This window comes from Chanodichthys erythropterus, chromosome 2 (genome assembly GCF_024489055.1).
Source record: "Chanodichthys erythropterus isolate Z2021 chromosome 2, ASM2448905v1, whole genome shotgun sequence".
In the NCBI taxonomy this organism is placed as follows: domain Eukaryota; kingdom Metazoa; phylum Chordata; class Actinopteri; order Cypriniformes; family Xenocyprididae; genus Chanodichthys; species Chanodichthys erythropterus.
The window spans coordinates 37,915,004-37,987,092 of NC_090222.1; the positions used below are offsets into that span (position 1 = coordinate 37,915,004).

A 72,089-nucleotide genomic window follows, 5' to 3' on the forward strand; every position below is an offset into this window, starting at 1 on the left:
CAGCCATGATGTTGTAATTGATGCAGTATGTGGTCTGGCATTGTCATGTTGGAAAATGCAAGGTCTTCCCTGAAAGAGACGACGTCTGGATGGGAGCATATGTTGTTCTAGAACTTGGATATACCTTTCAGCATTGATGGTGCCTTTCCAGATGTGTAAGCTGCCCATGCCACACGCACTCATGCAACCCCATACCATCAGAGATGCAGGCTTCTGAACTGAGCGCTGATAACAACTTGGGTTGTCCTTGTCCTCTTTAGTCCGGATGACATGGCGTCCCAGTTTTCCAAAAAGAACTTCAAATTTTGATTCGTCTGACCACAGAACAGTTTTCCACTTTGCCACAGTCCATTTTAAATGAGCCTTGGCCCAGAGAAAACGCCTGCGCTTCTGGATCATGTTTATATATGGCTTCTTTTTTGACCTATAGAGTTTTAGCCGGCAACGGCGAATGGCACGGTGGATTGTGTTCACGACAATGTTTTCTGGAAGTATTCCCGAGCCCATGATGTGATTTCCATTACAGTAGCATTCCTGTATGTGATGCAGATCAAGGGCATCCAGTATGGTCTTCCGGCCTTGACCCTTACGCACAGAGATTGTTCCAGATTCTCTGAATCTTTGGATGATATTATGCATTGTAGATGATGATAACTTCAAACTCTTTGCAATTTTTCTCTGAGAAACTCCTTTCTGATATTGCTCCACTATTTTTGGCTGCAGCATTGGGGGAATTGGTGATCCTCTGCCCATCTTGACTTCTGAGAGACACTGCCACTCTGAGAGGCTCTTTTTATACCCAATCATGTTGCCAATTGACCTAATAAGTTGCAAATTGGTCCTCCAGCTGTTCCTTATATGTACATTTAACTTTTCCGGCCTCTTATTGCTACCTGTCCCAACTTTTTTGGAATGTGTAGCTCTCATGAAATCCAAAATGAGCCAATATTTGGCATGACATTTGAAAATGTCTCACTTTCAACATTTGATATGTTATCTATATTCTATTGTGAATAAAATATAAGTTTATGAGATTTGTAAATTATTGCATTTCTTTTTTATTCACAATTTGTACAGTGTCCCAACTTTTTTGGAATCGGATTTGTATTATATTGATACAGTATATATTGTATATATAGTATGTGTCCTTAACTGTGTGTTGAAACACTGCTAGGTTTCATGTTGATAATGCAAAATTAAAATGCATATTAGTAATATGATGGGAGAAACTGCTTTATTGAAATGAACTCTGAATCACTTTTAAAACTTATGAAATGCTTGTTTTCAAGTATACCACAAAAAAACATGTGAAAAAACAATATACAAATACTGAAGCAGCACTTTGCAAAACACAATATTTATATCATTGCCAATAGTTTTGGCCATGGCTGTTTGACACTGTGCACCTTCTTTATATTAGAAGTTATCTCAACTGGTTGAAAAGCTTCTTGTGATGAACTTTGATTTATTCTGTGGTTTCATCTTTACCACCAGTGTTATTATGGCAGATGTCAATATTTTACAAAGGTACAAAATAGATATTAGTAGCTAAATCGGTAGAAAAAGGCTGTTGGATTTACCAGTGTTTTTCTTTCTTTCCTGTATCATTCATGTTTTTAGGTAATACTACTTCTAAAGTGAAATCGAGAGGTTGTGCTTTTGGCTGTATAAATGGGTCCATAAACACAGGCTTTTCAAAGATGACTTTTTCCTGCTGTAACACAGACCAGTGTAACGACCACGATGCTCCAGGTATTGTGCTTTCCTAATCAAATGACTATCTTCTTTAAAGTCAACACTAAAGTTCTTCAAAAGGACATTCAATCAGGAAATAAAATACAGAGTGTTTCTTGTTTGCTGTGTATTAACTGAATGGAGCAGTGACAAGGAGTGGTGTTTCAACAGATATATTTTGTATTTTGTACAGAATATAACATTAAAAAAAATACCTTTCCCCCTCCTGTAGATCCCTCTGATGTCCCCAATGAAAATACATGTTTCTCTTGTGATGGGCAGAACTGCACAAACATATTAAACTGTTCAGGGAGTGAAGACCACTGCTTCACACAAACAGGTGAGAACCTGGAAAAGGAAGAAGACTGGTAGACGAGTAAAGCTCAGACTAACCTTTGTTTTCTCTCTCTTCATCAGAGGCTTCCGGAAACCAATCAGTTAAAAAAGGCTGTGTCTCTAAATCTTTTTGTGATTCCTCAACATTGGTTAATAATGATACGGTCATCAGATGTTGTGAAGGGAACCTGTGTAACGGTGCTGCCAATATAAGTGTCACCCCGAGCTCTACACGTAACAGTTCTCAGAGTGTCACCCAGCAAACCATATATAACAGTGCTAACAGTGTTACACCGAGCTCCACATATAACGGTGCTCAGAGTGTCACCCAGAGCTTCCTGTTCCTCTGCTGTTCTCTGTTCTCCTGCTTCCTGCTGCACTGAATGCAGCAGCTCTTCAGATTCTACACTGTGACACACTGTACAGAATATATAACAGGGGTTGGGCAAAATAATGTAAAAACACATTATTTGTTATACTATAGGGGTTAATATCATTTGTGTAGTCTACAGTGAAAACACAAACATTGCAATTATCTTTCTTTTTTTTTTTTAATTCTCTAGTTTGTATATGAGTGCCGTATAAGTGGTTTTCAGTAATGTTTAGTACAAACCATGTGTGAAATGGGTGACTTGTCAGAAATCATCAGAGCCCATTTAACAAGAACATCTGTAACCTTAAAGAGTTAGTTCAACCAAAAATTAAATTCTGTCATTAAAGTCCCTGTAAAGTCAATTCTGAGAATTCTTTCTAAACACTTTATAAATGTTACAAATGTATTGCTAAAACACATTACAAAGTGTGTGAATTGAGTAATGCTTAATTGTGAAGTTAGAGCGTTAAACAGTTTTTCACCAAGTCTCTGCTCAGGATTTTTTGGGCGGAGCTAAAACGGGGGTCTAATGACGCACATCGTCCCCCGAGCATAGCCCCTCCCCTAACACTACATAACTGTCGATGACGCACCGAGCGTGGCGCCGCCTCTACAGCGGTTCACTCGCTGTGTCTCGAGCCTATGGTTTCGAGTGTCATTACAGTCATACAGCCCTTTGTACATTTAGCTAGTAATGCCTTCGTCACGCAAATCCATATAACATGGTTGTTATAATATACAATACAGCTTGGTCTTATTTCCTCCCGTGTCGCGGCACCGTCATTTGTCGACTCGACAACAGTCCGGCAGTAGGCTACGCTACGTGCCCACCAATGAGTGTAAGTTACCGAGTTTGCGTATGTTATAATTAGTAGGTAGTCCACAGTAACTCTGCTAAAATGTGCAACCCTCAAACGTGATTCTTTTGTTTATATCAGCACTTCTCAAAGTCCGGACTCCGGTCCGGATCCGGACCCGGAGGGAATTCAATCCGGACCCGCCTCCATTTCGTATTTCAACAGCAGTAATTGTGTGTAAGGGATTAAAAATCTGGATTTCCTACTTTGATAAACGCATGTCAAAATCATTTGCTTAGTATTTTATGGCTTTTTGGAGATGGTCCGAAATTAAAGCGAAGGCGAGATATTTAAAGTTTTCCTCCGTGATTCAGTTGCCATGACATCCAGTGAGCATATACTTTTGATGTAATTGGGCGCGAGTGGCGCGACGCGACACTTCACGCGCAGTAAGCGTTTGAATGGGTGTGGAGCAGTGGTTCAACCTGCGGCCCGTCACGAATGTAAATGCGGCCCACGATATGCCGACCACAATAATAATAATAATAATAATAATAATAATAAAAAGCATACAATTTATTTTTGTTTTAAAATTTAATTTAAAGTGAAATAAAAAAAAAAAAATATATATATATATATATATATATATATATATATATATATATATATATATATAAATGAGCTATAATGCTTTATTTGTCATATAAAATAATTTTGGTGAGCATTTATTATTTTCAGACATCAGGCAATGTAGGCTAATGACGCAATCACTCAGTTAACGAAACACAAGTGCGCGCTTAGGAAGAATTCAAACAGTAGCCATTAATTTAGTAAATTTAAGCCTCAAAATGGTCAAATTTATTATTAAAGGAGAAAAGCTAAATGTGGAAGATAAAATGACACGACACAAGAAGAGTCGCAGCATCAGCAGTAAAGGTAAGAAGAATGGAAGAATCAGTTTGCTGTTAGGCCTAATGAGCGAGATGGGCAGCCTTTCTGTTTGCTCTGTAGTAAAGTACTTGAGAAGCAAAACCTACAATTTCAAAAGACTGAACTATGAATTCGATGTGTTTGTTTGATGTATTTTAAATCAGTAAAATAACCGCATCAGCGCACCCGCGGCTGGATGAGCCCAACTCTGCGCGCGCTCGCGGATTCGATGCTGCGCGAGGGATTGCGACATCACAGAATTCTTGATATCGTCATTGTAATTAGCATACAGTGCGCTCAGTGTTGTTTGTAAAAAGAGCTGAGTAACATTTGCTTATTAAGGCATTTATGTGATTGTTTGGTGACTATTGCGATGATGTTGAAGAGAGTCATAAAGTCATACAGAATTAAATAGCAACTTAAAGTGATTGCATATACAGTTTGTGTGTTCATTGAGCATTACGGATTATTATTGTAAAGCTAATGTCATTAAGTTAGTTTTTATTTGTTATTTATTATGTGCAACATCTTGGTATAATAATAGTATTATCTGCTAATACCATAACATTAAATCTGATTGGTTTGCATTGGTGACGTCATATGTAAATTATATGCGCGTGAGACTTGCACTTGGACCATTGTGCAGCCCACTGGGAAAAAAGTTCGAGAACCACTGGTTTATATGCATCAGTATGTTTGACTCATTAGACAAGTTGAGACTGCAGCTCTCGCGAGTGGGTGTGGTTTCAGCGCCGACAGAGGACACGCCCCTAGCGTTTGAGAGCAAAGAGCGCTGCCTATTTTTTCGAGATTTTGATAACTTATTTCATTTACTTGCAGATTTTTTTAATCATAATTAATATTTATAGACAGAAAACGAATCATCGTTATATAACACATCACATTTAGTCTTATTGTTTAAATCGAATTTTCTTGATTTTTTGCGAGTCTCATGCTTTACCATGCCTCAGAGAAAAACACTATTTTGTGAAGTAGCTAACATAGCATAATCAGATGCAGATTATTTTTTTAACAGTAATGCATAATTTTCTCCATGATAAGATACGTTTTAAAATTAATTGCATGTCATTTATCAACACAATCATCCAGCATTTAATATGATATTGTAAAATGGATCTATCTTTCTGCAGTGTGTAAGTGTCTCACAGCAGCTGCCGAGCGAACGCACAGAGTAACGTTATAACATCATTTTCAACACTCTCAAATGTATCTAATATGATAAACAGAGCTGCGTTACCTCATACTCATGACCGGAAAAGCGGAAGCGGCGCCGGCGACTGTGTCATAATAAAAGTCCCGCTGCTCGTGAGGCGTGTGTTGATCAATCGCTCCAGCTCCTCGTTCAGCTCCACAACACTCGCTCCTGCTCTAATTCATACTACAGTAACGTTAATAATCACATCCATGAACATGTTTTCTTTCCAAGTCCTATCACAATTCTTTTCCACCAGCCGTTTTTAACTAGGCCTCTAGCAACCTCTAGCAAACAGAAAATATTACATATTGCACCTTTAACAGCTACGCAACTGACGCTTTGTTCATCATATAAAGCGATCGAGTGTCTTCAAAAAAATTTATACTAAACTGCTCATTTCATATGGATCAGATTTACGATCTATTTTTTTTCCTACTAAGGAAGTCAGTGGTTAATCCTGAACTTTGTAAAACAATTACCTTTATATAAAATGTTTCAAGCCTTCAAAAATTTATTATGTCTTTATTTTTCTTCTGTTAACTTTTTTTCTTAAACCTTTTCTTTAACAATTTAGCATTAAATCATACTCTCTCTCTCACACAGTCCATAGTGAATATAATTCTAGTTTTGCTCACGTCTAAAATATTTAGTCAGCTAGATGTTACATTCTCAAAAAATGTATAGATTGGACTCACTTCTTATCTAAAATAATCATAAATTACCAGAAAACTAACAGATCAAAATTATTTTAAAACATCCTAGCTGAAATTAAATGTGTAAAAAGTCTTTCATACTAGAGAAATAATTATTCATGAATTACAAGAGATGTTACTAGCCATGTTACAAGTTGTCCACCTACTGGTATTTTTTTCTAGCTTGTGAAAATGGAGGCTTTGTCTGCAGCAAACACTCAGTTCTCCCTCAACCTGTTCAAGAAGATCAGTGGAGGAAACGCATCAGCAAATGTATTCTACTCTCCTGTCAGCATCTCCTCGGCTCTGGCCATGGTGTCGCTCGGTGACAATTTTTCTATTGCAATACCAGGATATTGATAATATCATTACATCCCTAATATAGAGGACTAATTGAAAAGTAAGTAAACAGCTCACCTGCTTAGATATCACCACTTTATGTCACGTCAAAATCAAACTTGAAAAGACCTAAAAAACCATGGTGACTGTGGGGTTTTTAGTGAGCAATCAGCTTGGTGAAATTAAAGATAGCCTACATCTTTGTGTCTGTGACAGATGGTGTTTACCGAGCATGACTGATGTTAAGTATTAAAAAAAAAACAGGTGAACATTAATACATGAATAAAATATATTTTTTAACTTGTTAGTGCCTTTAGTTATTATTTTGGAATAAATGTAAAAATGCTTAAAACACTAACTTGATGAGACAGACTTGGTTTTAATAAATAGAACATTAATTATATTGTCAATGCAAATATACAAAATAGAATAGTATTTGGTTTCTTTTTTGATGTAATGTTCATTTAACGAGAAAAATGTGACAACATTAAGAGTAAGGGGCATGAATTTATTTATATATTTATTTATAAAACAAACTGTGAGGACTTTGCCTCATCATTTCAGAACATCACTGCATGTCACTGATATTAACAAAGCAACACCAACTGTAGGAAGTGGTAAAAATTGAGATTTATACATCATCTGAAAGCTGATGCTGATAAATAAGTTTTCCATTGATGTATGGTTTGTTAGGACAGGGCAATATTTGTCCGAGATCTGAGGGTGCAAAAAAAAAAAAAAAATTGAGAAAATCGTCTTTAAAGTTGTCCAAATTAAGACCTTAGCAATGCATATTCACTCACAAAAATACATTTTTGATACATTTACAGTAATAAATTTACAAAATGTCTTCATGGAACATTATCTTTACTTAATATCATAATGATTTTTTGGCATAAAAGAAAAATTGATCATTTTGACCAATACAATGTATTGTTGGATATTGCTACAAATATACCCGTGCGACTTACATATAATCACATATAATCTCAATAGTGATATCAAATTTGTCACTTTATGCAAATATTTTTTGTAGTGGCAAAACAATTGAAAAGTATTGTGGGAGTTACTGATGTTAGCTGTCTGACACATGCAAACAAACAAAAATGTTGAACAATGAGAAAGTCCATGTTGCATGGAAAACACTGTATGCACCTACAGCGCCCTCTTGTGGCCTTGAGTTGCGCTGACAGATTTATCATCTTTAGCTTTTTTGCCTGTAGAGGAGGTTCAAACATAAATGCACGGTCAGAAAGTATGTTGAAAGATACAGTACAGCTGAAATGTCTTATGTTTCATGTTATCGTCCAGTCTCATTCGCGGAAAGACGTCAATAAAACATAACAAAAACGGTAATTTATCTAAAACTAAATTACCTGGTTTTAGTAAAAAAAAAAAAAAATATATATATATATATATATATATATATATATATATATATATATATATATATATATATATATATATATATATATATATATATATATATATAAATCAATCAGATGTATGACAGGTGAAAGGAAATTAAACTAACAGGCTAACAAGCTAACAGTGGCAACACAACCTTGTGAGTCCAGTATTAAAATTTAGTGTTATATGATGCTGTAAGGGTGAAAATGTAACTTGTCACAATTGCTACGTGATTTCTGTGCTGAATTGTTCAAGTACAATCGCAATTTGTTTTCACTCAGATTGTTTTGCTTGAAATATCATTTGTATTAAAATGGTTTAAAATGGTTTTCTCTTCTGCATTGCAGCTGTGAGATGATTCATATGTTTGGTTTCACATTTTTAGAATTAAAATTTCCATCAAAACAATGTGCAGTTGTACTGGTCTTACCTGTATCATTCATATATTTTAGGTGACTACTAGTACTAAAATGAAGCTTATAAGTTGTGTTGTTCACTGTCAAAGTGGTTCCACGAACTTCAGCATTATAAAGATGTGTTATTTCTGCTGACACTGACCTTTGTAACACCAAAGATGTTCCAGGTATTGTTCTTTACTGACCATGCGCAAATGACTCATTAAAGTCAACACTCACTCTACTTCTAAAGAACATTAAATCAAGAAATACATTATGAATTCCTTTAAAATGCATTACACATAAAAGCTTTTAAGGGTTTATTACCCTCATACCAATTGTACATGACTCTGCTTTCAGATGAACACAATCAGAGATATATTAAAAAAAAATACCCTGGCTCTTCCAAACTGTATAATGGTAGGGAATGGGACTCAATATTTTAGAGCCCCAAAAAAGTGCATTCATCCATCATAAAAGTAATCCATATGACTCCGGGGGGTTCATAAAGGCCTTCTGAAGCAAAACGATGGGTTTTTTGTAAACTATTTTTATTAACTACAATCACTAGCTTCCGGCAGATGCCAAGGGAATGTGCCTGAATTAGCTGTTGGATCGCAGGATTGTGCTGCTCACGTGACGTTAAATCATCAGCTAATACTGAGTCCACATTCAGACGCAGAACCTGGAAGCTTTGAATGTAAACGGTGTACGAGAATGACACAGAAGAGAAGATATTGTTGAATAGAGTCATTATTTTTGTTTTGTTTTTGCGCACAAAATGTGTTCTCGTCGCTTTATAACATTAAGGTTGAACCACTGCAGTCACATCGACTGTTTTAACGATGTCTTTAGTACCTTTCTGGACCTTGAAAGTGACGATTATATTGCCGTCTAAGGAGAATTTTAATTTTTTGGTGAACTTATCCTTTAAGTTTTATCAACTTAGAGGTTACCAAGTTTATTGTAGCTAGTGGGCGCTCAATTTTTACTGTCATTTAATATTTGGCAAAAAGCTTGAGTTATAAAAGATGAAGTGTTACGCAAAAGCTGTATTGGCTATGACTATACGGCAAATACCAAAGAAGCTTTTCTCTGCTTCTCAAATACATAAAACATTAACCTTTACAAATATCATGTTTTGACTAAAAAACACTGTACTTATTCTTCTATATGAGTTTTGCTGTTTTCTCGACAGTTTTGAGGTTTAGTCGAGGTTTAGTCACAAACTCTTAATATAAACTTCAATTCAAGCTATAAGCAATAAATAATAAAAAATAATGTTATTAACCTGTGTTTTTCCTAATCAAGCAATTTTGAGAACAATAATGTTACAGAAGAAATGCATGAATTTTAATAGAAATGTTAAAATAGTGTTTCTGCTCAGAGTGAACCCTGAACTAAGGCTGTGTGGCTGGAAGTTGTTGTGTTTCTGCTCATATCTTTTTTCTGTTCTCTTCATTCCTTCAGCAAATCTGAATTTAAGGCTGAGATTACTTTATAATATACAAAGGTGTTGTGGCTCAGATAAGATCCAGTTCTAGTTTGTTTGCTGTGCTTTTGACTGACAAGTGGCATTGCTGTGGCCTGCTTGTGGTCCAGATCTGGCAAACGGGAACAAGTGGCGCTCACTGCAAAGCCAAATGACATCCAGATACCCCTCTCTGGACATAATGGATGGAGTTTGACCTAAACCAGCTCCACCTCTGGGTTCTGGGACCTAGTGGGTTATAGGTATGGTTAAAGTGCTCACGCAAAAAAATAAATAAATAAATCTGGTTTCTCAATGCCTCACCACTGAATAGGTAAAAACTAAACAATGAACCTTGAAAATCTGCATATTTACCCCAGGGTGTTATTTACATGTACCTTTACTGGCAAGTAAATGATGTAAACGGAGGTTTCTGCTCCAAGAAATGTGTAACTTTCATTTTCTCATGAAGACCCTCCCCTTCAGGTAAGCTTCAAATTGGACACTGAAACAGAAGCGTTATTTCATTCACCTCCTGGTCAAAGATGGATCTGCGAATCTCAGTTTTTCTTCTGTTCATTCTTTTCACTGCAGGTACAAAGACAAATGGTGTTTGTAATGTTTTTTAAGTACAAATGCAGATCACTGATGTCTCACTGTGTCTGTTTTATTCCTGAAGGACACTCTCTCACCTGTTATAATTGCACGAGTCTGAACGGTACTTGTGCAAATCAAACGGCACAAACATGCTCCGATGGATCTCAGTGTGTGAGTTCTACAGAAGTGTCACAAGATGGTAAGTCCAGTATGATAAATTCAATTGGACTGTTATATTTGACTGATGGAGATGCTGGTATTATTTACTGGTGCTGAAACACAGTAAATTTAACTTGTTACACACAGTAACTGCTGGCAGAATTTAAAAAGTGTATCACAGAATATTCTATATAGATTACTGCTTTCAAATTATATATTATTCAAATCACATTTCTGGAAATCCGTTTAAGTCTGCACTGATCAAATTTTCCGTGGTATAGCCTATGTCACTTTCTCAAACCATGTAAAACACAAACATGTCAGATGTTGTTATACAAAACATGCTGAGTTGTTGCAGAAACAAAGTTCTATTGTTCCAAGTGCCACTCGAGCCAAAAATCACAATGTTTTGAGACCGGTGGAGATGACAGGATGGAATAAAGCCACGCGTACCAGCCTCCTACATTTTTGACATTGCCTCAGAAGACGCAGTAGTCCAGCATGGCGGACATGTTGTAAATAAGACAACATCTTTATTGCTTATGTAATGGAGGCCAGGTAGTAGTCGCTAAACCTCACTCCTGATCTCAAGAGATGCTCTAATGACTGACACTAGAGGTTGCAGCCTTTGGCCTACTTGTTAGAGCATCCGACTCCCATGTGGACAGACCAGGGTTCGCGTCCTGCTTGGAGCAGGCAAGTGCGAACTAAAGGGGCTACATTGGTGCCATGACCCGGATGGGAGTGAGGTTTAGGGGGGTGAGTGTAACGGAGGCCAACTAGTAGTCGCTAAACCTCACTCCTGATCTCAAGAGATGCTCTAATGACTGACGCTAGAGGTTGCAGCCTTTATCCTCTTTGATAGAGTGTCCAACTCCCATGTGGACGGGCCAGGGTTCGCATCCTGCTTGGAGCAGGCAGGTGCAAATTAGAGGGGCTACATTGGTGCCGTGACCCAGAAGGGAGTGAGGTTTAGGGGGGTGAGTGTAACGGAGGCCAACTAGTAGTCGCTGTGTGAGTAAACCTCACTCCTCTGATCTCAAGAGATGCTCTAGCGACTGACGCTAGAGGTTGCAGCGTTTAGCCTCCTTGTAGCGTGTCCGACTCCCATGCGGACGGGCCAGGGTTCACGTCCTGCTTGGATCACGCAGGTGCGAACTGGAGGGGCTACACTAACCCCTCTGTGTTGCTGCTGTTGTTGTTGTTTTTTCTGTATGCCCATGATGAATTTTGAGAAGAGTTGGCCTGCCACGATGGACGAGCCCGAACCGAGGAAGAGATTGGAAGTAGTTATCACCTCTGAACCTGTTCCAGAACATGTGTCTGACCAGGTGTAACACTGCGAATCGCAGAGGCAGTGCTTCTGGATAGCCCCGCCCACTACCTCGCCACTGTGTGTGAGCTCAACTTGGCCTTTTGAGCTCTTAATTATTTTGAGAAACTCCAAGACATTTTTGGGGAGGATTTAATTTACTTTTTTGGAGAGGTTGTAGGAGAGGTTATACCCAGTGCTCCTGTATCTCCAACATTTCCTGTTTCTCCAGCGCCCCCTGTATCTCCAGAATGCCCATCCAGCCTCCCTCTCCCGCCTCCTCAAACAGCCAGTTCCTCAACCCCACCTCCGCTGGTGCCCTTTAGCCCCTCTGCATCTCTCACATATTGTGAAGACTGGCTCAGTGTCTTCAGGCCACCAGCTCCATCCAGCACAGAGGATCCCCTGGCTCCGCCTCCAGCCTCTGTGCCCATTGCTCCACCTTGGCCTGTTGACACATCAGCTCGGCCTTTAATCCTTCCTCCCTCGGATCCAACGAAAACCATCGGCCATATGGCTACACCGACTCCCTCATCCCTCTGGCTCTGCCTTGGCCAGACATCGTCCTGCCTGCTCCTTTGGCTCCATATGGCTCCGCCCTTCCCTGCCTCTGCCTTTGTCCTCTGTTCCACCGACTCAACCTCTATCCTCTTGTTCACCGGTTCCACCTCGGACACTCATCGCTGCAGCTCCATCTCCAATACAATCAGTGTCACGTGGGCTTTTTGGCTTATCGGCTACACCTGGGTCTCTATTATCTGGGGCATCATCTTCATCGGTCATTCCATCAAGTCAAATCCACCATGGCTCCTCCTGCCTTCGACTCCACCCTGGGGCCTCGTCCTAGCTGGCCTGTGGCTCAACATCCAGCTCCTCCACCTCCTGGCTCTTCACGTGCTCCTCCCACCTTCCACTCCTCCATGGATTGTATTATGTTCCCCAGACTCTTTGTGTAGATACCACCACATTGGTAGATCACTAGGGACACCCCTCAAAAAAAAAAAAAAAAACACACACAGACACAGGTCTACACTGCGAGATGTGCTTCACGTGCCTTATATGCACCTCATGGCAGCCAACAATTTCTAAAAGGCTAGATCTGCTTAAGGGAATACTGCGTAGGCAGATCTAGTCCACCAAGACCAAGCATATGCCCCATTTCTTATGCTCAAACAAAACTAAAGGGCCAGGTACACATAGATAGCATATATATGTGGGCGGTTCCTATGGCTCTTCGGAGAAGCATCAGTACACATGAATTGGTGATAGATCTGATGGGGGAGGGGGGCTGAATCGTCATCTCTTTGCCTCATGCATGATGGTGGATTTTCTGTAACGTACAGTACACTTGGCTTGTATTGTTCAAATCTCACCAGGCTCCCTTGTCCCTCTGGCTCCGCCTTGACCAGATATCATCCTGCCTGCAAGATCTAGCAAAGAGTGACTGAGTTGACCTGGCTTTTATAGACAGAACTGATGAGGGTAATGATACGGTAATGATACAAAATGAGACAGAGGTGAAAAACAATAATAGTAGATGAGTCCAGGAAAAGGATGATGGGAAATGAAGTCCTTGTTGAAATGGTGAAAGTCCTTGGTGGAGTTCCCCCTGGTGGCATTCACAGGCACTCCAGCTGGTGATCATGACACATTACCATGCCAAACACTTTGAGAGTTGTCTTGACAGAACTTTGGTTTATCCTGTGGTTTCATCTTTACCACCAGTGTTATTATAGTGGATGTCAGCATATGAAAATAGTACACAATAGATATTAGTACCAACTTGGCCTTGTTAATTCAGCAGAATTTACTAGTGTTTTTTTTTTGTTTGTTTGTTTTTACAGTGTATATATAAGTACATTTTCCATCAAAATAATGTGCAGTTGAACTGGTCTTTCCTGTATTATTAATGTTTCTAGGTAATAATACTTCAGAGCTGAAATTTAAAGGTTGTGCTGATGACTGTCAAAGTGGATCCATAAACACAGGCATTGTAAAGAACACTTCTTCCTGCTGTAACACAGACCGGTGTAACAACCAAAATGCTCCAGGTATCTTCTTTAAAGTCAACACTAAAGTTCTTCAAAAGGACATTCAATCAGGAAATAAAATACAGAGTGTTTCTTGTTCGTGTATTGATTGAATGGAGCAGTGACCAGGAGTGGTGTTTCAACAGATATATTTTGTATTTTGTACAGAATATAACGTAAAAAAATACTTTTCCCCCTCCTGTAGATCCCTCTGATGTCCCCAATGGAAAGATATGTTTCTCTTGTGATGGGCAGAACTGCACAAACATATTAAACTGTTCAGGGAGTGAAGACCACTGCTTCACACAAACAGGTGAGAACCTGGAAAAGGAAGAAGACTGAACAAAGAAGACGAGTAAAGCTCAGACTAACCTTTGTTTTCTCTCTCTTCATCAGAGGCTTCCGGAAACCAATCAGTTGTTGGAAAAGGCTGTATCTCTAAATCTTTTTGTACTTCCTCAACATCGGTTAGCAATGTTACTGTCATCAGATGTTGTGAGGGGAACCTGTGTAATGGTGCTGCCAATACAAATTTCACACTGAACACCATGTATAATGGTAATAACAGCGTCACCCCGAGCTCCATGTATAACGGTCATAACAGCGTCACCCTGAGCTCCACGTATAACGGTAATAACATCACCCCGAGCTCCACGTTTAATGGTAATAACAGCATCACCACGAGCTCTACGTATAACGGTAATAACAGCATCACCCCGAGCTCCACGTATAATGGTAATAACAGCATCACCACGAGCTCTACGTATAACGGTAATAACAGCGTCACCACTAGCTCCACATATAATGGTAATAACAGCATCACCACAAACTCTACGTATAACGGTAATAACAGTGTCACCCTGAGCTCCACATATAATGGTAATAACAGCATCACCACAAACTCTACGTATAACGGTAATAACATCACCCCGAGCTCCACGTTTAATGGTAATAACAGCATCACCACGAGCTCTACGTATAACGGTAATAACAGCGTCACCACTAGCTCCACATATAATGGTAATAACAGCATCACCACGAACTCTACGTATAACGGTAATAACAGCGTCACCCTGAGCTCCATGTATAACATTAATAACATCACCCTGAGCTCCACATATAATGGTAATAACAGCATCACCCCGAGCTCCACGTATAACGTTAATAACATCACCCCGAGCTCCACATATAATGGTAATAACAGCGTCACCACAAGCTCCACGTATAACGGTAATAACAATGTAACCCCAAGCTCAATGTATAACGGTAATAACAGCGTCACCACGAGCTCCATGTATAATGGTCATAACAGTGTCACCCAGAACACCACGTTTAATGGTAATAACAGTGTAACCCCGAGCTCAATGTATAACGGTAATAATAGTGTCACCCCGAGCTCCACATATAACGGTAATAACAGCGTCACCCAGAACATCACACATAATGTTAATAACAGTGTCACCCAGAACACCACGTATAATGGTAATAACAGTGTAACCCCGAGCTCAATGTATAACGGTAATAATAGTGTCACCACGAGCTCTACGTATAACGGTAATAACAATGTAACCCCAAGCTCAATGTATAACGGTAATAACAGCATCACCACAAGCTCCACGTATAATGGTAATAACAGTGTAACCCCGAGCTCAATGTATAACGGTAATAACAGCGTCACCCAGAACATCACACATAATGTTAATAACAGTGTCACCCAGAACACCACGTATAATGGTAATAACAGTGTAACGCCGAGCTCAATGTATAACGGTAATAATAGTGTCACCCTGAGCTCCACGTATAACGGTAATAACAGCGTCACCCAGAACATCACACATAATGTTAATAACAGTGTCACCCAGAACACCACGTATAATGGTAATAACAGTGTAACGCCGAGCTCAATGTATAACGGTAATAATAGTGTCACCCCGAGCTCAATGTATAACGGTAATAATAGTGTCACCCCGAGCTCCACGTATAACGGTAATAACAGCGTCACCCAGAACACCACGTATAATGATAATAACAGTGTAACCCCGAGCTCAATGTATAACGGTAATAATAGTGTCACCACGAGCTCCACGTATAACGGTAATAACAATGTAACCCCAAGCTCAATGTATAACGGTAATAACAGCATCACCACAAGCTCCACGTATAATGGTAATAACAGTGTAACCCCGAGCTCAATGTATAACGGTAATAATAGTGTCACCCTGAGCTCCACGTATAACGGTAATAACAGCGTCACCCAGAACATCACACATAATGTTAATAACAGTGTCACCCAGCACACCACATATAACAGTGCTACCAGTGTTACACCGAGCTCCACATATAACGGTGCTCAGAGTGTCACCCAGAGCTTCCTGTTCCTCTGCTGTTCTCTGTTCTCCTGCTTCCTGCTGCACTGAATGCAACAGCTCTTCAGATTCTACACTGTGACACGAATATATAACTTGTATTTTCTCTGAGCTACATTTAGTTCTGATGTGACATTTTTTTAATTAAAATACAGGGGTTGGACAAAATAATGTGAACACGAACACCTATTATTATAAGGGTTAATATAATTTGTGTAGTCTACAGTGAAAACACAAACATTGCAATTATCTTTTATTTAATTCTCTAGTTTGTATATGAGTGCCGTATAAGTGGTTTTCAGTAATGTTTAGTACAAACCATGTGTGAAATGGGTGACTTGTCAGAAATCATCAGAGCCCATTTAACAACAAAATCTGTAACCTTAAAGAGTTAGTTCAACCAAAAATAAAATTCTGTCATTAATTACTCACCCTCATGTCGTTCAAAACCTGTAAGACTTTCGTTTATTTTCGGAACACAAATAAAGATCTTTTTGATAAAATCTGAGAGATTTCTGTCCCTCCATACACAGCTACGGAACAGACACTAGAGATGGTAAAACTGGTTTAGTCCAAGTTTTCAGAAGAGACTTGATCGCTTTAACTGATGAACAGATTGAATTTAGGCTTTTATTCACATATAAACATTGATCAACTCACATAAACAGAAGCTCAACCAAAACTGCTTGACACACAAGAACAAAACTCTTGATGAAGCTCAAACGTGCTTCAACACGAAAAAGAACCTCATTGGTTCTCACACTCCATTTACCACAACTGATGTGTGAGTTGATGAATGATTATGTGAATAAAAGCCTGTTCATCATATAAAGCAATCAAGACTCTTCAGCAATCAAGATTCTTCGTCCAAATTTGGACTAAACCATTCAGTTCATATGGATTAGGTTTATAATCTCTTATGAACTTTTTGTAGCATCAAAGTTTGTTATGTAGGCGCTCTGGAGGGACAGAAAGCTTTCATATTTCATCAAAAAGATCTTCATTGGTGATGAAAGATTAAAGAAAAAGGTTTGGAACAGAATTTTCATATTTGGATCAACTAACCCTTTAACTGCCCAATTGTTGCGTGTTTTAGGAACAACAGTCTGTATGATTATGGTAACAAACACAAGTATGTTCAATGTTCACAGTGTTTTTAGTGAGAGTTAATTGTTATTATTTAAAATGATGTAACGTTTGTTTTTAAAGGGATAGTATATATATATATATATATATATATATATATATATATATATATATATATATATATATATATATATATATATATATATAAAATCCTCCGTTTTTGTTGTTGCACTGTATTCATAAATTGTGAATTATGACAATTAAAAAGTAGTTTTAATTTGCCTTGAAAAAAAGCTTCCAGAAAATGCAGTTTTCTGAGAAATCCTCAAACATAATCCTGAACTTGGTAAAACAATTGTGTACAGGAGTTTGTCATAGCAGTCACTTGTACATTTGCACAAATACACTGTATATACAGTATGTATGCACAACTCATGACTTTTACAAAGGTATTGAACTGAACTGAATCAATACTGAACTGATTTGAGCTGTATAATGACACTATTGGCTTGCTAGAGATGCTTTACAGCTGAATTTGAATTTGTTACTATTTTGAAGCTGCTGTGAAACAATCTATACTGTATAAAGTGCTTTAGAAATAAAGTTGACTTTCTGACTTGGCTTGTATGTACATTCAGTGTGTGTGTATATATGTATTTATATATATACATTGATCAGGCATAACATTATGAGCACTGACAGGTGAAGTGAATAACACTGATTATCTCTTCATCACGGCACCTGTTAGTGGGTGGGTATGTTAGGCAGCAAGTGAACATTTTGTCCTCAAAGTTGACTTTAGAAGCAGGAAAAATGGGCAAGCGTAAGGATTTGAGTGAGTTTTTTAAGTACCAAATTGTGATGGCTAGACGACTGGGTTAGAGCATCTCCAAAACTGCAGCTCTTGTGGAGTGTTACCAGTCTGTAGTAGTCAGGATCTGTCAAAAGTGCTCCAAGGAAGGAACAGTGGTGAACCGGTGACAGGGTCATGGGCAGCCAAGACTCACTGATGCACGTGGGTAGCGAAGGCTGGCCCATGTGGTCCGGTCCAACAGACGAGCTACAGTAGCTCAAATTGCTCAAGAAGTTAATGCTGGTTCTGATAGAAAGGTGTCAGAATACACAGTGCATCAGTTTGTTGTGTATGGGGCTGTATAGACCCAGACCAGTCAGGGTGCCTATGTTGACCCCTGTCCACCACTGAAAGAGCCAACAGTGGACACGTGAGCATCAGATCTGGACCACGGAGCAATGGAAGAAGGTGGTCTGGTCTGATGAATCACGTTTTCTTTTACATCACGTGGATGGCCGGGTGCGTGTGCGAGCCAGCGGAGGGAGTGTGATGCTTTGGGCAATGTTCTGCTGGGAAACCTTGGGTCCTGCCATCCATGTACATGTTACTTTGACACGTACCACCTACCTAAGCATTGTAGCAGACCATGTACACCCTTTCATGGAAGCGGTATTCCCTGGTGGCTGTGGCCTCTCTCAGCAGGATAATGCTCCTGACACAAAGCAAAAATGGTTCAGGAATGGTTTGAGGAGTTTGAGGCGTTGACTTGGCCTCCAAATTCAGATCTCAATCCAATCGATCATCCGTGGGATGTGTTAAACAAACAAGTTTTAATGTTAATATATATATAAACAATATATATATTAACATTGTTTATACATAAATATTGGGTTATATTATACATTACCTGTTTTATGCAACCAACTGACATGAACACCTAATAACTGTAACCCAAACAATTGTTTGGACAAGTATATTTACTTTGGGTGTGTGGCTATGAGGATAATCATTTTTGTTATGTTCCTATTATGTTTTGTAAAAGTCTCACAGAGACACCTACTTCCAACCCTTATCAGCTAATCCATTTTTGGGTTGTACACATTAATTAAGAATGACTAAGTATGATTAAGGCAATTATCATGCATCTCTCTTGAGTTCAGGTTAATGCCTTCAGGTACACACAGTTTTATTTGCTTTACTTATGATAAACAAATGAATTAAACATAATTTAAGTCTGATGCTTTTCCTGGTGGATAAACATTAATTTAATCATTTCAAGGGATGTTACAAGCTGATTTGGCCTAAAGGCTGGCCGTTTTAGGGTGAGGCAGCATTTATTAGACTGACACACATAACCAGCGCTTCATTCACTTCGGACAGACGGACACACTGAAGCTTCAACATTTCTGCCGATAACTCTAGGTAATGCTTTCTGAGGTACTTTTATGCATGCAATTTAAATGATAACTGACACAGTAAGAAAAGTTGTGTATTAAAACAGATCTAATTGAACTAAATTGTGTGTCACGATGAAGACATGTCCACCTTCAATCTGCTGTTATTCAAACTACTATTTCTTGCACAGCTTGTGAAAATGGAGGCTTTGTCTTCAGCAAACACTCAGTTCTCCCTCAACCTGTTCAAGAAGATCAGTGGAGAAAACGCATCAGGAAATGTGTTCTACTCTCCTGTCAGCATCTCCTCGGCTCTGGCCATGGTGTCGCTTGGTGCAAGAGGAAACACAGCAGCTCAGATGATTCAGGTGATCTCACACTTAAGCAGTTGTTCAGAATTTAAAATTTGTGTGTTTGTTGCATCATCATTTTCAGTAAAGTTAAACTATCATATGCTGTATTTTCATACTATATGCTGAACTTAACAGAAGAGTGAGGTTATCTTAATGCCGTGCAGGTCTTGGGCTTTAAAAACCCTCTCAATCTTGACGCTGCAACTCCAGTACCTCATCATTCAGTGGACCAAATTCATTCCAGCTTCAACAAGTTTATGAGTGAGATGAACAAAGCAGGAGTCCCGTATGTGTTGAGTGTTGCCAACCGCCTCTACGGAGAGCAATCCTACCAGTTTGTTGAGGTAAGACCAGTTTGACTGAGGTAAGTGAAGTTTATTCACTGAAGGTTCTGGAAATGTTCTCAGCTCTAATATCATTTGCACCTCAATCGATTTGCTGTATTACAGAAATTCCTCAATGACACAAAAAGATACTATGAAGCCGGACTGGAGAAGGTGGACTTCAGGACCAAATCAGAGGCTGCTCGTGCCACCATCAACAAATGGGTGGAGAAAAAAACACAAGGTGAAATTCAGCATGAGCTAAATCTACAAATAATTATTTGTTTTTGTTTTTGTTTGTTTGTTTGTTTTTTGGGGGGAGGGTTGCTGCTTTTCAAATGATTAGTTCACTTTCAAATAAAATTTTCCTGATAATTTACTCACCCCCATGTCATCCAAGATGTTCATGTCTTTCTTGAGATGAAAAGAAATTAAGGTTTTTGATGAAAACATTCCAGGATTATTCTCCTTATAGTGGACTTCAATGGCCTTCACTGTTAAAGGTTAAAATTACAGTTTCAGTGCAGCTTCAAAGGGCTTTAAATGATACAAGACAAGGAAAAAGGGTCTTATAGCGAAACAATCGGTCATTTTCAAAAAGCTTCCACTGTCCTACGCCTTCTCTATTCTACTTGAAAAAATGTAACTGCCGCCCCGTTCGCTCCATAAGTAGAATAGAGAAGGCATAGGACATTCAGCATAAGCTTTTTGAAGTATACGGAAATGCGGTTTTGGCAGAAGCACTTGGAATGCGATCATTTATTTGAAAAAGGGTGAAGGCATGTACCATCTCGAAAATTTTCAAAGTCACAAAAATGAGTTGCGTGTCTAAAGCTCCATGCTTCCCCAACCTGCTTTCCCAGCCTGAAATGATGGCCCGTCCCTGGGGACGGTGAAATCTGTCTGCCTTATGGAAGTCTGCGTACAGCGCAGAAGTGTCGATATCAGGCCATTGCGGTGTTGGGGAGGAAGAGCTCCAACGGACTTGTATAGAATAAACGAGTGGCTGTCCCTCTTGAAGGCTGGTTACCCCACAGCCAAGAGAAAATTGGTCAGTCAGTCACCCTCCCCATCCCAAGGTCCGCTCCGTGTCACAGACACGCCAGGATCTACATGCACCCAATCACAATGCACTCCCTCTCCTGAGTATTAACTAGCCGCACCTGACACGCATCAGCACTCATCACCACAGCAGCATAAAAGACACTCCAGAACACTCAGTCACTGTCCAGTTTTGTTAATGCATACCTACCTGTGATGCTTACCACAAGGACTCTGCTAACTTCTACTTACCTGTATCCAGCGTTCCATGTGACTCCTAGTGTCTCCTTGTCTCCTGTGAGTGTCTTCATGTCTCGTCTGCTCCACGCCTGCCTGCATGATCCCTGGGAAAGATAAAGACAAGTATCAGATCCAGTATCATCTTCAGTCACAAACTTAACCTGCTTCCACTCACCTGCACTCTGCCATCGATCTCTGGTTGTTCAATAAACTCTATATTAACTATACCTGTGTCTCCGTCCCTTTCTGTATGTAACAGAAGACCGGACCAACACTGTCAGAACAACCATGAGTCATCCAGATCCATTTCAAGACCTCGTTGTTGCGCTTCGCCGCACTCTCACCAGCACTTCCACACCAGCAACTCCAGCACCTTCAGCGACCACTTCCGCATTCACCGCTGCATCTCCTTCGCCATCGGCGATCGCCAGTCCCATGGCCAAACCGGCGCCCTTCACTGGCCTGGCGGAGGACTGCAACGGATTCATCCTGCAGTGTTCGCTGGTCCTGGAGATGCAACCACACTTGTATCCCGATGACAGCGCAAAGGTGGCTTTCATCATCTCTCAACTGGAAGGAAGAGCTCTCCGCTGGGCTGTACCACTTTGGACACAGAAAAATCCGGTCATTAAATCGCTATCAAGTTTCATTTCCCACTTCAAGGAAGTTTTTGGGAAACCAGCCTGGGATTCATCCATCGGGGAGAGATTATGCAAAGTGAAACATTGTCTCATGTCTAAGTCTGATTATGCCATTCAGTTCCGTACCCTGGCTGCAGCAAGTGGTTGGAATGAACAAGCCCTTATCACCACCTATCGTCAAGGCCTCAATCCACGTGTGCGGTTGCATCTCGCTGCATACGAGGACTCCATCGGGCTCAAGAAGTTCATCCAGCTATCCATCAGATTCGCCACTCATACGCAGCTGTGTCTCGAAGAGCACCAGAGCCAGCCATTATTTCCATCCATCCTCCGCCAGCCAGAATCCGTCAGCCATCCAGAACCACCCATGCAAATAGAACACTCACGTCTTTCATTTGCTGAGCGACAGAGGAGGCTGACCCAGAATCTCTGGGTCATGCTGGGCATTACATCTCTGAATGCCCCACTTGTCCAGTACAACCCATGGTGAGTGTTAACATGCCTACGTTGAATAAGATGAAACCACTCACTATTGTTGTAACCCTTACTGCTGCTAATTTATGTCTTCCAGTCAATGCCCTCCTCGATTCTGGGTCAGCTGGAAACTTCATCTCCGGTGCCCTCTGTCGCCAGCTCCAGCTCAAAACTACTGCTACGCCGAAAGTTTACCAGATTCACTCGGTAACTGGAAAACCACTTTGTCAAGTTCATCACTGTGTTGGACCTCTTCACCTCCAAATCGGTATCCTCCACATGGAAGAGATTCATCTGCTGGTTCTGGAGGAATCAATTGATTTAGTGATTCTTGGGTGCCCCTGGCTTGAGCAGCATGATTCCATCATCTCCTGGAAGACAGGAGAGATTCTGAAGTGGGGTAACGAATGCTTTCCTGACTGTTTCATTGAGTTCCTGATTCTAAGTTGTCCAAGTTCCAAAGAAATCCAAGTCTCTGCTCCTGAGTTTCCTGCTCCAAGTCGTCCAAGTTCTAGGAACCCTGAGTTTCTGTTCCTGAATTTCCTGCTCCAAGTCGTCCAAGTTCCAAAGACATTCAAGTCTCTGCTTTCGAGTTTCCTGTGTCAAGTCTTCTAAGCTCTGAGAAAATCCAGGTCTACGCTACTTCTGTGGAAAGTCCAAAACATTCTACGGACATCCCTGCATGTTACTCCCACTACAGTGATGTCTTCTGTCCAAAAGAAGCCTCCAAGCTGCCTCCCCATCGGCCATGGGACTGCGCAATCGACCTGATCCCCGGTGAGCCAGTGCCCAGAGGGAAAATCTACTCCCTTTCCCTCCCGGAGGAGAAGGCCATGGAGGAGTACATAAACTAAGCTCTGTCACAGGGCTACATACGCCAGTCTACTTCCCCCACTGCTTCAAGCTTTTTCTTCGTGGTGAAGAAGGACGGTGGCTTGCGGCCCTGCATCAACTACAGAGCTTTGAACAAGATCACCATTAAATTCCGCTATCCAATTCCTCTGTCCCATCAGCGCTGGAACATCTACCCGGCGCCACTGTGCTCACCAAGTTGGACCTCCGCAGCACGTATAACCTCATCCAGATACGTGAGGGGGACGAGTGGAAGACAGCCTTCGTGACCCCTACCGGCCACTATGAGTACCTGGTAATGCCGTATGGACTTGTCAACGCCCCCTCCGTATTCCAGGACTTCATGCATGAGGTGCTCCGGGAGTTCCTGCACAAATCAGTCCTGGTCTACATAGACGATATTTTGATTTACTCCCGGAGCATGGCCGACCATCGCCACCATGTTGCGGAGGTCCTTCAACACCTGAGGGACTTTCAACTCTACCTCAAAGCCAAAAAATGCAGTTTCCATCAGCCCTCAGTGCAGTTCTTAGGATATAACATCGACCACAGTGGCATCCGCATAGACGAGAGGAAGGTAACTGCTGTCCAAGACTGGCCTGTTCCCACATCCGTGAAAGAGTTACAAAGGTTCCTAGGTTTTGCAAATTTCTACTGCAGATTCATCCAAGGTTACAGCTCTATCACCAGCCCACTCACAAGCCTTCTCAGAAACAAGCCCAAGTCTCTGTCCTGGACTCCAGCCGCCACACAAGCCTTTAACACCCTGAAAACTGCGTTTAAAACTGCCCCCCTCCTCGCCCACCCAGATTCAGATCTCCCTTTCGTCGTCGAAGTTGATGCCTCAACCACAGGAGTGGGAGCGGTGTTATCCCAGCAGCAGGGGAATCCCCGTAAACTCCATCCATGTGCCTTCTTCTCCCGCAAACTCAACCCGGCAGAGGTCAACTATGGCATCGGGAACCGGGAACTGTTGGCCATCAAGCTCGCCCTGGAAGAGTGGAGGCATTGGCTCGAAGGAGCTAAACACCCATTCACAGTGCTGACAGACCATAAATATCTGGAGTATTTACGGGACGCAAAACGACTGAACCCACGCCAAGCCAGCTAGCCCATGTTCTTCACCAGATTCCACTTTACCATCTCCTATCATCCTGGGTCAAAGAATGTAAAGGCCGATGCTCTGTCCCATATTCATAGTCCTAAAGAAAGCACAGATGATCCAGAGCCCATCATCCCTGAGAAACTGTTTGTCAGCCCCATTACCTGGTCCGCTGAGACACTCCCCGAGCCGAATGCCTCTGCCAACACCCCGCCGGGTTGTCCCCAAGGTTTGCGAGCGAGCGGTCATGGGTTCCCAGGAATGATATTCTCGATCCAAGTCTCCTCGATGATTTCCATGCCAGACATCCTAACCAATCAGCTCCACGTGGCAGGGGTCGACCACCATGACGTCTGGGTCCACGGTCCTCAGGAACGGACCGTCGAGGGGGGGTAATGTCACAGACTCACACAATCACAACGCATTCCCTCTCCTGAGTATTAACTAGCCACACCTGACACGCATCAGCACTCATCACCGCAGCAGCATAAAAGACACTCCAGAGCACTCAGTCACTGTCCAGTCTCATTAACGCATACCTACCTGTGATGCTTACCTCAAGGACTCTGCTAACTAACTACTTACCTGTATCCAGCATTCCATGTGACTCCTAGTGTCTCCTTGTCTCCTGTGAGTGTCTTCGTGTTTTGTCTGCTCCATGCCTGCCTGCTTCCATGATCTCTGGAAAAGATAAAGACAAGTATCAGATCCAGTATCATCTTCAGTCACAAACTTAACCTGCTTCCACTCACCTGCACTCTGCCATCGATCTCTGGTTGTTCAATAAACTGTATATTAACTATACCTGTGTCTCCGTCCCCTGCTGTACATAACACTCTGGCATGAATACACTTTTTTTGGCCATTTCCATAAGAACTATGAGACGGATTCTTTAATCGTGTTTATTGAATTAGATTTAAGTAACAATATAGTGTTAGAGATTCAGTCAATTCATTTCGGCCTGAATCAATTCAAATCAATGTTTAAAGTGAACAATTTCCATTTGTATTTTAGAGAAGATCAAGGACTTGGTGCCACAGGGAGGTGTCAATGCATCGACCAAATTGGTTTTGGTGAACGCCATCTACTTCAAGGGGAACTGGGAGAAGAAATTCCCAAAGGAAGCCACCAAAGATGGGCTTTTTAAGATAAACAAGGTGAGATTTCATGCTCTTTGTTAAAATATTTTTAACAGTCATGATGAAATCTGAGGGGTTATAAAGTGTTTCCACTGATGTTTTGCAGATTCAAACTAAACCAGTGAAGATGATGCATCAAGAGGCAAAGTTTCCTCTGGCCTTCATCCCAGAGATGAACAGTCAGGTTCTGGAGCTGCCGTATGTTGGGAGGAATCTAAGTATGTTGATCATCCTTCCTAATAAGATGGAAGACGACACCACTGGCCTTCAGAAGGTGAGACAGCACAGATTCTGCTAGTATGGGGTGTTTCATTATTTGTAGTTGCCGTTTAACCCTATAAAGTGTGCAGTGTCATATTTGCTATGCAAATTTCTAATGCAAATTTCTTTCTCTGGGCCATTAAATGATCAACATGATAAAACATTTAGTGAAAATTATCGTTCAGGTCGTGGTTCGTGTGTCTTTTATTGTGAAATCTTTACTTGATTTTTATAAAGTCATGTGTTTTCGATGAACACTTACTGGACTGAAGCAATTTAGGTTTACTTGATTATCCATATTTTGTTTTATATATATATAAAAATCATGCAAGTATAAAATATGATCCATCAAGCTTTTGATGAGTTTAGATGTTCATCTCAATCATTGTATTGCATTGCATTATGTGTTTTGAAACTACAGAGCTTTGATCATAAAACTAAGCATTTAAATATCATCCTACTAAGCCATATTGTAGAGTAATGACTGATATTTGAATGCATTTCATGTCAGTAGTCTTCTGTACTTTTACAAACATCGCACTGATTTACATAACAAGCATCAGAATTTCATCTTACATTTTGGCCATATAAATATCAGCATCTGCACCAAATGGCATATTTTTGCATATTTGGGCCTGTGAATAAAATTGAGCTGTTTTTTCTCCATATTCTCACTATATCATATGGGCCATAAAAGCCTGATGTATCAAATATGATACATAATAAACTGTTCAGTTTAAAAAAAATATTACTGATATATATCAGCTTTTATATGGTTTATATTGCATATATTTAAGCCATTAAAGAGGTGTATTCAAGTTTGTCTCCACAAACATTTTGTTTGAATGAAATGGCCGAAATAATCATCACATCATTGATGCTGTACAAACAGACCCCAGTTTATGCAAATACACAAACATTAACATGTCTCTGTTATTGTCCAGCTTGAAAAGGCAGTGACCTACGAGAAGCTCCTGGAGTGGACCAAACCCAGCAAGATGAATCTAGAGAAAGTTCAAGTCTCGCTGCCCAAATTTAAGATTGAGGTAATCTATGACGACATGAGGAGACTTCTGATCAGCATGGGAATGGAGGATGTTTTTGACCCGCTGAAGGTGAATCTTTCAGGCATGTCCTCCAACAACGACCTGGTGCTGTCGCAGTTGATTCATAAAGCCTTTGTTGAAGTCAATGAGGAAGGAACCGAAGCGGCTGCAGCCACTGCCATCGTCGGTGTGACAGCCTCATTACCCTCACCCCCAAAAACCTTTACTGCAGACCACCCGTTCCTGTTCTTCATCCGGCATAATCCCTCCAACGCCATTCTGTTCTATGGACGCTTGAGTTCTCCTTGAAGATAGTGATGATAAATTCTAGATGACTGCGTTCCTCTCACAAATAAAGTCACTAGTAAATAATTGAGTGAAATTGTCTGTATGCAGTTACTTTAAGAGTCATTTAATTTTTTGAAGTACAGTTCTGCACAAGATACAAAGAATAAAAATAATTATGTTGGATTGATCTGTTGAACATTTACTAAACAGGGCAAATTAGCGTGGAAAGCGTAATTCCAATGGGAGTGGAAAGTTCTGATTAATTAATGAACAGACGCAGTTGGATCATTTCCATAATGACCATCGCAATCTACAGAGAGCAGCGCAAATTAGCATCTGGTTTAAGACATGCTTTTTTGGGTGGTAAATAATGGTGCAAATACTAGTAAATTGACTAGTGCAAACTTTAGTAAATCACCTTGCATAATTAATTTAAATACTCTCCTCCCATAAATTTTTCTCCTGAAAGGGAAACTCCTACAAATGCATATGCAATAAGGTCAGCCACAAAAATAACCCTGTCCACACTTTTTCAGTGCTATTTTTTCACTGAGTGTCTTTAGTAAATCGTAACAGTTGTTTTTTAACATCAAAAGACAGTTTGCGCTGGCACGAGTTGTTAGTAAAGTAAAAAGAGTTTTTTGGCCCTTAATTTTTTGTATGCTACTGATATAGTTCTGTCCTTCATAACTTTAAGTATACTGAAAGTTCTTGGCATTGAGTGTACAAGTTCACAACAAATTATCACATCTATACTATTCTGTTTACTCTCGAATGATGACCTTGTGTCTCTATAAAATCCCCCACAGGTGGCCAAAAGTGTTAAGGTCGGGTGAAATAGGCTACTAGTCGACTGAAAAATTTTGATCATGACAGAATGTAGTTATTGTCATGTTGAAAAAGATTTTGTATTAATATAAGTTTGGGGATAATTGAAAACATACCATGTGCTTTTGATAATATGACAAATTCCAGAGTTTCGTTTGTTGTGTAAAGACAATAAAAATAGATGTGATGTTTTTTTTCCTGATTGGCTATTAAAGTTTTGGTTGGATGTATGAACTATTATGAAAACATCTGCATTTTTCAAACTTACAATGTGTTTAGGACAATTACAAAGTATTCCGATCACTGAGTAAACTGTTTTGAGAACAGTGATCCGAGTTTGGAGAAATGTGTCAAATCGATTGAGAAAAACTGTAACTTAACGGTGCCTGTGCATGTTGAACCAAGAGATGAGTGAGTCATGTTCAATCACACTTTCATCACTAGATGGAGGGAGAGTTCGGTTTACTGTCTGTCCACCACATAACTTTTGTTTGTGTGTGTGTGTGTGTGTGTGTGTGTGTGTGAGGATCAGGTGAGCACAATTAGTGTGGCGCAGTAACAGGAAACAAGGAGGCGGGACAGGAGGAGCACATGGCCAACACCAGCAAAGGCAGAGCCATATGCTCAGACACAAGACAAACAAAGAACATTAAACAAAGACAAACACAGACAAGACTGTGGGTTCAATATTTGTTGAAAAACAGGTTTTTTTCCCCTCTATTACAGGAATGCATTTTTTATTGTCTTTGACCATGTGCATTATTTGTTATTTTGTTTAGTTTGATATTTCTCAAAAGGATATTGCTATTAATGCTCCTAGTCCATACAAATTTGGATTTTTTATTATATGTACATTAGGGCTGGGTGATATGGCAAACAAATAAAATCTTGATTTATTCAGAACGATTGACCGATTCATGATTTTTTTTTTATTTTTACTGTTTATCTAGTCACCTTAAAAACAATATGTTTTGAATATGACTTAAGTAACATTCAACAAACGAAATTCATTCTGAATTCTTTTTTTAATAAGAAATTCAAGATAAAATACTGTGGCATAATGTTATGTTTGAATATACATATAAACACATTTTATAAATATCTGTAGTTTTAAATCTGTTGAGATAACTGAAAAACTTTTGCCTGGAAATGTGTATATTCTCAAATGTCAGGGTGGCACAACTGCAAATATTTTATTATCAACTGACAAGGTAATAATGGAAAGCCTGATAACATCCAGAAGATCCCAACAGATCATTGTGGCAGAGTGAAAAGGTTTGTAGAGATCTCTCAAATACTGATAAAAGCAGTTAATTTCAAGTGGGTGATGTAACAAAGGGAACTGGATGTTGCAGTGGGAGATCCACGTGCAGGCTTTATTAAAAGGAGCGTAGTTGTACAGGCAGAGATCAAACACCAGCAAACAGATACAGGAGGGAAAAGCAAACGAGTAATCCAAAACACAGGCAAAGGTCAAGACAGGCAGCAAGCAATCATCAAACAAAGAAAGTATGTGATTGGTTCCTAGATGGGGAATTGTGGGAAATGTAGTCCAGAGTGATGTGTGACTGTGCGACCTCTGGTGGGGAGTGGCAGGAAACAGCAGGCGCAGGATACGTGATGGTAGACATATATTTACTAACTCCTTCCCTCGATTTATTAAGTTGTGTGCATGATTTAGCCTACTATATTTTTCCTCCATGTCATGTGTAATAATGTGACAATTCACCTCAGATCTTTTAAATAAATGGAATAAAGAATGTTGAACAGACAAGTATATGCTATGACAAATTGTTTCAGGAACTGAACGGATTTTTAATAATGTTTTAATATAATATTCATGAATTTGATTATGCTCTTATCCATTTGTGCTGGCCCTGGAGCTCACAGAGAGAGCCCGCCCACGCGCTCTTCTGAATGGTTGTGATTTTTTGATTGACTTTATCGCGTTTCATAGTCGCGTTGTGTTTGTTGTGTAAGTGCTGAAGGAGTGGGAGAGTTTTGCTTAATGTGTCATAAAATCACATACCATTGTTAATTCAAAATCTTTTTCAACATGACAATAACTACATTCTGTCATGATCAAAATTTTTCAGTCGACTAGTAGCCTATTTCACCCGACCTTAACACTTTTGGCCACCTGTGGGGGATTTTATAGAGACACAAGGTCATCATTCGAGAGTAAACAGAATAGTATAGATGTGAAAATTTGTTGTGAACTTGTACACTCAATGCCAAGAACGTTCAGTATACTTAAAGTTATGAAGGACAGAACTATATCAGCAGCATACAAAAAATTAAGGGCCAAAAAACTCTTTTTACTTTACTAACAACTCGTGCCAGCGCAAACTGTCTTTTGATGTTAAGAAAAAAAAAAAACTACTGTTATGATTTACTAAAGACACACAGTGAAAAAACTAGCGCTGAAAAGGCATAGACGGTTATTTTTGCGGCTGACATTATTGCATATGCATTTGTAGGAGTTTTTCTTTCAGACACAAAATTTATGGGAGGAGAGTATTTAAATTAATTATGCAAGGTGATTTACTAAAGTTTGCACTAGTCAATTTACTAGTATTTGCACCATTATTTACCACCCAAAAAAGCATGTCTTAAACCAGATGCTAATTTGCGCTGCTCTCTGTAGATTGCGATGGTCATTATGGAAATGATCCAACTGCGTCTGTTCATTAATTAATCAGAACTTTCCACTCCCATTGGAATTACGCTTTCCACGCTAATTTGCCCTGTTTAGTAAATGTTCAACAGATCAATCCAACATAATTATTTTTATTCTTTGTATCTTGTGCAGAACTGTACTTCAAAAAATTAAATGACTCTTAAAGTAACTGCATACAGACAATTTCACTCAATTATTTACTAGTGACTTTATTTGTGAGAGGAACGCAGTCATCTAGAATTTATCATCACTATCTTCAAGGAGAACTCAAGCGTCCATAGAACAGAATGGCGTTGGAGGGATTATGCCGGATGAAGAACAGGAACGGGTGGTCTGCAGTAAAGGTTTTTGGGGGTGAGGGTAATGAGGCTGTCACACCGACGATGGCAGTGGCTGCAGCCGCTTCGGTTCCTTCCTCATTGACTTCAACAAAGGCTTTATGAATCACCTGCGACAGCACCAGGTCGTTGTTGGAGGACATGCCTGAAAGATTCACCTTCAGCGGGTCAAAAACATCCTCCATTCCCATGCTGATCAGAAGTCTCTTCATGTCGTCATAGATTACCTCAATCTTAAATTTGGGCAGAGAGACTTGAACTTTCTCTAGATTCATCTTGCTGGGTTTGGTCCACTCCAGGAGCTTCTCGTAGGTCACTGCCTTTTCAAGCTGGACAATAACAGAGACATGTTAATGTTTGTGTATTTGTATAAACTGGGGTCTGTTTGTACAGCATCAATGATGTGATGATTATTTCGGCCATTTCATTCAAACAAAATGTTTGTGGAGACAAACTTGAATACACCTCTTCAATGGCTTAGATATATGCAATATATACCCTGTAAAAGCTGATATATGAAATAATATATCAGTATTTTTTTTTTTTTTGGCATTTATTAAGAATATTTTTAAAAATAAAAAAGATTTCATGCAAAAAAAAAAAATTCATATTTGTTGAGTATCATATTTGATACATCAGGCTTTTATGGCCCATATGATATAGTGAGAATATGGAGAAAAAACAGCTCAATTTTATTCACAGGCCCAAATATGCAAAAATATGCCATTTGGTGCAGATGCTGATATTTATATGGCCAAAATGTAAGATGAAATTCTGATGCTTGTTATGTAAATCAGTGCGATGTTTGTAAAAGTACAGCAGACTACTGACATGAAATGCATTCAAATATCAGTCATTACTCTACAATATGGCTTAGTAGGATGATATTTAAATGCTTAGTTTTATGATCAAAGCTCTGTAGTTTCAAAACACATAATGCAATGCAATACAATGATTGAGATGAACATCTAAACTCATCAAAAGCTTGATGGATCATATTTTATACATGATTTGTATAAATATGGATAATCAAGTAAACCTAAATTGCTTCAGTCCAGTAAGTGTTCATCGAAAACACATGACTTTATAAAAATCAGTAAAGATTTCACAATAAAAGACACATGAACCACGACCTGAATGATAATTTTCAGCAAATTTTTGATCATGTTGGTCATTTAAAGGCCTAGAGGAAGAAATTTGCATAGCAAATATGACACTGCACACTTTATAGGGTTAAACGGCAACTACAAATAATGAAACACCCCATACTAGCAGAATCTGTGCTGTCTCACCTTCTGAAGGCCAGTGGTGTCGTCTTCCATCTTATTAGGAAGGATGATCAACATACTTAGATTCTTCCCAACATACGGCAGCTCCAGAACCTGACTGTTCATCTCTGGGATGAAGGCCAGAGGAAACTTTGCCTCTTGATGCATCATTTTCACTGGTTTAGTTTGAATCTGCAAAACATCAGTGGAAACACTTTATAACCCCTCAGATTTCATCATGACTGTTAAAAATATTTTAACAAAGAGCATAAAATCTCACCTTGTTCATCTTAAACTGTCCATCTCTGGTGCCTTCATTTGGGAATTTCTTCTCCCAGTTCCCCTTGAAGTAGATGGCGTTCACCAAGACCAGTTTGGTCGATGCATTGACACCTCCCTGTGGCACCAAGTCCTTGATCTTCTCTAAATTACAAATGGACATTGTTCACTTTAAACAGTGATTTGAATTGATTCAGGCCTAAATGAATTTAACACTATATTGTTACTTAAATCTAATTCAATAAACACCTTTAAAGCATCTGTCTCAAAGTTCTTATGGAAATGGCCAAAAAAAAGTGCATTAAAGACAAAGATTTTAACCTCCAAAGAACTATACAGCTCAGCTCAAGAACCCTATAAAGCTGCATGTTTTTTTTTTCCTGAACTTAAAAAGCAGCAAAAAACAAAACAAAATTATTTGTAGATTAAGCTCATGCTGGATTTCACCTTGTGTTTTTTTCTCCACCCATTTGTTGATGGTGACACGAGCAGCCTCTGATTTGGTCTTGAAGTCCACCTTCTCCAGTCCGGCTTCATAGTATCTTTTTGTGTCATTGAGGAATTTCTGTAATACAGCAAATCGATTGAGGTGAAAATGAACATTTCCAGAACCTCCAGTGAATAAACTGGTCTTACCTCAACAAACTGGTAGGATTGCTCTCCGTAGAGGCGGTTGGCAACACTCAACACATACGGGACTCCTGCTTTGTTCATCTCACTCATAAACTTGTTGAAGCTGGAATGAATTTGGTCCACTGAATGAGGAGGATTTTTAAAGCCCAAGACCTGCACAGCATTAACATAACCTCACTGTTTTGATAAGTTCATGAAAATACAGCATATGATAGTTTAAAATACTGAACATGATGATGCATCAAACACACAGACATTTAGAATTCTGAACGACTGTCACCTGAATCATCTGAGCTGCTGTGTTTCCTCTTGCACCAAGCGACACCATGGTCAGAGCCGAGGAGATGCTGACAGGAGAGTAGAACACATTTCCTGATTTCCAGGTTGAGGGAGAACTGAGTGTTTGCTGAAGACAAAGCCTCCATTTTCACAAGCTAGAAAGAAACTGTAGTATGAATAACAGCAGATTTGAAGGTGGACATGTCTTCATCGTGACACACAATTTAGTTCCATTAGATCTATATTTTATTACTGTGTAGGTTACTATTTAAACTGCATGCATAAAAGTACCTCAGAAAGCATTACCTAGAGTAATCTGTAGAAACGATGAAGCTTCAGTGTGTCCGTCTGTCCGAAGTGAATGAAGCGATGGTTATGTGTGTCAGTCTAATAAATGCTGCCTCACCCTAAAACAGCCAGCCTTTAGGCCAAATCAGCTTGTAACATCCCTTGAAATGATTAAATTAATGTTTATCCACAAGGAAAAGCATCAGACTTAAATTATGTGATTCATTCTTCATTTGTTTATTATAGTAAAACCAATAAATAAAACTGTGTATCTGAACAAACTAACCTGAACTCAAGAAAGATATATTAATCATAATTAGTCATTCTTAATCATAATGTGTGTACAACCCAAAAATCGATTAGCTGATGAGGAAGTAGGTGTCTCTGTGAGACTTTTACAAAACATAAAAAAAATAATGTTCCTTATCACCACACACCCAAACTACAAATCCTTGTTCAAGCAATTTTTGCATTACTAATTTTTGATGTTCATGTCGGTTGGCTGCATAAAACAGGTCATGTGTTGTGGATACATGTATCATGAATTGCCTTCTCCAACATGTTCTCCAACCAATACAACCATATAGGTCGTTTGTCACTTCCCTAAAACATGACCCATAGGATTGTTTACTAAAGTTGCACCTCTATCAACAACAGAACACTTTCATTTTAATGCATTGTTTCCCTTTTATATGCGTCATATTTTGGGTTTAGCGTAGCTCAATTGGCAGAGCATTGCAATAACTATGCAATCATATGATCATGCAATCGTGGGTTCGATCCCAGGGAATGCATGTGATCATAAAGTGTATATGCACTATAAATCACTAAGGGTAGGTGTAGGTGTTAATAGAAAAATGAGTTTTGTTAAATGAAAATAAACTCCACACATTGCATTTAAATGAACACGCATTTTGATTGGTAAGGACAGTCATACGTAATTTCATGATGACAGACGTAACACGCCAGCTAGAGGGCACATGACTTTAAAACGTAAATATAGGTCATAAAAAGGTGGTTAAAAAATGGCTTTTAATATTTTTCATTTTCGAAAAAAGTGGCCTACTGCAATATACTGTGAATTAACAGCACTCAAAGTTGACACACTGAGGCTGTGTTCCAAATCACACCCTATAGCCTCATTCACTATTCCCTACATTCGTTTACTAATATAGTCCACTTGAAACAGTGAATGAAAACAAATGAGTGAATTTGGACACTGATGAACACCTGTTGTTAACAAGCAGAATCACTGAAAGAAAGAGAAACAAGAACAGTAAAAAAGATGAAATCAACTGGAAGGTTAAAAGATAATAAATCTTCCAATATCTGATTAAACAACTCAACAAACAACAACAGTCCTCATGGCTCTACTCTGTCTCAGATTTTACGTGTACGCGCTCGGTTATGGAGTGTGGGCGCCAACTGGCAGAAACATAAATTCAGAGATCTCGGATTAATGCCTCAGTCATGAAATGTCAGATGACCTATGTAGGTCTGGGGGCGGGGCAAGTGCTTTAAATGTGTTAAAAATGAATACATAATTTTTTCCATTATTAATTATTCTAATTAATGCGTTGAATTCACAGCCCTACTTTTTATTCAACAAAGAATCCTGAAAAAATTTTCACAGGTTATAAAAAAAAATATTAAGCAGCACAACATTGATAATAAATCAGCATATTACAATGATTTCTGAAGGATCATGTGACTGAAGACTGGAGTAATGATGCAGAAATAAATTATATTTTAAAGTATATTAACATAGAAAACCATTGTTTTAAATTGTAATAATATTACTGCATATTTGATCAAATAAATGCAGCCTTGGTGAGCAGAAGAGATTTCTTTCAAAAACATTACAAAATAGTAATATGTCCAAACTTGGGACCGGTACTGTATATCTGAGCATGCACATATTTAACATTGCCTAAATGTAATTGTATTTATCTATATTCATGTTTTATACTGTCACATGGTTTCATTCTCTATGGAATATTTTCCCGTGAGAAAATTTGAGAAAAAGTTGTTCATGTTTATTTACCGCCAGGCTGATGTTGTACATATGGTTTTGAAATAACTAAGTCAGAACTGGGAGTAACTGGGAGTGACTGTGAGGTTTGGGCATGTAAGTGTGAACACATGCTTTCACCATCATACCGTAGGACTGTGTTGTTGCGCTGGCTGTGGGTTTGTGCCAAATATAATGTTTTAACTTGAAACCAAGATAAAAGATTTCAGGTTTTGGCTTTTACGGTTTTCTGACACATTTGACAAATTAATTTCCAGCAGTAGTTTTGCAGTCGTTCATGCAACGGAATATTTTGACGATATTTTACTTACAAAGAGCAGCATCTAGCAGTTTAAATATTTTAGAGCTCAGAACAACTATCTATACTCAATATGGACTGTGTGTATATATATATATATATATATATATATATATATATATATATATATATATATATATATATATATATATATATATATATATATATACATATATACATATATATACATATATATATATATATACATATATATATATATATATATATATATATATATATATATATATATATATATATATATATATATATATATATATATATATATATATATATATATATATATATATATATATATATATATATATATATCAGAGGTTGCGTTAGACTTTAACATTGTCCGTCATTTTGACGGACAGGGTCGTAAAAATTCCGTCATAATCTATTACTACCCGTCATTTTAATTTTCATATTTTAATTATAATAACACATTTAATTGCTTTTATTTTTGTTCACAAATAAAAGCAATTAAATGTGTTATTATAACATTTGAACAAAAATAAAAGCAATTAAATGAGTTATTATAATTAAAATATGAAAATTAATATGACTGGTAATTCACACGCGAAATTTCTCTGTAACGTGACTGTTGTATAGGCTATGTGTTGGTAGCCATTAAAGAAAACATAGTTTCATATTTATGTTTAAATAGTCCTATGTTATATTTTAAATTCATCTATTTGATTATGAAAAGTTAACAGCATGATGCATCATGAGATGCGCAGTATATCCGGAGACATGACATGTCAGACATGATTTTAAACACTTCATTAAGTTTTATTTTCTAGAAAGCCTTTCTTTAAAGTGAATTTCGTTTTGTAAAAATTGTATCTTAATTTTAATCAATGTTCCATTAACCAATTGCCTGGATGTAATAAATAAGAAGCAAATATAACAGACAATATAATCATGACATGGAGGCGCGGGCGCGATCACTGGCGCGTGAACTGGAGCGCGCCTTACTGGCTAAATGAAACGAAACTCAGCGGCTGCTTGCCTCACATACATGAGAAATATATCTACAGAAAGCTTTAAATACCTACTTTAACGAAAACGAATTAATTCAAAACGTAAAGAAATAGGCTACTCTGATTATGTAGACTAATCCGAATGAAGTGCATTCTCTCTCTAGCGCATCCATAGATGATGAGAGTCAATATCAACTTCATCTTTGCAGCCGACACTGATTCAGAAAACATTACTTTATTAATAAACAATCAAAATGTCTCCTTGCTGTTTTGCGCATTCATGAGACCAATATCGATTCGTAAACCATAGTCGATCTCTTGGTAGGCTATGCTGTTTTCAGTCGATGATTAAACAGTGCATTGTGCGCCTCCCATCCAATAAATCGCAATATGCTTAACGCTTTGTGTTGCTTTTGATATGGAACAAAAGTCTCAGATTTCAAATTCTGTCCATTTCATTAAGAAATTCAAGCAATAAATACCGTTTTGGCGCTCTTTAATGTGGCGTGATAGAGAGTTGTAGCTTCTGGGTATTCGCCTGTGCGTCATCAGTATCAAACGCATAGCAAAAGATTCGTGCCAGTTTTTTTTTGTTCTGGATCCAGTGCTCTGCTGCTACATTGGAGCGCACTCGCCACCAACTGGACAGGGGTGTGAATTACACTTACAATTTACAGTAGATCACCCTGAGTGTAATCTGTCACCGTGACGGACAGCCTTCAGATTTTTCCGTCATTGATAAAAAAATTCCGTCAATGACGGAAAATTTTCGGTTAACGCGACCTCTGATATATATATATATATATATATATATATATATATATATATATATATATATATATATATATATATACAGCGGGATGAAAAAGTATGTGAACCCCTTGCAGAATCTGTGAAAATGAGAATTATTTTAATAAAATAAGAGGGATAATAAAAAATGCATGTTATTTTTTGTTTAGTACTGTCCTGAGTAAGATATTTTACATAAAATATGTTTGCGTTTAGTTCACAAGACAAAACAATATCTGAATTTATTCAAATAACCCCATTCATAAATATGTGAACCATTGATTCTCAATACTGTGTGTGGTTACCTGATGATCCACGACTGTTTTTATGTTTTGTGATGGTTGTTCACTCAAACTCAACTATTAAAAAAGGTTCAAACATTCACTGATGATCCAGAAGGAAACACAATGCATTAAGAGTCGGGGGGTGAAAACTTTTGAACAGGATGAAGATGTCACAATTTTTCTTATTTTGTTTAAATATCATTGTTTTTCATTTAGTCCTTCCCTTCGGAACCAACAGAAGATACTTGCATGTTTCCCGGCAGAAAAATTAAGTACAATTTACCTTGATATTTGAATTCAAAAGTTTTCACCCCCCGGCTCTTAATGCATCATGTTTCCTTCTGGAGCATCAGTGAATGTTTGAACCTTTATTAATAGTTGAGTTTGAGTCCCTCAGTTGTCCTCAGTGTGAAAGATGAATCTCAAAATCCTACAGGCACTGCTGGAAAGGGTTCAAATATGCAAAAATCTGAAGAACTGATGAATCTGCAGGAGCTGGAGGATTTTTCTGAAGAACAGAGCTCAGTTTAACTGCTCAGGACAAACAAGAGACTCATGAACAACCATCACAAAACATAAAAACAGTCGTGGATCATCAGGTAACCACACACAGTGTTGAGAATCAATGGTTCACATACTTATGAATGGGGTTATTTTAATAAATTCAGCTATTGTTTTGTCTTGTGAACTAAATGCAAACATCTTTTATGTAAAATATTTTACTCAGGACAGTACTAAACAAAAAATAACATGCATTTTTTATTATCCCTCTTATTTTATTAAAATAATTCTAATTTTCACTGATTCTGCAAGGGGTTCACATACTTTTTCATCCCACTGTGTATATATATATATATATATATATATATATATATATATATATATATATATATATATATATATATATATATATATATATATATATATATATATTCAGATTAATTATTATACATAATTATTGGGTTATATTTATATTATACAATTAAATCACATATAAACAGGCAATTGATGATACATGTATCCACAACAATTGACCTGTTTTATGCAGCCAACCGACATGAACATCAAAAATTAGTAATGCAAAAATTGCTTGAACAAGGATTTGTAGTTTGGGTGTGTGGTGATAAGGAACATTATTTTTTTTATGTTTTGTAAAAGTCTCACAGAGACACCTACTTCCTCATCAGCTAATCGATTTTTGGGTTGTACACACATTATGATTAAGAATGACTAATTATGATTAATATATCTTTCTTGAGTTCAGGTTAGTTTGTTCAGATACACAGTTTTATTTATTGGTTTTACTATAATAAACAAATGAAGAATGAATCACGTAATTGAAGTCTGATGCTTTTCCTGGTGGATAAACATTAATTTAATCATTTCAAGGGATGTTACAAGCTGATTTGGCCTAAAGGCTGGCCGTTTTAGGGTGAGGCAGCATTTATTAGACTGACACACAGAACCATCGCTTCATTCACTTCGGACAGACGGACACACTGAAGCTTCATCGTTTCTACAGATTACTCTAGGTAATGCTTTCTGAGGTACTTTTATGCATGCAATTTAAATAGTAACCTACACAGTAATAAAATATAGATCTAATGGAACTAAATTGTGTGTCACGATGAAGACATGTCCACCTTCAAATCTGCTGTTATTCATACTACAGTTTCTTTCTAGCTTGTGAAAATGGAGGCTTTGTCTGCAGCAAACACTCAGTTCTCCCTCAACCTGTTCAAGAAGATCAGTGGAGGAAACGCATCAGGAAATGTGTTCTACTCTCCTGTCAGCATCTCCTCGGCTCTGGCCATGGTGTCGCTCGGTGCAAGAGGAAACACAGCAGCTCAGATGATTCAGGTGACAGTCGTTCAGAATTCTAAATGTCTGTGTGTTTGATGCATCATCATGTTCAGTATTTTAAACTATCATATGCTGTATTTTCATGAACTTATCAAAACAGTGAGGTTATGTTAATGCTGTGCAGGTCTTGGGCTTTAAAAATCCTCCTCATTCAGTGGACCAAATTCATTCCAGCTTCAACAAGTTTATGAGTGAGATGAACAAAGCAGGAGTCCCGTATGTGTTGAGTGTTGCCAACCGCCTCTACGGAGAGCAATCCTACCAGTTTGTTGAGGTAAGACTCAGTTTATTCACTGAAGGTTCTGGAAATGTTCTCAGCTCTAATATCATTTGCACCTCAATCGATTTGCTGTATTACAGAAATTCCTCAATGACACAAAAAGATACTATGAAGCCGGACTGGAGAAGGTGGACTTCAAGACAAAATCAGAGGCTGCTCGTGTCACCATCAACAAATGGGTGGAGAAAAAAACACAAGGTGAAATCCAGCATGAGCTTAATCTACAAATAATTCTTTGGTTTTTAAGGTCAGAAAAATGTTTTTTTTTTCAAGGGCCATGTTCAGTTTTCTTGAGTTGAGCTATATAGTTCTTTGGAGGTTAAATCTTTGACTTTAATGCACTTTATTTGGCCATTAAGTTTCAATTTCTGTAAGAACTTTGAGACAGATTTCTTAATAGTTTTTATTGATTTAGACTTAAGTAACAATATAGTATTAGAGATTCAGTAAATTCATTTAGGCCTGAATCAATTCAAATCAATGTTTAAAGTGAACAATGTCCATTTGTAATTTAGAGAAGATCAAGAACTTGCTGCCACCAAGAAGCGTCGATGGATCGACCAAACTGGTCTTGGTGAACGCCATCTACTTCAAGGGGAACTGGGAGAAGAAATTCCCAAAGGAAGCCACCAGAGATGCGCAGTTTAAGATAAACAAGGTGAGATTTTATGCTCTTTGTTAAAATATTTTTAACAGTCATGATGAAATCTGAGGGGTTATAAAGTGTTTCCACTGATGTTTTGCAGATTCAAACTAAACCAGTGAAAATGATGCATCAAGAGGCAAAGTTTCCTCTGGCCTTCATCCCAGAGATGAACAGTCAGGTTCTGGAGCTGCCGTATGTTGGGAAGAATCTAAGTATGTTGATCATCCTTCCTAATAAGATGGAAGACGACACCACTGGCCTTCAGAAGGTGAGACAGCACAGATTCTGCTAGTATGGGGTGTTTCATTATTTGTAGTTGCCGTTTAACCCTATAAAGTGTGCTGTGTCAAATTTGCTATGCAAATTTCTTAGGCCTCAAAATGATAAAAAAAATTGCTGAAAGACTTTCACACAATCTATTGCATGCATTCTGTCATCTGATTTATAGTTTATATTTTTTAGCAAGTAAAAAGCCTTTTATATTTTGATTTATATAAAGTAAATGTAAGAATAACTTTGATGAACACTTACTGGACTGAAGCAACTTAGGTTTACTTGATTACCCATAAATCATCATAAAATATGGTCCTTCGGGCTTTTGATGAGTGTTTATTTGTTCATCTCAATCATTGTATTGCATTGCATTATATGTTTTAAAACTACAGAGCTTTAATTATTAAACCAAGCATTTAAATATAATCTTACTAAGACATTATAGAGTAATGACTGATATTTATATGCATTTCATGTCAATAGTCTGTTCATCTGTTATAAAGATCTCATTGATTTACAATACAAGCATCATAATTTTGCCATTAAAATATCACCATCTACACCAAATGGCATATCATTGCTCAGTTTGGGCCTGTGAATAAAACTGGGCTGTTTTTCCTCTATATTCTCATTATATCATACTATATATGAACCATAAACAGACCCCAGATTATACAAATACACAAACATTGTCAAACATTGTTATTGTCCAGCTTGAAAAGGCAGTGACCTACGAGAAGCTCCTGGAGTGGACCAAACCCAGCAAGATGAATCTAGAGAAAGTTCAAGTCTCTCTGCCAAAATTTAAGATTGAGGTAATCTATGACGACATGAAGAGACTTCTGATCAGCATGAGAATGGAGGATGTTTTTGACCCGCTGAAGGTGAATCTTTCAGGCATGTCCTCCAACAACGACCTGGTGCTGTCGCAGGTGATTCATAAAGCCTTTGTTGAAGTCAATGAGGAAGGAACCGAAGCGGCTGCAGCCACTGCCATCGTCGGTGTGACAGCCTCATTACCCTCACCCCCAAAAACCTTTACTGCAGACCACCCGTTCCTGTTCTTCATCCGGCATAATCCCTCCAACGCCATTCTGTTCTATGGACGCTTGAGTTCTCCTTGAAGATAGTGATGATAAATTCTAGATGACTGTGTTCCTCTCACAAATAAAGTCAATAGTAAATAATTGAGTGAAATTGTCTGTATGCAGTTACTTTAAGAGTCATTTAAGATTCATGATACAGTTCTGTGCAAGATACAAAGAATATAAAAGTAATTATTTTTGATTAATCTTTTCAACATTTAGTTTGTGTGAAACTAGTTTTTTCTTATACTGACCATTCTTGGCATTGAGTGTAAAAGAGGAAAAAGAAAGTTATCAGTTTGTCAGATGCTTTTATCCGTAAAACCGTGAAAGCCAAAACCTGAAATCCGAAATCCACAGCCAGCGCAACACTCCGATCACATCAGCCCTATACACTTACATGCCCAAACCTCACAGTCGCTCCCAGTTACTCCCAGTTCTGACTTAGTTATTTCAAAACCATTTGTATGTACAACATCAGCCTGGCGGTAAATAAACACGAACGACACAAATATTCCATAGAGAATAAATGCATGTCACAGTATTAAACATCAATATAGTTAGTTTTCATTTAATATAATTTTGTTTTACTGTGAATTTTCTGACACTGCAAATAATTTTTTTTTTTTTTTTTTTTTTGAAAGGATGTTATTACTTCTAGTTTACTCCTACAATTGCATTTAGGCAATGTTAAATACCATGTGCATGCTATATTTATAAATAAATTGAAAGTACAAAGCAAGATGGCATTTGTCAGTCAATGTAACTGGAGCTACCTGATATTTAAACACACACACACACACACACACACACACACACACAGTGACTATAAATTTAAGTATAAATATAAAGTTGCTGTTCCCAACAGAGCCAAACCCTGAAATCTTTTGCAAGAATATCTTGTGGTTTGCAGATTCATAACTGGCATTCGTTGGCTTCAAATTATAATCTACCTGGCACAAAACCAAAGACACACCGATTATACCAGCGAAAGCATGACTCACAGCTCTGACATCATTTACCTTTAAACAGGCAGGCCTAATTACATTCACAACTGTTCCAATGAACAACATCAGCCTGACTGACAGATATATGGCTGTAGGATATATGAATAAGAACAAATATGAACACTGCCACATTTTAAGTCTAAATCTAATGGGAAAATACTTAATATAAAACACATCACTAAGGCTCGTTTGAGAATTACACACTCTAAAAAAAAATGGTTCTTCAGCGGTTCTTCAGCGGTTCTTTGGGGTGGTTAAGGTGCTATATAGCACCGCTACCTTATAAAGAACCAGTAAAGCACCTGTATGGTTCTTCAGCGGTTCTTCAGTGGTTCTTCAGCGGTTCCTTGCTGTGGTTAAGGTGCTATATAGCACCACTGCCATACAAAGAACCTGTTAAGCCTCTGTATAGTTCTTTAAAGGTTCTCTAACTCTCTTATTCTCTTAGTTTAGTTGGGGAAAGGATTAAAAACAACATTAAATTACAGTGTATTTTCTAAACATAACCTGGTTCTCAACCTTTTTGTCCCCAAGCCCCTCTACACTGTTAGTGAATATGGGTGTAAATTGGATTGCTATAACTATTTGAGTCTGATTACTTCGTCTTTCTGCGAATTGCTCTCAATATTATAGTAGGCTACACTCAACTGCTCAAATATCTCACTTTCAGCCAAAGGATAATTTCTCTTTAAGGACCCCGTGACAGACGGTTTTTTTTCTGACGTCATGACTCACGAGACTTTCTGGAGTTTTCTGCTCGGCCGCCATTTTCTTTCCCCTGGACTCGGATGAAATAAGGTAGGTTGGAAATGTTTTAATTAATATACTCGAAAATGCAAAGGTTGAACATGTGTTTTAGCGGTTTAGAGTTAATTAGCGTTGTTTGTGAACATGAATACTAACGAAATCGTAACTAACCGAATTTTTGAATTTTCGCGGCCTGCAGTAACGTTATAAAGGTTAGCGCTAATTGAATATTTCTATTCTATACAAGATGTTGCATTACTTGTTTTATTCTATAGAAATGTATTGTTGTAGTGTTTGGACCATGTAAATATGTCTCTAAATAATTTTTAAAAGAAACGTCTCCTTTACCGTGTAAGCAGCGCGTGCTATTTGAAATGATGCGGGCAGGAAGTGCGTGGGGAGCGGGAGAGACGCTCGAGTCGAGGCTGAGGGGATCCTCGCATTACAATTATTGAGTTTAGGTTTTTAAAGTAATGTTTGTCAGTTCTTTTAGTTGTCCTTTTTTCACGTTAGCTCTGATTTGTTCGACCAAAATGACGAATAAAGTGTGTGAGTAAAGACATATTTAAGGCTTAACGTTACTTCATTTGACTAGCGCGAGGTGTTTTTTTTTTAGTAGAATGAAATGGCTGAGTATTTACACTACTAATTAATTACTTGTACTGCAGCAAACAAGTTTTTTTTTTCCATTTATAAACACTGATTCCCCTCTCCCTTTTAGGATCTAAAGCTCCTCAATGTTTGACGACTAAGGACACTTTGCAATAACTTTACATGGTAAGTAATTTCTATAAAAACGGCTATAATTGTTAATAGATAATATGAATTACCAATGTTTGACATGTTTGAATAAAATCCATCTAATGTGGTCTATTGACTTGAATGTCATCCTCATTAACAAACTTTAGACTAAGAATTATCCATTCCAAAACATTCATCAACTCCCTCTTATGCCATCTCAAATGCATGCGACTTTTTTTCTTGTTGTTTTGTATTAATTTTTTTTTTTTTTTTTGACAGTAGCCATTGACATTAAATTAATCACAGTTCCAGCTAAAAATCTTTACTGTTCTACTGAAGAAAAAAAGTCAACTTGGTTGGCCTGATGGTAAGTAAATTAACAGCTAGCTTTCATTTTTCGTGAAATATCCCTTTAATCAAGAATGATTAAATATATTAGGGTGTAAAGCTAATTTATTAATTGATGCATGTCTTATTTTCAGACTTATAATTATATATTATAAATTCATAATTTTAAATGAAACCAATGACTGATTCAGATGCATTTCTTAATTGCAAATCTGTAGTATTTTAGCACTGACGAAGGCCTGTGTGCTGAAACGCATTGGAAAAATAAAGAATTGATTTTTTTTTAGCTCCTTTGTATTTATTTATTTATTTATTTATTTATTTGTTTGATCCCTCAACGCCACAAGTGTTGCTGGTATTGTCCATAAATATATTAATTGCAAATTTGGCCAGTCATTAATATGAATTATTTTCTTTTTCTTGTCCTTTGCTATTGCATATCTGCAAAAATTTGATTTCCTATTACAGATTATTGTGCTTTTTTTTTTAATTAAGAAAATTAATCACAATTGCTTTATCACAGGCTGAAAACATTCACCTGAGAGAAAGTCCTGAAGACCTCATCAAGGAGTACTTTCTGAGTTGAACGTAAGAATATTCTATTTTGGTTTATTTTCAGAAAAATAAGTCTAAATTTGTGTATTTTGTAGTTATGCTAGCAAAAGGTGACCGAATTTGTTTTTTTTTTTATGTTTACTATTTAGGATAACCAGACAGATGATTGAGGAGCAGCTCACCATGGCGATGTTCATTATTTGGAAGGAGGGGGAGAACTTCATGAACCATCTGCTGACATTGAGGGAGTTAAAGTTTTGAATCAACTTACTTCAGTTACATCAGCTTGTGCCCTGCTTCTAGGTATGACATACATCATCAACCTGGCTTGTCCGAAACCCCTTTGATTTACTTTGTATGTATATGTTAGAGCTGCACAATTTATCGTAGAAAGGTCGCAATCTCGATTCAAACACCCACGCGATCCTACTTTATTAATGACAATGATTCGCCTGCGTCTGTTAAACCTTTGACAAAAATCCTACCGGAACATTCGGTGTTCATGCTGCCACTGATCCAGAAACAGCAGTTTTGAACCACACTGTAGTTATTCAAGGATTTGGTTATTTGATTTCTTTCACAAATATTAAAATTATCACATAAGTAATAAGACAAAAGTTTACAGTTAGGATATAAACACTGGACATCAGATAGTGATCAAAATAGAGAAAATCGAAACTAACATGGTGCTTCAAATAACTGTTGTATATAAATTACCTTGTTAAGCCACTAGGTGGCAACCAGTGACATTGTCATTGAATCATTCATTCAATAGATTGGATAAGGTTAAACCCTGATTCATCCAGTAGTGAAACAAGTATTTATTAATGAGCCATTAATATATTCAAAACCATTTTTTAAAAATAATTCATTCAAATTAAACATTTTCCGGCAATTAGAGTCCAGCTATTAATATTTTGCTAGAACTAGTAAAATAAATGTTATTTTTAGTTGTCTATTTAGAATCGTGGGAGAATTGCGATCTCTATTTGAAACCAAAATATCATGATTCTCATTTCATCCAGAATCCTGCAGCTCTAGTGTGTGTCTCGTACAAATGTGAAGTTGTATGAATATCCAGTTGTGTTGTTTGAGAATTGCTTTGATTTGTGCAAGGGTAATCACCTTTAAAGGATTAGTTTACCCAAAAATGAAAATTCTGTCATTAATTACTCACCCTCATCATTGGAGGAACAGAAACCTCTCAGACTTCATCAAAAAGATCTTAATTTGTTTTGAGTTCAGAAAAAGCATACGCATAAAATACGAAGTATACTTTGGGCTTTACACACAGTAATGAATGTTTAAAAAGCAAAACAAAAAAGTATTGGGTAAAAGCATCCCCCGTGTTATGTTAACCTAATGATGTTATTTTGTTGAAAGGCCTACAGTTGGAAGCAGCTGTTCTCCTCTTGCCTGCACTGTTCAAGGTGGACCTGGGGTTGCTGTTTGACATTGAGGTGAGCCATGAACAGGTGACTACAGTGTGTGAAGCACAATCTAATCAAAGCACGAAGTACTTATTGCACATTTTGTTATAATTTAGCTTATAAGGTTTGCCTTTCAAATAAATATGTGAAGATGGTTAATGCTATTATCCCCTCTTCTCCAGGGCCATGCTCAGACCAGCCCTCCTGTCGTCCCAACACCTAAGATAGTGCCTAAAGCCTGCAGGAGGATCATCTCATGCAGTATGACCACATTTTGTTCACGTTGGATGGCCAGTTAATCACAGAGTAGAGTGAGGACATCTTGATGGCACTGGGCCTCCTCCTGTGTGTATATTTTGCGTTTGGAATCGAATCCAATCCAGTGCCCTAAAGGACTGAAAAAGACACTGACCTTTTTGAAGTATGTTGTTTTGAAATTGAAGGATGCAGTCGGACTTCCTGTCACTGTAAAATGAGTGTACAACTCAATCTGTGAGTAGACTTTTGGAGTCAATACTCTCTCTTGCTCCCTTTCTTATGGTTTAAGTTCCAGTTTCTATATTTTTTTTGAAATCCCGAAGGACAAAAAAGAAACTGCAGGACTTCAGAGCATAACTCAGTATGTAAAAACAGGACTATTGTCTTCAAAAATGTACATATTTCAAGCTTGTTGCATTATTTTGTATAAAAGGGGAGTATAATGTGAGTTTATTTGCTGCTGAAAGAAATAAATTAAAAGGTTTTGAAAGTGTAATGTATTTTGTTTTTCAGTAAGCATTTAGTACATGATTTTGAATCTTTGAAGTCATGATTTGGTAAGAAATTATTAATTATCGTTCATAAAAGTGTAATTTAGAAGCATATTGACTCATCTACAGTAGTACCTGGCATGATAACGGGCCCTGCTAGCTCAAAAAACAATATATGGCACCTCTAATTTGACAAATGTGCTAGAAAACTATAAGAATAGGTGCTATATAGCACCAGAAAAGGTTCCCCTATCATAACGAGCCAAAGAACCACTGCTGGTGCTATATGGCACCTCTTATGGTTCTATATAGCACCATACGACAAGGTGCCATATAGCACCTTTAAAGATAGGTGCTATATAGCACCAAAAAAGGTTCCGCTATGATTACGAGCCAAAGAACCATTTTTGGTGCTATATAGCACCATTTTTCTTTAGAGTGCATTATGCGCAGAAATGATCACTGCCAGATGCATTTAATATTAATTTAAAACAATGGTACATTGTTACATCCGGAAATGTTGGGATGTTTCTTAAATTTGAATAAAATAAAAACTAAAAAAACTTTCAAAATCACATGAGCCTATATTTTATTCAAAATAGAACATAGATAACAAATGTTTAAACTGAGAAATTTTAAAATGTTATGCACAAAATGAGCTCAGTTCAGATTTGATGCCTGCTACAGGTCTCAAAATAGTTGGGACGGGGGCATGTTTACCATGGTGTAGCATCTCCTCTTCTTTTCAAAACAGTTTGAAGACATGTGGGCATCGAAGTTATGAGTTTCTGGAGTTCTTGCCTGATATAAGTTTCCAGCTGCTGAAGAGTTTGTGGTCGTCTATGACGAATTTTTGTGAAAGATCTGGACTGCAGGCCAATTCAGTACCGTATGACTTATGCACCCCCATTCCATCAGAGATGCTGGCTTTTGAACTGAACGCTGATAACACGCTGGAAGGTCTCACTCCTCTTTAGCCTGGAGGACACGGCGTCCATAATTTCCAATGAGAGTGTAAAATTTGGACTCGTCTGACCATAGATCACTTTTCCACTTTGACTCATTTTAAATTAGTTTTGGAAGCAAAAGGGGACCAACACAATATTAGGAAGATGGTCATAATGTTATGCCTGATCAGTGTATGTTCAATGTTGAATGGATACTTTATTTATATTTTTGAAATAAACATTTTTGACAAGGAAAATGACTTGATAGTCTAATGAAACATACATCTCTTTAGAGAAATTATACTCTATAATCATGTTTTGATTTGTAATTTCATCAGACATGGCTGGCTTCTTTTGATTAAGATTGATATTGTTCACCAAGTAACATCTGAATTACATTTATCAACTAACAATTAACATCAATACAAAGGCTAACACAAAAAACTATTATTGTTATATAATCTTATTTGGCTAAACACATAAACAATCTTCTCAAACAATACTCATAAATCTAAAACTGGCCTGAACAGATTGAACACATTTAACACCTGCAACACATTTTAAACGCAAGATGCTTTATGAGCATTATGATACGCTGATTCATTATGCTCCGAAGCTTCATGAAGCAGTGTTTTGAAATCGGCCATCACTATATAAATCGTTATTTTGGGGTTTTTTGGTGCTCCAAAAATATTCTCGTCGCTTTATAATATTAATATTGAACCACTGTACTCACATGAACTGATTTAAATATGTTTTTAGGTCTTAAGGGTGTGGAACAACATGAGGGTGAGTAATAAATGACAGAATGTTCATTTTTGGGTGAACTAACCCTTTAAGTATGAGAAAGATTCAATGGGCTATATAACACTTTTTATATATTTCTATATATTTATATTAAACGTGCCCTAGATTCCAAAATTGAATTTACCGCGGCATAGTTAAATAACAAAAGTTCAGTACATGGAAATGACATACAGTGAGTCTCAAACTCCATTGTTTCCTCCTTCTTATATAAATCTCATTTGTTTAAAAGACCTCCGAAGAACAGGCGAATCTCAACATAACACCCCCAATATTTGCATATGCCAGCCCATGTTCCCAACATTATGAAAGGCATTAGACAAGGGCAGCCAGTATTAACGTCTGGATGTGCACAGCTGAATCAACAGACTAGGTAAGCAAGGACAATAGCAAAAAATGGCAGATGGAGCGATTGTAACTGACAAGATTCATGATATTTTTAGTGATATTTGTAAATTGTCTTTCTAAATGTTTCGTTAGCATGTTGCTAATGTACTGTTAAATGTGGTTAAAGTTACCATTGTTTCTTACTGTATTCACGGAGACAAGAGCTGTCGCTATTTTCATTTTTAAACACTTGCAGTCTGTATAATTCATAAACACAACTTCATTCTTTATAAATCTCTCCAACAGTGTAGCATTAGCCATTAGCCACGGATCACAGCCTCAAATTCATTCAGAATCAAATGTAAATACATCCAAATAAATACAATACTCACATAATCCGACGCATACATGCAGTATGCATGACGAACACTTTGTAAAGATCCATTTTGAGGGTTATATTAGCTGTGTAAACTTTGTTTATGCTGTTTAAGGCAAGCGCGAGCTCCATGGGCAGGGAGCGTGAGCATTTAAAGGGGCCGCAGCCTGAATCGGCGCATTTCTAATGATGCCCCAAAATAGGCAGTTTAAAAAAATTAATTAAAAAAAATCTATGGGGTATTTTGAGCTGAAACTTCACAGACACATTCAGGGGACACCTTAGACTTATATTACATCTTATAAAAAAACGTTCGATGGCACCTTTAATATAATTTTGATTTACTGTGCATTTTCTGACAGTATAAAAATGTATCAATTAATGTTGTTCACATGCACTTATTGTAGGGGTTAAATGGTACACAAAACTGATGATTCTGTACTTACCTCGGTTTTGAAGTTTTGGTTCGGTTCGGTACAGTTCTGTACAGCAAGGGGAGAAAACTAAAAACGTAAAAAAAAAAAAAAAAAAGAAGAACTTTTTTAATTAAACAGTAGTTCTGTCATGACAACCCTTGGAGTGTTTGGTATGGTAATGGTATGACAATGTAGATATGTTTGGTCTCGATGGAATAGATCTGCTACGCTGCTGCTGCTTTATTGCTGCTGCTGCTGCAGAGCAAGTAAGTCATGCTGCTGCTGTACAATATTGTGTACATGAATAACCCATAGCAGATCTATACAGGTGGAGCTGGGGAAGGTGGAGAGTTTCTGAAGCACGCTGCGCTGCTAAGCACATACTAACTCATGTATTTGAAGATTGAGCAGTGGGCTCATTGGCTACTAATACAGCAGGAACCAATCATCTGTGACCTATAGATAATGATGTGGTTATTAGCAGGTTGAGTTAAAGGACCTATTAGCCTGCCCATTAGAGTTTCATGCCAGAAATTTGTATTTTACTGAACAAATTGTGTCTCTTTCTTTAATTGAATTCAATTATATTAAAAGTTTCTTAAGGATTTTTATTTTAATCTCTGCTAATGTTATATATATAGGGAGCCCTTACTTGCACATTATTATAATATTAAAGTTTCAGAGCCCAAACTATTAGCCTAATAAATTCAGTTGCTTTTTATTTTTAGATATAGTAATCAACACTCAAATAACAAATTGTATGCAAACTACTAAATGTTTTACTCCAATTCGTTGTTTATATAATCATTTCTACAGCAGAGGGCTCGGCAATAAGGACTGCCCGATGGCCCAGAGCCAGTGTGAACGACGCGACAGAAGACGGAATGGTCACTTGCCCGATCGGGCCAGTGCTGTAGAGTGTGCAATATATATCGTCTATGTCTATGATATCCTAATTGTTGATTTAACGATCTGAAATTATCGAGTATGTCCCTCAATTTACAAAATCAAACAAAAACACACACATTGAGTGCACGCATGCTCTACGTGACGTAGTCTAGCAACAGTTAGACTAGTGCGCGTACGCTTTCACTGCGTGATTTAGTCTATTAAAATGCCTTTAGAATGCAATTCAGAATTCAAGATAAGGGGCAAAAATGTCCCAGTATATCTTTTATATTTATATCATTTAATATCATTTAACCAATATTACAGAGCGCCATTTTTCTCCAAATATCAACAATTACAAATGTGATATTGATTTTATTCAGCGTAACGTACAGTTTAATGAACAAGAACTTAATATCAAGTGACTTACATTTTAGACACCAAATCGCCTGTTTCACTCTATTTCGCCAACGAAAATAGTTTCAAAGTCCACACAGCATTGTTTTGCGTCTCTGAGCAACACTGTAAAAAAATTCCGTAAAAATACAGTACAATGTACTGTATTAATCTGAAGGAATTTTCCGTATTTGAGTTTTACAGGGGTTTATCCGTTTTTTTTTAATTACGCGTTGCATTGTGGGAACAAGAGCCTGTTCGGCGCGAAAAGTTCGAGACGCGAGCGCCATTACACACGCAGATGTTCTCGGTCAAAGTTTCTTTTTAAAGTCGGATTTCGGATTTGTGGAAACAGTTCTAACAATACTGTGGTAAAATATTAGAATTATGTTTTGTTACATGTTAAATAAGCTGTTTAAGTAGAGTTATTGGTTGCCGTCTGGCTTGTTAGGCAAATGAATGCGGGAGCCGTCGCATTTTATGATTCATTTTATGCATATCGTCACACATTGAACGATTTAGTTAATACTCGTGGATGTTCCCTTACTGCATATGTGTTATAGTGTGTTGTAAATGTTAATTAGCCTAACTTTTATCTGTTAGTGATGCGGTTCACGCATTCAGGTGTTGGAACGTTAACCGCTGGTCATAACGCGCACCAGGCCTACTTTTGAGTTTAAAGCGGTTTAATGCCTTCAAATAAAGGCTAGCGTTAACAGATGAACTGTCACGAAAAGGAAAGACCAGTAAAGACTTGGGGGTGAAGGGATGAAGATATACGTGAAGATCCAGTAACATTACATCTGACTGGCAGGACTGGCATCGCGCAGTTCTTTAAGGAAAACACCATCTGTGAGATGAGGTATGTTAAGACTTTTTATTGTGTGTAATATGTATGTAACGTTAGTGTGTGTGTGTGTGTGTGTGTGTGTGTGTGTGTGTGTATATATATACATACATATAAACATATATATATATATATATATATATATATATATATATATATATATATCAGTGGTGGCGTGCAGTGGTGCTCTGAAATGAGGAGGCACATTATTTATTTATTTATTTTTATGAATCATTGTAAATTCATGTGCATTACTCTTAAAGTTAACACATCTTCCTTGTTAAATGAACATTACTTTACAGTACATCAAAAAAGAAAACAGAAACCAAAGACAATTCTATTTTGTAATTTTACATTAACAATGTAATGTTCTATTTATCAAAACCAAGTCAATCTCATCAAGCATCAAGTGTTTTAAGCATTTCTACATTCATTCCAAAATAATAACTGAAGGCAATAATAATTTAAACAATATATTTTTTGTTTATTGCGGTTTTTCTTTTTAATTGTCAACCTAGAATATTTAGGATCAGTCATGCTCTGTAAAAACCGTCTGTCACAGACACGAATTGCATTTTTAATTTCACCAAGCTGATTGCACTAAAAACCCCCCGCAGTAATCATGCTTTCAGTCCATTTCAAGTTTGATTTTGACGTGACATAAAGCGGTGATATCAAACTGGGTGATCTGTTTACTTACTTTTCGATTAGTCTTCCGATTGACGCCATCATTTGTTCAGTCAAACCTACGCGCGGAACGCGCACGTCAACGAGAGGCGGGATTTATCGCACAAACCAATCATATCCAATCATAACCAATTACATCCAATCATAGCGCGATGGAGACATTGCCTCCTCTCACGTGACTTTCCCCCATTCATTCTCAATGGACTATATGCACGGAGCGTTCTTTAGAACTTCCGCATTAATATAAGCCAGCTCGAAAACTTCCGGTGAGATGTCATTTGCTGGTGTGTTGAGCATCAGTAGTGTAATACTTAGTTTATAATCAGAATATAGTCACTTAAATAGTGTGGCATAGCATTAATTTAGTTATTCAAACGCAAGACAGCATAAAAAATAAATAAATAAAGACGATCAATGTTCCTCCTCGGCTAAATTCAATTCGACCATTAGTTTTCACACTTTTATGTGGAAAAAAAGCTTCAAAAATTAAATATTTATTGTGCACTTTAGTTAGATTAATTGAATAAATGTGTGTTTTCACAAGTGTGCTGAAATCATTGATCTTGCACTGCACTGACTGACAGCTGCTGTGATTACAAAGGGAGAGCACGGTGCTCGCTTTCTGTGAAATTCACAATAAAAGTTATTGTTTTTCATAAGATTTTGTGAGTATTTCATACTTCACATTGACAAAATGTATTTTAAACCTAGTTATTTTATAATGTTTAATATTTAGTCAAAAACGAAGTGAAAAACGTTTAGAGGAAATGGCTGATATGTGCGCAAATAAATGCTACTTTGCCGCCATCTGGTGGTTAAAATGTGAATTACTGTCTTTTTTATTTTTAGATAAGCGTTTTCTATCAAATGTTAAATTTCCTGTATTTTTAAACGTTCGGTTTTACAATGGGGACAATCTCAGAAGGATGAACAAATAATGTTTGTGGTCATCACGTTAAAAATAACATTTGAAGTGCTGGAGAATAATGTGTGTGCGTGTCTAATTACAGACACGGCGTTTTTAAACAGTCCCAATAGCTTCGTCTTTATTGCAATCAATAAAACTGGTTTATTGGCAAATTAGGTAAATGTGATAACTACATTAAAATATAAATACAACATTAAAAAGTCAACCATAGATGGTTTTGTGTCGATGTACAACGACTACAGAATGAACAGCTAACAGTTCACCGGAAGTGCTCGAGCTGGCTTAACGACAACCAGGAAGTAACCCGTGCATATAGTCCATTACCCCCCACAAAACCCACCGCACGCCGGGGTTCTGATGATTTTCTATGGATTCCTATGAGAGGAAAGGGAGGCATGACTCCTCTGTGTAACTTTACCTGCGGGTGTCGCTGTTGGGCAGTGTTCCTTAAGAAATACGCGAGACTTGCGCTCTTTTTAATGTCATAATTTGTAATATTTGTGTTGTTTTATGTAATATGGATTATTTTCTCATCCTATTTTTTTGAGGAGGCACTGCCTCCCTTGCCTACTCGGAGGAAACGCCCCTGATATATATATATATATATATATATATATATATATATATATATATATATATATATATATATATATATAATAAACGATCATTTGTATGTATATGTAAATAATACACTTTCCAAATGACTTGTATGACTTTAAACACAAAATAATGGCTTTGACAGATTCATTACTTTTAACATGGCTGCTATTATCTATATTTCTGCTGTAGTCATTCTTTACCAGCTCTCTCCTCTTTAGTTTGCGGATTCATATTTTGTTGTTTGCTTTTCTATTGACAGGACATAACTGCTGCTGTAGTGTGCATCGCAAACACCCCCTGCATACTCATGGGTTTGTATTTATTTTATTAGCAGTTTTAATTAATAATTATGAGTTTTCAATATTGGAAAAAACATATTTGAATATAAAGTCTGAGGAAACCTGTTGATAGGAAAAGATGGTTGCTGAATACCCCATGGTCAGTAGAAAAACAAATTGTTTATGGAAGATTTACACATCTATGTTTGGAGTGTTTTGTTTTGTTTTTTTGAAGTGATCATTTAATGTTTTTAATTTTGCAAAAATTAATAATGGCCATTCAAGATTGCTGTCATTCAAGAAGTTATCAGTGACCACATATCCACCCCCATTGTGGCAGTGAGCTACAAAATACCATACAAAGGTAATCAATTATATATTAATGAAATGGTGTATACAGCTTGTTGTGTTACTATTTAGTTGAAAATAATCAAACAGCCTAATATGTAGCTGACAAGCTAACATGACATGCAATTAGAGTCCATTGGAAACACAAGTCTTAGCATTTTATGTACAGTGTTTGAATTGGAAAGTATTAGGATAGCAATTGATAATTTAATTAACTTAAAATACTGTATGATTGTTTTTCCACCCCAAACTGGTCTGCATGCTACTTTGTAGTTCAGTTTCTTTCAATTTCTTGTGTATCTAAAAGCATATCGGTTTCTTCAAATAACTTTCCTGTGCAGATATCCTGAACGAGGGTCGAGAATGCTGAGAAGGAAACCAAACGGCTACACATTCCTCCAATATTGCTGAAGTTTTGGTATGAACAACTTTGAAAATCCATGTAAAATTTGAGCTTTTGTCAAATCTCAATATGGAACTTTAACTGAACATACAGGAAATTGAAAGTTTTTCACCCAAGTATTTCACCCAAAAATGAAAATTCTGTCATTAATTACTCACCATTATGATCTTGCATCCTGTAAGATTTTTTGTTAATTTTTGGAACACAAGTGAAGATCTTTTTTCAATGCAATTTGAGCGCTTTCTCTTCCTCTGTTGACAGCCTACGCAACTACCACTTTCAATGTCCAGAAACGTAGTAAAGACATCATAAAAGTAACACCATGTTCTAACCAAATGCGTTGGGATAAGATTCTAGCGCAAAGCCATTTTTCTGGCCACACCAATTGCGACGTGAGTTACTGTAACAATCTTTGTCATACTCAGTATGTACTTTAATGTTTAAATGGTGAAATATTTATGAATTTATGTACTTATCCATTTTATTGTGACATGTTCACATGAGCCCCTCAGTGCTTGTATTCTCACCTATGCATGCACACAAAGCATTTTTCCCACTTCATGAATTTGAGGTTAAACCACTGGAGTCATATGGATTACTTTTATGATGTCTGTATACCTTCCTGGACCTTGAAAGTTGTAGCTCAATGGACTGTCAATGGAGGGACAGAAATCTCTGTTTTCCTTAAAAAGATATTCATTTTTGTTCTGAAGATGAACGAAAGCCTTATGGGCTTGGAACGACATGATGGTAATTAAAGGGTTAGTTCACCCAAAAATGAAAATTCTGTCATTAATAACTCACCCTGATGTTGTTCTTCACCTGTAAGGCTGAACACAAATTAAGTTTCTTAGATTAAATTCGGTGGCCTCCAAAGACTTCCTCTCTCAAGATCCATAAAGATATTACTTAAGGTTCTACCTTAATATTATAAAGCGTCGAGAATACTTTTCAACGACTTTTCAACAATATAGTAATGGGCTGATTTCAAAACATTGCTTCAGAGCTTTACGAAATGAATCAGTTGTTCAGATCTCCTATTAAATGGCTAAACTGCTGAAATTATGTGACTTTGGCGCTCCGAATTACTGATTCGATTCGTAAAGCTTTGAAGCAGTGTTTTGCAATTGGCCCATCACTATATTTTTTTGCCGCAAAAAAGGTATTCTCGTCGCTTAAAATATTAAGGTAGCACAACTGATGCAGTTTAAAAAAAAAAACACCTTTATGGATCTTGAGAGAGGAAGTAGCATTGCTGTCTATGCAGGCCTCTCTGAGCCATTGGATTTAATCAAAATTTCTTAATTTGTATTCTGAAGATGAATGAATGTCTGACGGGTGTAAAACGGCATGAGGGTGAGTAATAAATGACATTATTGTCATTTTTGGGTGAACTAACCCTTTAAGATATTTTTGATGAAATCTGATGGCTCAGTGAGGCCTCCAACGCCAGCAAGAACACTCCCTTTTTCAAAGCCCAGAAAGCTACTAAAAACATTTCATGCAAGTACAGTGGTTCAGCCATTATAAAGGGATGAGAATACTTTTTGTTTGCCAAAAATAACAAAATAGTGACTTTATTCCACAATATCTAGTGATGGGCGATTTCAAAACACTGCTTCATGAGACTTTATGAATCATTTGTTTCGAATCAGTTGAACCACTGTACTCAGATGACCTGTTTTAAATGTTTTTAGTAGCTTTCTGGGCATTGAAAAAGGGAGTGTTCTTGTTGGCAATAGAGGCTTCACTAATTCAGCGGATTTTATCAAAAATATCTTAATTTGTGTTTTGAAGATGGTCTTACAGTGTAGAATGACATGAGGGTGAGTAATTGATGACAGATTTTTCATTTTTGGGTTAACTAACCTTATAATGACAAATTAAATTTTTGGATGAACTAACCCAAAATTAATACTGACGAATGTTGTCTTCTCTTAGTATAGGGACACACCAAGCTGATGGCAGAGTAGTAGAGCTGATGAAAGCCGACTGGTGTTGCCTCGTGTCGGGAAAAAAAATCTGCTCTTGGACACATAAAGGACTACAGCCGACTGTCAGCTACCACATACGTTCTGCATCTGTGTGTAAGGAGACAGCCGTCTATTGCTTCATATATATTCATCTATGTTCGTTATTCAGAAAGGGAAACCGACTCTGCAGGCTGCAGTTACACAGACTGTAAACCAAGTCAGCTGACACTCAAAAACAGGCCGACGCTGCCTGACAGCTGATCATCAGCTTGGTGTATACCGGACTTTACAGAAAAAATGTCATCAGCACTGGAACATTTCACTTTACTTTAAATTGTTTTACACATTGTTTAATTTGCCCATACTTTGTCTTTACTCATTGAATACATTTTATTAGAATGTTTGCAAAACGTATAAATAAACAATGTTCAATTTTACATATGTTATTGATTTATTTGCTACAAAGGATATACTATAATTTTATAGAAATTGAGTATTTTATAGTAATGGAGTTGAAGGAAACGTCCGTAATTTAACGAATAATGTACTGGTAATTTTCTGCCAGTACATTATCCGTTTTTTTACGGAAATTTTATTAACGGAAGTGTATGTAAAGTTATGGAGGATGTTCTGTAAATCCACAGAATTTTCAGTTTTTGAATTGAAGGAAGTGTCCGTAATCTTAACGGAAAATGTACCAGTAATTTTCTGCCAGTACATTATCCGTTTTTTTACGGATTTTTTTTTTTACAGTGAACACTTCCTCTTGAATGAATCAGCCGTTTGAATGAATCGGTTGAATCTCAATGACTCGCTCATTAGCAGGGACTTGCTGCCACCTACTGGCGAGTTTAATTTCAGCTTTATGGTGTCTTTTCATTTTTAAAATAATTTCAAATAACAGTATTTAACGTTTTATATTTTCAACATTTCAAGACATTATTTATGCATCTGTGACTGCTCTCGAGTGATTAATAAAGTTTAATCTAAAGTTATAGTTTTATATATCTATAATTATATGGTTATAGATATTACAATTTCTGTACCTGAAAACCTCCTGTTTAAACCTACATGAAAAACATGAAAAGCATTGTTTATTTCCTTTGTTTCTGTTGTCTTCATTTGTGCTAGTCCTCGTAATTTGATTATTTATTACCATTTTATTACTTGCTGTTTATTTATCTAACAATATTTAAAATTTAAGTGAGTTAATCTAGTAGCTTTTGGTGTCATAACCTTATTTATTAAGGTTACATGTATCAAAAACAACGAAAACAATAACTTGGCTTATTTTATAGGCCCATTTTCTTTTTTTGTTGTGGGGCAAGTGAAAATTTTGGCGGGGCAAGGAAAAAATCCTTAGCGTTGAGCCCTGCAGTGGCTGTCATTTTCATGTCAGATTTAATTGAACATACATTAAATAATCAAGACATCACTAACAAGTTAAGTAAAACTAATAGTGCATATATTTAGCAAAAGATTTAATTTCCCTGGCAAACTAACAATGTGGACTTGCTTGAGATAAATGCTACGTGACAGTGTTTACAAGCTGTTTTACTGATGTGTTTCCACCGTTGAAACATTGATTGAGTGATTACACGATGATACGTTACTGTTACTGTATCTTTCAACATACCTTCAGATGTTGATTCATGTTTATTCTGTAAAGAGGATGAGATGATCGCGTTCACTCCCGCTCAGCGCTGCCGCTTGAAATGAGGCGCCTGTACAGAAATTTCTTATAAAAAATAACAAAATGCGGAGATTATTGCGACTATTGGCGGTTAATGGTGGTTAGGCTACAATTCTCTATTCGTCGTGTAGATCCATGGACCAGGGCAGGGCAGGGCAGCAGAGGGTGGGTGTGTTCGGTACGCCATGAGAGTAGCCTATTGCGGCGTTTATCGTGTTTGGTATATCGTGTTTTTTTCAGTTCGGTTTGAATATAGTTAAACCCCTAACTTTTTTTTTTTTTTTTAATCTTGAAAGAATATTATTACTCCTAAGGCATCTTTACACAGCCGATTTATGGCTGTTCTGAAGCGGGTCACCTGCTCAGAATTCAGTGTAAAGACGCAACGCCGTGTTAAAGAAGACCTAAAATACGCCGGGTCTGACCCACCTCAGCCCCTAGTATCAAAGGCGAGTCTGATACTGTTCTGGTTCAGTGTAAATGAACGCGAAATATAGCCGCTCTAAACTACGTCATTGTCATAACAACCAAAAGCATTCCAGTCAGCTCAGGCGGCGCGAGATTCAAGAAGCAGGAATCGAAACATATAACTTATAAATAATAAAAATAATGTCTTCCAACAAGGGGCATTAAAGTAAAAGAGTCCTGTGCTTACGTCGTGAAGCAAACCACCAAAATAACAGCAAAGAATCGTCGTGTGTCATCAATTGGCTTTCGCCGTTTGTAATCTTCCTATTAAGAGACTGTCGGGTCAACGCGCTGCTACATTTCTGTCGGATAAGGTAAATGCTTAACACAATCGGCGTCACTTTGATTGTGTACTGTTATATTATATTCCAAAAATCATCTCCTTGAGGACGATATTTCACCCACACGACGGTCTGGTGATTTGCTGCTTCCTGATACACGCAAATGCTGGCATCATTTGTTGTTTCTGTCTCTTTGAAAAAAAAAAAAAAAAAAAATGTTCGACCTCTTTTAATCCTGTTGTGAACTACCCGGTGTAATAATTAATAATTGTTGCATCGTTCAATTTTTATTATGACAAACATCAAAGCGTGAGATATAGCACGCAGTTTACTAACTTGTTACTTTAAATGTTCGTATTTTTTTTATTTCGAGTTATATTTAATTGTTTATTATTTAATTATTTTTAAATTAATTTTGTTAAAACTGTTAGTTTTGAAATACTTATGTTCAAAGCATTGTTTCCCGCGATTTTAATTCCTGTGTAAATGCGTTTATGCCACTTCAGAACAGCATTAAACGTTCTGTGTAAATGCACATTTTTGTGGTATTATGCCGCTTCAGAGTTGGTTTCTGTGCCGCTTTTTCTGTGTAAAGATGCCTCTAGTTTACAATTTTGGCCCTTTGCCAAGTATGATTGACAAGCGATCTAACCAATTATATCGTTGAATCCGTCATTTTGTCAGACAAAGCAGTCAGGATTTAGAAGATTAAAGGATTAGTTCACTTTCAAATTAAAGTTTCCTGATAATTTACTCACCCCCATGTCATCCAAGATGTTCATGTCTTTCTTTCGTCAGTCAAAAAGAAATTAAGGTTTTTGATGAAAACATTCCAGGATTATTATTGAAGTGGACTTCAGTGGAGCGCAAACGGTTTCAGTGCAGCTTCAAAGGGCTTTTAACAATACCAGAAGAGGAATAAGAGTCTTATCTAGCGAAACCATCACTCATTTTCTAAAAAAAAAAAATTAAAACCATAAATGCTCATCTTGAACTAGTTCTCTTCTTCTTTTTCTTCTTCTTCTTCTTCTTCTCTATTTGAATTCCAGTTGTGTAGACACTGCTAAGTGTATTACTGCCCTTCACAGGTCAAAGTTTGAACTAATTGTTATATACTTGCACTAGCATATTGTATATGACAATTTAGTTCAAACTTTGACCTGAGGAGGGCAGTAATACACTTAGCAGCGTCTACACTACTGGAATTCAAATAGAGAAGAAGAGAGCTAGTTCAAGATGAGTATTTATAGTTAAAACATATAAAAAAAATTATTAATTTTTTTTAGAAAATGAGCGAAGGTTTCTCTAGATAAGACCCTTATTTCTCGTCTGGGATCAACTAGAACGCTTTGAAGCTGCACTGAAACCAATTTTGACCTTCAACATTCTGGAGGCCATTGAAGTCCACTATATGGAGAAAAATCCTGGAATGTTTTCATCAAAAACAAAAAGACATGAACATCTTGGATGACACGGGGGTTAGAAAATGATCAGGAAATTTTTCTTTGAAAGTGAACTAATCCTTTAACCTTGGTGGACTTGAACTTGAAAAATGGTGTGTACTGATGTCTTTCTGCATTTAAAACAATATTCCTTCTCATGTTCATTCATGTTTATTTGATGCTATTAATGAACTAGTAGAATGAGATGATCGGTTCAAGAGCCACTTGAGCTGAGGCACTACAGCAATCTGTCACGACACATTGTTAGAATTTCTTAAAAAATTACACATTTGAAAGCTGGGACTTTGTTTAATATCATAAGTAACCTGCTCCATCTTGTCTGTCGACGTGTTGTCAGTGTCCTCTTTGCTCCGCAATGTATTTTTCCCTCTGTGTGGTGTGACAGTGCCATGGCTTGTCTGACAAAGCAACAGTAACTATGGGCGGCGGGTCTTTGCGAAGGGTCAGTTGCATTTAGGCAATGCTACATATCATGTGCATACTCACAGTTATATTTAGTAAGAAAGTACAAAGCAAACTGGCATTTGTCAGATGCTACTATCCAAAGTGGTTTACAGTATTTCAATGACAATATGACTGGAGCAACCTGATATTAACACACACACACACAGTGACTATAAATTTGAGTATAAATGTAAAGTTGCTTTATATTTGCTATCTCTAAAAAGTGAATTCAAATAAGCACAAACAACTGCAAAACTGGACATCCATGTGTCAAATATGTGAGAAGAAACCCTCTAAGCCAAACCCTGAAATCTTTTGCAAGAATATCTTGTGGTTTGCAGATTCATAACTAGCATTCTTTGGCTTCAAATTATAATCTACTTGGCACAAATCCAAAGACACACCGATTACACCAGCCCTACTGTATGTTGGTGAAAGCATGTTTTCACACATGTCCTCATACAGTCACACCCAAGAAGACTCAGAGCTCTGACATCATTTACCTTTACTTTAAACAGGCAGGCCTAATTACATTCACAACTGTTCCAATGAAAAACGTCGGCCTGACCGACAGATATATGGCTGTAGGATATATGCCACATTTTATGTCTCAATCTAATTTTATTTATAATCAGATTTCAAAAATCTGATTATATTTCAAATGTTCTCTTTCAAAACTAAATGTTTTAAAAACATTTTGTTATGCAAACATTTAAACAATGTTCTATTTTATTATTTTGCAAACATTATGTTAGTTACTTTTGAATGTTTACTGAACATTTTACTGAAGTAGTAACATTTTTAAAAAAAATGTTTCAGAGAAGAAAAACGTTCCATGAATAATGTACAGGTAATGTTTTTTTGTGGAACTTTCTGGGAACATTATTAAAGACCAAATAACTTTGAACAAACATTTTATTAACCTTATATAAAGAATGTTTTTGTTTAGAACTTTGAGAGAAACCTTGTCAAAACACATTCCCTGTTAGCTCTAACAACTTGATATCTGTATGAAATTGTGACTTTTACAGAACAATATTAATGGAACACTAAAAATTAACAGAAATGATAGAGATGTTTCATCCATGTTATTTCTGTGGATGGCTGATCTACTGCAAATAAAACACCTGTCCTGACAGCAGTTTCCACTCCTCCCCTTGACTACAGCCACCTGCATTCCCGTCAACAGTCAAAGCAACAAGTTTCTAAAGAAGCCTTTAGTTGTACAGAAGGGCTGGATTTGGTTTAGAGGATGGGCTCTTATAGGGCGAGGCAGCCTTTATTAGAATGACACTCAGCAGATCATTCATTCAACTCCGACACACGAGGAAACTTGAATACTCGAGGTAATGCTTTTATTTAACTTTTCTTAGAAGTTTGTTAGAAGTACTTTAATACAATTATTGAGTAAAAACTGGTAGAATAGAACATATTTTCAGTTCTGTATGTGTAATGATGGAAATGATGCATGTGATGTTGTTTACACAGTAAATGACAACTGAACTTAGCAATGGAGTGGTTTGGGGAATTAAACAGAAAATATCCTGAAATTCTTTTCACTTTGTAATGCTGATCATATTTCTCTCCTGCTTTCTAGCTTGTGAAAATGGAGGCTTTGTCTGCAGCAAACACTCAGTTCTCCCTCAACCTGTTCAAGAAGATCAGTAAAGAAAACGCATCAGGAAATGTGTTCTACTCTCCTGTCAGCATCTCCTCGGCTCTGGCCATGGTGTCGCTCGGTGCAAGAGGAAACACAGCAGCTCAGATGATTCAGGTGATGATCTCACACAATCTACTTTTAAAAGAGGGTGACGGGTGAGACAGAGAGAGCAGGAAGTGATGCAAGCCTTTGCAAAACAAGTGCATGCTTCACAACTGAATTTTAAAGTGACAGCTCACCCAATTACATTGTTTTTACATTATTTACTCGTCCTCACCATGCTGTGAAAGAATACACCTTGTGCACTTCACTCTTAAAAAAAAAAGTTTGGTGAGGTTCTCTATATAGAATTTTCACTCAATTTTTAAGATCCCTTTATGACAAAAAGATTCTATATAAGGAGAAATGTCTTAAATGTTTGAATAGTACATTCATGTTTAACAAGTTTTTTCTTCTTCTTTCTAGTAATAAAATATGTTTTCAAGCTGATTCTTTCATAAAATGTTATAACATTTAAAAAATGGTTTAAAATTAATTAATTAAAACTAAATCAATGATCCCATGATGGGGATCCCTATGGTTCTATATTTGAAACACATGATGGAACCTTTAAAGGTTCTATATAGAACATTTTCTTCTAAATTCCAAGTTTCAAAGAACTTAACATTCTTAACGTTAAACTGTAAGCAACAATACATGTAAAAGAGCACAAATAGGAAATTGTGTTTCCTGAATGAGACTCTGTGTAAATAGAGTTCAAGCACAGTAAATTGCCTTCTAGTGCATTTTATTATTCCAATGGGTATTTGAGTAGTGCATTTACACTATATGTTATCAGAATTGTGAGGTTATCTTTAATAATTCTATCGCAATAATTCTGTGTAGGTCTTGGGCTTTAACAATCCTCCCAAACATGGTGCCGCGACTCCAGGACCTCATCCACCAACCCAGATAACATATGGCGTCAAGGGTCACCATGAACCATCAATGATGCAACAAACCCAGAGAGCTCCGATACCTGCTGAACTCAGAGTTTTGGTATGATGCTAAAGCTAAAGACGTATCTTTTTCGTCAGCACTTGACCCAGTAGTAGTAGCACTTACCTTGACTAATATTCTTCTCCTATCTGTGTATTTATTTATTTAAAAAAAAAAAAAAATCGCTATGAGCACTTTACTGACATAACTGTGACTTCACTCAGCACTTACATACTGTTGTTCTCATGTTGATTTAATTGATTCTACTACTCTCATTTGTAAGTCGCTTTGGATAAAAGCGTCTGCTAAATGACTAAATGTAAATGTAAATCTCATCAAACACTAACCTCATGACTTTATGATTATAATAATAGCTGTATTTGCATGTATCCTTTCGGTTTTTCTAATTGACATTGTTGATGCACGCAGAAGTGTCCTGCTCAGCAGGTACCTGGACAAAAATCAGAGGACCAAATTCATTTGAGCTTCAACAAGTTTATGAGTGAGCTGAACAAACCAGGAGTCCCGTATGTGTTGAGTGTTGCCAACCGCCTCTACGGAGAGCAATCCTACCAGTTTGTTGAGGTAAGACTCAGTTTATTCACTGGAGGTTCTGGAAATGTTCTCAGCTCTAATATCATTTTCACCTCAATCGATTTGCTGTATTACAGAAATTCCTCAATGACACAAAAAGATACTATGAAGCCGGACTGGAGGAGGTGGACTTCAGGACCAAATCAGAGGCTGCTCGTGTCACCATCAACAAATGGGTGGAGAAAAAAACACAAGGTGAAATCCAGCATAAACTTTTTCTGAATATTAAACTTTAGGTTCAGCAAAAATGTCTTTTCAAGGGCCGTGTTTGGCTTCATGGGTTCTTGAGTTGAGCTATATAGTACAAATATCAGACCAATCTATTCACATCACTGCTTACAGTGGATAATTTCCATTTGTATTTTAGAGAAAATCAAGGACTTGCTGCCAAAGGGAATTGTCGATGAGATGACGAGACTGGTCTTGGTGAACGCCATCTACTTTAAGGGAAACTGGGAGAAGAAATTCCCAAAGGAAGCCACCAGAGATGGGCAGTTTAAACTAAACAAGGTTGACATTTCATGCTCTTTTATTAAAACAAATTAACAGTCATGATGAAATCTGAGGGGTTATAAAGTGTTTCCACTGATGTTTTGCAGATTCAAACTAAACCAGTGAAAATGATGCATCAGAAGTCAAAGTTTCCTCTGGCCTTCATCCCAGAGATGAACAGTCAGGTTCTGGAGCTGCCGTATGTTGGGAAGAATCTCAGTATGTTGATCATCCTTCCTGATGTGATGGAAGACAACACCACTGGCCTTCAGAAGGTGATGTGAATGTTTTATTAGACCAGCCAGATGTTTACCAATAATACAGTTTTCATTGTGACTGAACTATTCTTCTATTATCCAGCTTGAAAAGGCACTGACCTACGAGAAGCTCATGGAGTGGACCAAACCAGAAGTCATGTATCAACAAGAAGTTGAAGTATTTCTGCCCAAATTCAAGATGGAGGAAAAATACGACATGAAGAGTCTTCTGATCAGCATGGGAATGAAGGATGTTTTTGGAAATGCAGACCTTTCAGGCATGTCCTCCAACAGCAACCTGGTGCTGTCGCATGTGATTCATAAAGCCTTTGTTGAAGTCAATGAGGAAGGAACCGAAGCAGCTGCAGCCACCGCCGCCATCGTGGCGTCACGGTGTATGATCCCCCCACAGTACTTCAATGCAGACCATCCATTCCTTTTCTTCATCCGACACAATCCAACCAAGAGCATTTTGTTTTATGGACGCTTCTGCTCTCCATGAGCGAGTCCTGCTGCATGAGACTCTTCCTGCTAGTTTAGATGGTGATCTGGTGTGAATGAGGAGGGGAGTCTCTGGAAAAAAATGTTTTTTAAATGTATAGACATAAAATGACAAGATAAACCACAAAATTACAAAAACTTTAAAATTAAAATTAAAATATATATATAAAAAGAATCTAATTGAAAATATTATAAACTATCAATGATACTAAAATATCAACTGGATTCTTTTTTACTGAAGTTATGTGCATTCAACAGTGTAAAGATTTAAACTTTAAATTGAGCATTATAATTTCTAACCTCACAACATTCAGTTTAGAAATAAAAAAAGATATGTTTACATTCAAAGTAATGGACATTCCCTCTCTTCACATGCAGGATAAGTGTTTATGATTGAAGAAATGAAATGCATTTCAGTTGTCTTGTGTCTCATTCAGGTTGAGTCTCTTCATGCTGCATATCAAATCCATCAGTTTATTTGTATTGTTTCCTGCATGAAATGAAGCTCTAATATGCCACATAATGTGTATGCATTCACTGTGACAATGTATTCAACATAAATGAAACAAAGCTTTACAATTATTCAATCAAACCAGTTTTGTTTGTTTTTTTGTAATTTAATAGAACCCGGTGTTACAAATGTTTACATTTTATGAACTGACTTGAGTGCTTTGTTTGTGCAAAAAACTGTATAAAATAATATTATCTAAAGCATGTTCACGCAACAATGCCAACTCTCGCGTGAACACTCGTGCATGTGCTTTGAGTTGGCACGCGAGTCTGTCCACAACACACATGCGTTGAGAAGCTCTCATTGCAGATCAATATTTTTCTAAGTAAAGAGGTAAATTGTTTTATATTTGTAATCTCTAAAAAAAAAATAATTCAAATAAGCACAAACAACTGCAAAACTGAAAATGCATTTCTCAGATGTGTGAGAAGAAAAAGGGTGCAAGCTGGTTAAAAATGCGGTCCAACTTGCTCTTCCCCAAGCATCATGGGAAATGACATGATGACAACACAGCTTAACCCGCTTATCAAATTGTATCAAGTAAGAATATAGAACATTACAGAAAATATTGAAAGATTTATTTAACTGAGAACCCCCAATGCATTACTTCATTTGCCATTATTTTATTTTTATTTTTTTAAATTAACTGCTTTGTATTTGTGTGTATGTATACATGAACACACATGAAACTGGGAGATGAAATTCCCAAAGGAACTCACCAGAGATGGAAAGTTTAAACTGAACAAAGGTTAAGATTTTATGGACTTTTTAAAAACATTTTTAACAGTTATGATGAAATCTGAGGGGTTATAATGTGTTTGCACTGATGTTTTTGACCCGCAGAAGGTGAATCTTTCAGGCGTGTCCTCCAAAAAAGACCTGGTGCTGTCGCAGGTGATTCATAAAGCCTTTGTTGAAGTCAATGAGGAAGGAACCGAAGCAGCTGCAGCCACTGGTGACATCATATTTACAGATTCAGCTTGTTGTCATGTCTTTTACGCAGACCATCCATTCCTTTTCTTCATCCGACACAATCCAACCAAGAGCATTTTGTTTTACGGACGCTTCTGCTCCCCATGAGCGAGTCCTGCTGCTAGTTTAGATGGTGATCGAGTAGGGGAGACTTGTGGGATCTGCATTATAATTATTTGAAATACATTAATTTCTTATCGTTTTAAATCAGGGTTATTATTGTTAACCAAATTTAAAACCATAAATAAATGTTAGTTCTCATTTTCATTCAACTTAAGTTGAAGCACTCAAATAATTAAAACTGAATAAAATAAAAGTAAAGATAAAGAAATATTTGAAGCAGGTCAAATATTTGACAACACAATTTAAAAAAAAAAATCTTCAAATGAAAATGAAAAAAAAATGAAAAAAAATATATTTTTTTAGTAGATTTCTTTGTCGATTATAATAAAATATGAACTGGATGATTTTTATTGAAATGATGTGCATTTGACATTGTAAAGACTTAAACTTTCAACTGAGCATTATAATTTCTATAACTAGTGCTGCAGTCACTCTAAACCTCACAACATTCAGCTTCAAAATAAAAAATATGTTTACATTCAAAGTAATGGACTTTTTCTCTTTTTATATGCACATGCTGGACAAGCGGTATCACTGTAACATGAAGAAATGAAATGCATTTCAGTTGTCTTGAATCTCATTCAGGTTGTGGTTTTGGACGGGTCTCTTCATGTTGCTGCATATCAAATTTATCAGTGATCTGTTACCAAATCCATCACCTGCACTAAATGAGGCTCTATTAAGTGACATGATGTGTATTAAATAAGACAAATTATGTGTATGCATTCACTGTAACAGCGTATTCAACATAAATAAAGACAAAACTTTGTGATTTTTCAATGAAACCGGTTTTGTTTGAATTTTAATTGTATTTTTTATTTATATTTTTTTTTTTGTTCCTTCAGAAGGTAATGAGACACTGCATCAACAACGCTTTGGGAATGCCTCTGCATGACTGCGTCTGAAGCACATGTGTCAACTAGTCCTATGGCGAGACCGAATGTCACAGGTGGGTGCCTGTATGTGTAGAGCACAACTAAGACATGAGCACCTGTGAAACTGAGGCAGGTCCAGGTTGTAGAAACTTACAAATGTGAGCAGAGAGGACCAGCCTGCCACATCACAAACATCTTGTATACACCTGAAATTAAGGCCTTGGAGGCCACTATGCTCTTAGTAGGATAAGCTCTGACCGCCAAAGGTGACGGCTGGCTCATAAGCACGAGCAATAGCCTCAATTATCCACTTTCTGACTGTCTGGACCTTTTTAAGCGATCCAAGGCAGACAAATAGCTGATCAGTTTTCCTTCACAGGGCAGCTCTGTGGACATAAGTATCCAGCACACAAGGTTCAGCTTTTCCAGGTCCTGATCTCTGAAAGGAGGAGGGAAGTAGGCTTGCAAAACAATAGGCTGCGATACGTTGGTCAGCACCTTAGGGACATCGCCAGGCTTTGTGTAAAGGAATGCCTTGACCATCGCCGGTGCAAACTTAAGGCACATGGGGGATATCGACCTGGAGATCTCCTACTCTCTTAAGAGAAGATATAGCTAGCAGGAACACTGTTTTTAGAGTCAGAAACGTTTCTGAAACCATATTAAGCTGTAACTCTGGTACGAATTGCAGGCCTCAGCCTCAACGCGCCACAAAGGAAACGTGTCACCAGCGGGTTCCTCCTCACAGATACACCACCCAAAGGGACATGGTAAGCAGCTATGGCCGCCACGCCCACCTTAAGTGTGGGGATAGCCCTGGAGAAAAATTATCTCGCAAAAATTCTAGCACGAAGATTCGGAGCACAATGAATCAGAGTATCGAATCATGATTCAGATTGTGTGTCAAACTGCCAACGGCTGAAATCACGTGACTTTGGCGCTCCGAACAGCAGATTCGATACACTGATTAATTTGTGCTCCGATGCTTCCTGAAGCAGTGTTTTGAAATCGGCCATCACTTTATAAGTCGTTATTTTGTTTTTTTGGCGCTCCAAAAATATTCTGGTCGCTTTATAATATTAATATTGAACCTCTGTACTCACATGAACTGATTTAAATATGTTTTTAGTACCTTTATTGATCTTGAGAGAGGATCTTGTATTGTTATATATTATGTTGGCAGATCATCAATTAAATATTTTCCATCTGCTGCATAATTGTGTTTTAAAATAAACACTGACAAAAACTATAAAACTGTACTATATAGTTTTAGGGCTGGACAATATGACGATATAACATTGATATAAGTGATTACACGGATTTAAACCTACCTATATTGTAGTTATATAAAATATTCACAGGCAGATTTGCTTTATGTATTTCCCCGGCGTCAAATCAGGCACATATAAATGTCAGGAAAAACGACTCCTGGCTGCATGTCATTATCCATGGGTTAGGTTTATTTGTAGGGCTGGGAATCGATTCCAAAAAGAATCGATTCCGAGGCGTTGGGAATTGAGAGTCGATTCCAAAGGTCGGAATCGATTCCATTAAGGGGAATCTCCTCTTTTTTAACACAAACACATCACCTGTAAAGAAATAAAGTTCAGACTAATTAAATGGATTTAGTCGTGACACAGAGTATGGTTTAGGGTAGGATGATTATTTCAGCATTGTGTAGGGCAGGCAATCACGCGCAATGATGACCCAACCGGATCTTTAGAATCGGTTATTGGGCCGGGTTTGATATTGCTTGTTGTAGTTTAGGACAAAAAGAATAAATCAATCGACAACAATCAATCGCGCGAAGAATGTGTAAAGGCCCTAAAAAAGTTTATATGTGTAAAGGCCTAAGATTTTCCCCCTTCTGGTCTATGTATCCCTGCCTCTGCTGAATTATTTTTATCCCCTTTATCCCGGTGGGAATAAATAAAATATCCGGCTTCGCCTCAGCGCCAGGCGCAAGTCAAACGAGCGCGGAAAAGGTGACGAGGAGGGAGCTTCCGATCTCACGGCAATTCGTACGTATTTTACGAGGTGGCTAAATCGTATGAATTCATACGACCTCACTCGTACTAATTCATACGTTTTTTGCTAAATCGTATGTATTTTACGAGTTGACAAATTCGTATGAATTGAATGACCTACCCCAAACCCCTCCCCTAAACCTAACCGTCACTGGGGTTTAGACAAATCGTACGAATTCGCACGAGTGAGGTCGTATGAATTTATACGAAATAGCCACCTCGTAGAATAAGTACGAATTGGTCGTGAGATAGAGCTTCAGTTGAACAACAGTGAACTGCGGTCAGATGAGAGCCGTTAAGATGAGATGTTGTCAGGCTATTTCGGTAAAACTCATAAAAATTAACAAGACTGTCTAATCAGCCGTTATACTGTGCTCGTGGGTGGCGCGCACTAAAGAATTACATGTGCAAATGCCCCGGCGCGCGCTGCATAACTTTATTATAGCTTAAATAAAGCGCAAACGAAACTACGAGCAATGACCGTCGTTGTTCTGTTGTAAGTTAAGTCATGAAATTACAAAACATGCGATTAAAGCTGCCTCAAAACTGTGCATGCATGCATGTAGGCCTATTTGTTGACATGGTTTTGTTATCCAATTTGTTGGCCTTAAAACATCTTAAGCATTCATATATGTA

The 72,089-nt window shown here is 37.5% G+C and overlaps 3 protein-coding genes, 1 long non-coding RNA gene and 1 pseudogene across 10 annotated transcripts; 4 read left to right on the plus strand and 1 right to left on the minus strand.

Annotated features, from left to right (window-relative positions):
- The first annotated feature begins 19,630 nt into the window (after positions 1-19,630).
- On the plus strand, positions 19,631-27,211 carry LOC137028560 (leukocyte elastase inhibitor-like). Of its 4 annotated transcripts, none has more exons than XM_067397518.1 (6): positions 19,631-19,838; positions 19,994-20,127; positions 20,233-20,350; positions 25,471-25,613; positions 25,702-25,869; positions 26,801-27,211. In XM_067397518.1, the coding sequence occupies exons 1-6, from the start codon at positions 19,631-19,633 to the stop codon at positions 27,209-27,211; spliced, it is 1,182 nt and encodes a 393-aa protein (XP_067253619.1). The 4 variants fall into 4 exon arrangements, with proteins under 4 accessions (XP_067253619.1, XP_067253636.1, XP_067253629.1 ...); XM_067397535.1 differs by having other exon boundaries at positions 19,631-19,820; positions 20,009-20,127; XM_067397528.1 differs by having other exon boundaries at positions 19,631-19,817.
- Positions 27,212-30,954: 3,743 nt separating this feature from the next.
- Positions 30,955-33,641, minus strand: LOC137028581 (leukocyte elastase inhibitor-like; annotated as a pseudogene).
- A 6,223-nt stretch (positions 33,642-39,864) lies between these two features.
- On the plus strand, positions 39,865-42,358 carry LOC137028601 (leukocyte elastase inhibitor-like). Of its 3 annotated transcripts, none has more exons than XM_067397602.1 (6): positions 39,865-40,057; positions 40,140-40,309; positions 40,396-40,513; positions 40,831-40,973; positions 41,062-41,229; positions 41,948-42,358. In XM_067397602.1, exons 1-6 carry the CDS (start codon positions 39,865-39,867, stop codon positions 42,356-42,358), a joined length of 1,203 nt encoding a protein of 400 aa, XP_067253703.1. The 3 variants fall into 3 exon arrangements, with proteins under 3 accessions (XP_067253703.1, XP_067253721.1, XP_067253712.1); XM_067397620.1 differs by having other exon boundaries at positions 40,191-40,309; XM_067397611.1 differs by having other exon boundaries at positions 39,865-40,032; positions 40,160-40,309.
- A 1,677-nt stretch (positions 42,359-44,035) lies between these two features.
- On the plus strand, positions 44,036-48,219 carry LOC137028588 (uncharacterized). The gene is made up of 7 exons (XR_010896176.1): positions 44,036-44,124; positions 44,795-44,850; positions 45,094-45,181; positions 45,686-45,750; positions 45,867-46,020; positions 47,101-47,177; positions 47,330-48,219. It is a non-coding gene; the product is annotated as an uncharacterized lncRNA (long non-coding RNA).
- Positions 48,220-63,751: 15,532 nt separating this feature from the next.
- On the plus strand, positions 63,752-67,524 carry LOC137028592 (leukocyte elastase inhibitor-like). Of its 2 annotated transcripts, none has more exons than XM_067397578.1 (8): positions 63,752-63,809; positions 64,061-64,237; positions 65,009-65,161; positions 65,531-65,686; positions 65,773-65,890; positions 66,063-66,205; positions 66,295-66,462; positions 66,548-67,524. In XM_067397578.1, the coding sequence occupies exons 2-8, from the start codon at positions 64,070-64,072 to the stop codon at positions 66,944-66,946; spliced, it is 1,305 nt and encodes a 434-aa protein (XP_067253679.1). In that variant the 5' UTR covers positions 63,752-63,809; positions 64,061-64,069; the 3' UTR covers positions 66,947-67,524. The 2 variants fall into 2 exon arrangements, with proteins under 2 accessions (XP_067253679.1, XP_067253689.1); XM_067397588.1 differs by having other exon boundaries at positions 65,534-65,686.
- The last annotated feature ends 4,565 nt before the right edge of the window (positions 67,525-72,089 follow it).

Coding starts and splice junctions, on each gene's coding strand:
- LOC137028592 (XM_067397578.1), top strand. CDS start 64,070: ATGGAGGCTTTGTCTGCAGCAAACACTCAGTTCTCCCTCAACCTGTTC. Junction 65,891..66,062: donor GGTGGAGAAAAAAACACAAG/GTGAAATCCAGC, acceptor TTTGTATTTTAG/AGAAAATCAAGGACTTGCTG. Junction 66,206..66,294: donor GGCAGTTTAAACTAAACAAG/GTTGACATTTCA, acceptor GATGTTTTGCAG/ATTCAAACTAAACCAGTGAA.
- LOC137028560 (XM_067397518.1), top strand. CDS start 19,631: ATGGAGGCTTTGTCTTCAGCAAACACTCAGTTCTCCCTCAACCTGTTC. Junction 20,351..25,470: donor GGTGGAGAAAAAAACACAAG/GTGAAATTCAGC, acceptor TTTGTATTTTAG/AGAAGATCAAGGACTTGGTG. Junction 25,870..26,800: donor ACACCACTGGCCTTCAGAAG/GTGAGACAGCAC, acceptor GTTATTGTCCAG/CTTGAAAAGGCAGTGACCTA.
- LOC137028601 (XM_067397602.1), top strand. CDS start 39,865: ATGGAGGCTTTGTCTGCAGCAAACACTCAGTTCTCCCTCAACCTGTTC. Junction 40,058..40,139: donor AGTCGTTCAGAATTCTAAAT/GTCTGTGTGTTT, acceptor CAAAACAGTGAG/GTTATGTTAATGCTGTGCAG. Junction 40,974..41,061: donor CGCAGTTTAAGATAAACAAG/GTGAGATTTTAT, acceptor GATGTTTTGCAG/ATTCAAACTAAACCAGTGAA.